At 42.3% G+C, this 72,089-nt stretch overlaps 2 protein-coding genes and 1 non-coding gene across 3 annotated transcripts; 1 reads left to right on the top strand and 2 right to left on the bottom strand.

Moving 5' to 3' along the window:
* Positions 1-16,916: 16,916 nt before the first annotated feature.
* Wdhd1 (WD repeat and HMG-box DNA binding protein 1) lies at positions 16,917-49,984 on the bottom strand. The gene is made up of 25 exons (XM_032917954.1): positions 49,691-49,984; positions 48,175-48,286; positions 46,582-46,733; positions 46,028-46,139; positions 45,776-45,826; positions 44,793-44,888; positions 42,664-42,756; positions 41,123-41,229; positions 40,533-40,674; positions 39,519-39,711; positions 38,392-38,573; positions 36,563-36,747; positions 34,782-35,023; positions 32,438-32,575; positions 31,013-31,169; positions 27,105-27,219; positions 26,381-26,512; positions 23,897-24,111; positions 23,684-23,799; positions 23,263-23,322; positions 21,557-21,600; positions 21,053-21,223; positions 20,782-20,909; positions 19,565-19,703; positions 16,917-17,764 (listed from the first exon to the last, which is right to left on the bottom strand). The coding sequence occupies exons 1-25, from the start codon at positions 49,765-49,767 to the stop codon at positions 17,564-17,566; spliced, it is 3,360 nt and encodes a 1,119-aa protein (XP_032773845.1). The 5' UTR covers positions 49,768-49,984; the 3' UTR covers positions 16,917-17,563.
* LOC116914180 lies at positions 43,249-43,354 on the bottom strand. Its single transcript, XR_004389723.1, has one exon. It is a non-coding gene; the product is annotated as a U6 spliceosomal RNA (small nuclear RNA).
* Positions 49,985-62,449: 12,465 nt separating the features above from the next.
* On the top strand, positions 62,450-67,402 carry Socs4 (suppressor of cytokine signaling 4). The gene has a single exon (XM_032917648.1). The coding sequence runs from the start codon at positions 63,010-63,012 to the stop codon at positions 64,318-64,320; it is 1,311 nt and encodes a 436-aa protein (XP_032773539.1). The 5' UTR covers positions 62,450-63,009; the 3' UTR covers positions 64,321-67,402.
* The last annotated feature ends 4,687 nt before the right edge of the window (positions 67,403-72,089 follow it).

Here is a 72,089-nt window from a genome sequence, read left to right as displayed (position 1 = left end):
TGAGACAGGGTGTTTTACTCCATAGCCCTGGCTGGCCTCATGTAGACCAGACTAACCTTGGACTCACAGTGAACTGCAGGTTTCTGCCTCCCTAGTGCTGGGAGACAAGGCGTGTGCCACCGCACCCAGCAATGTCAACAATTTCCAGTCTTTTCCATTCACTGGTAGTGGGAGTCTTGCCTGTAGGGTGTGTCCAGCTGTTCTTGCCCTAGCTGGACTGCGGGTGCTCTCACAGCAATGAGAAGCTAGGGCTGTGTGGCTCTGCCGCACGTGGCATCGATATAAACTAGGAACTTGTAAGAGCTATCACAATAACGTAACGAATGAAGCTATGAGTGGAGTGTGAGTCATGACCATTTCGACACTCGAGATCCACACTTCTCAGAACTAGCCACTCCGAGGTGGGAGGCTATAGCTTTGGAACTGGAAGAAAATGGATCGTCGTGAGTGCTTTGAGAACTAGCGTGGGAACCGTGCAGGAGTCTAAGGGGGAGGGAGAGACAGGAGGTTCTGTTTTATGGTGAACTAGAGGCCAGCCTAGGTGACAAGGAACCACGGCCCTAAAAACAGTAAACGAGCAAACAAATAAATGAAAGCCGGCTGACTACAGACGCAGGGAGAAATGTCAGGTAAATTATAGAGCGCAGCGACACAGGCAGAGGGTTCTCTGTTGGCTTCCCTGCCTATTTCCCTCATCTGCTACCTCATCCCTCTTTAGGCTGGGCTGGGGAGAGGGAGGGAGGGAGGATGGGGAGAGAGACCATGGGGGGCAGAGGACAGGGAGAGAGAGACCATTGGTGGGGGACAAGTAGAGAGAGAGACCATGGTGGGGGAGAGAGAGAAGGAGGGGGGAGAGAGAAAGAAAGAGAGAGAGAGAGAGAGAGAGAGGGAGAGAGAGGGAGAGAAGGATGTGGAGAGAGAGAGAGAGAGAGACCATGGGGGGGGTAAGGAGGAGGAGAGAGAGAGACTGAGAAAGACAGAGAGAGAGAGAGAGAGAGAGAGAGAGAGAGAGAGAGAGAGAGAGGAGGAAGAGGGGGAGGGAAGGGGAGGGGAGAGAGAGTCTGTGAGAGGTAGCCTAGTTCCTTGTTGAGCTAAAGCTAGAAACCTGGGAGACCCTGAAGTGACAGTTGGCATTTCACCTAATTCCCGGACACCAGGCCCTTGTCATTCTTTGTGGCCATTGATTTGTGGTCATCAGTCACTTAAAGGCAATGCCCCAAGCCCCTCCACATATACAGGGCATGACCTGTAGTCACTTGGGTTCAAGACACATCTCCATTTTAATGAGGTACTTAAAGGCCTAGAGGGCTTAACCAATAAGCTTTCCTTCCCAGACATTCCTCCCTGCAAAAGGTGTTTAACCTCAGGCCCACCCTGAGAAGTGGGGTACAGTTTTATTCATCCACTTTCCGTCATGACAATAAATGTCTTAAAGCCATGGACTGTCTCTTTTCACTCGGATTCACCATGGGGAGCCATGGAAAAGGCCTTTGCTTACAGAGCCGCCATCTAATCTCCTGTAGAAGTCTTTTCTGAGCTCCCATCCACAACCCGCCACCAAGCTTAAGCCTCAAGGCAACCACTATCAAGCCAAGGACTCTCTCCCTGCGAACCAGCTGGAGCCCCTCAGCCCTGAGCTAGATCCAGATGGCAGGCCCTAACTCTGTTCTCAGTTCGTCTGTGGCTTCCAGCGGTGCCCAAGAACCAGACTCATTTCAGGCCCAGGGACCCCTGAGCCAGCTCTGGCTGCCCTGCACCTCAGACTGCACTTCCCCACCCCTGATCAGTGTCCCAGGACTTCCCTGTGGCCTGACGCCCGCCCAGAGACAGCATAGTGTAAGCTCGATCAACTCCCCTTGTCCTGCCTACCCAGCATCTGTGCCCTGTGGCAGAGCAGACACAGGACCCGACCAACCCTACAACTGGCACTACCGACGTGAGGCAAGCCCAGCTGAAGCGTACCTCCAGCTGGTGACCCACAGAGACCCACATCAGAACTCCATATTACTCAAGGACCGTGAGTAATATAGTTCAAAAGACCTAGACCTAGGCCTTCCTTTCTCTCTCCCTCTCACATGTTCCTAGCCAGCTTCCCCCATCCCCCTTTTTTGACTCTTAGCTACACTCTCCAAATCTTATTTTGGATTTAACTTGCTCTAGATCAGTGGCAACTAGCCCCCAACTCTGCCCATCCCCCAGCCCCATGTTGGGCACCAGTTGTAGGGTTATGGGGTTCCACTTCCCCTCCACCACAGTGCTCCACTGCTCGGGGAGGCAGATATATGTGCATGGTGTGTATGTGTGGCATTTGTGCATGTGCATGGTGCATGCATGCGTGTGCGCGTTCTTGTGTGTGTGTGTGTGTGTGTGTGTGTGTGTTTGCATGGTGTGTGTGGGATGTGTGGAATGTGTGTGTGTACATGGTATGTAGGATGTGTGTGGGGTGTATGTGTGTGCATGGTATGTGTGTACATGATATATGTGCATGGTGTGTATGGGGTGTGGATGTGTGGTGTCTGTGTCTGTGTGTGTGTGTGTGTGTGTGTGTGTGTGTATTTTGGGTATGTTGCGTGGTACCATGTGTGTGTCATATATGTCAGAAGCCTAAACTATCTCAGGTGGTTGGAGGCCCCTTAACAACCATTTGTCTTTATTTTCGCATGTGACCTAAGAGTCTCAAAGTGAATAAGTGGGCTTCTTCTTGGAATGTTTCATTAATTTTCAGAGACCTCTAGCCTCCACAAGCTGACACTATAAATACAGCAATATGTACAGCTTGTAGACGAGATGCTTCCACCTTGCTGTAACACACTGCCTGATGCTTTTACCAAGGTAGTTGGAAAATCTGTTGGTCTCATTCCATTGAAGAGTTGAAGTAACCTCTTCAGGTGGGACATGTCTGTCAGCACAAACATGAACCCGTGTTCCTCCACTGTCCTCCATATTTAGTTCAAAACAAATTGTTAACTAACTGATTGGTTTCTATTTAGTTTTTGAGACAGGACTTCTCGGTGTAGCTCTGGCTGGTCTGGAACTCACTCTGTAGATCAGGCTGGCCTCAAACTCAGAGATCCACCTGCCTCTGCGTCCTGAGGGCTTTGGTTAAAGATGTGTTCCACCCAAAAATATCCATAGGAGGGGCTAGGAAGGCAAAGTTTGGAGCAGAGACTGAAGGAACGGCCATTCAGAGCCTGCCTCACATGGGGCCCATACATATACAGCCACCAAAACTAGATAAGATGGATGAAGCAAAGAAGTGCAGGCCGACAGGAACCGGATCTAGATCTCTCCTGAGAGACACAGTCAGAACATGTCAAATACAGAGGCGAATGCCAGCAGCAAACCACTGAACTGAGAACGGGACCTCCGTTGGAGGAATCAGAGAAAGAACTGGAAGAGCTGAAGGAGCTTGAGACCCCATATGAACAACAATGCCAAGCAACCAGAGCTTCCAGGTACTAAGCCACTACCCAAAGACTATACATGGACTGACCCTGGGCTCCAACTGCATAGGTAGCAGTGAATATCCTAGTAAGATCACCAGTGGAAGGGGAAGCCCTTGGTTCTGCCCAGGTTGGACCCACAGTGTAGGAATTGTTGGTGGGGGACAGTAATGGGGGTGGATGGGAGGGGAACACCCACATAGAAGGGGAGGGGGAGGGGCTAGGGGGCTGATGGACAGGAATCCAGGAAAGGGAATAACATTTGAAATGTAAACAAGAAATACCCAATTTAATGAAAATGGAAGGGAAAAAAAAGTCTTCCATCAAGGATGCTACTCCTCCACCCAAAAGAAACCAGTTATTTCATGTTGATATTCACCGTTGAAATATCCATAGTTTATTTACCTTAGCAGACAGATGGCTCAGCGGTTAGGAGCACACACTGCTGCTCGTTCAGAAGACAAAAATTCGATACCCAGCATCCACATCGGGCGACTCACAACTGTCTGCTACACCAGTTCTAGAGCACCCAACGCAAAGCCTCTGGCCTCTGCTTGTGCGTGTTTTATTTTAAACATAAAATAAACCCTAAAGAAAAAAAGAGCATGGGAAAGGGGAAGGGTTTACATTTTCATCGCTGCTGCCAAGGCCCACTGCAGAGCGAGCAGCCTGCTGGGCTCGGTTCTCCACAGGGTGGGTACTGTGATCATGTATTGTTCTGGGGACAGTGTTTCCCAGGCGTCTTAGCGAGTGTTCTATTTATTTCTGTGAAGAGACATCATGACCAAGGCAACTCTTACTTCAAAAATAAAAAGCATTTAATTGGGTGCTTCCTTACATTTTCAGGGATAAGTTCATGATCATCATGGTTGTTAGCATTCTAAGCTCCACCCCCACAATTACCTGGCAACAGCAGGTATGCTCCGCCCCCACAGTTACCTGGCAACAGCCAGGCATGCCTGACACTATAAAAGATACTGCTTGCCCCCTCTTCACTCTCTTGCTGCTCTTTTGCTCTTACCCTCTTCCCCCTTTGTCCCCTCTCTCCCCATTCTCTCCCCCCACTTCCCTCCATGCATGTGCTCATGGCCGGCCTCTAACTCTTCTACTTCTAGTCTCTTCTTTTCTTTTCTTCTTCTTCTTCTTCTTCTTCTTCTTCTTCTTCTTCTTCTTCTTCTTCTTCTTCTTCTTCTTCTTCTTCTTCTTCTTCTTCTTCTTCTTCTTCTTCTCCTCCTCCTCCTCCTCCTCCTCCTCCTCCTCCTCCTCCTCCTCCTTCCCCCCTCCTCCTCCCCTCCTCCCCTCCCCCTCCTCCTCCCCTCCCCCTCCTTCCTCTCTCTCTCCTTCTCTCTCCCCTTCTCTCTTTCTCTCGCTGCCCCTACTGCCCTCTTAACTCCCCTCCCCATGCCCTGAATAAATGCTCTTCTCTACTATACCCTCAGGGGGAAGGAGTGCCTCCTTGTGGGTGCACAGAGGCACCCCTTTTCCTCATACCTCATCACACCTTCATAGAACACAATCCCCTCTCTCTTTTTCTTTTCATAAACACAACAGTGGTGAGAAGCAGACAGCCAAGGTGCTGGAACTTTACATCCTAATCCCCAGGCACAGGACAGAAGGGAAGGTCGAGGGGAGGGGAGGAGAGAAAAAGGGGGGGGAGGGGAGGAGAGGGAGAGGGAGAGGGGAGGAGAAAGAGAGAGAGCCTGGTATGGGCTTTAAAACCTCAAAGCTCACTCCACAGAGACATTCTTTCTCCAACAAGAATACATCTACTCCAACAAGGCCACATCTCCTAATCTATCCCAAAATGTCCTCTTTAAACCACCATGCCAGGTGAACTGTTGGTCATCATTGAAGGAAGTCAGGGCAGGAACCCAAGCAGGGCAGGAACCTGAAGGCAGGAGCTGATGCAGACGCCCTAGACCGGTGCTGCTTAGTGGCTTGCTTTGCCTGCTTTCTTATAGAACCCAGGACAATTGGTCATAATGAGCCGGGCCCTACCACATTGATCACCCTTTAAGGAAATGCCCTACAGGCTTGCCTTCAGCCCTGTCTATGAGGCATTTCTCAATTGAAGATCCCTCCTCTCATTCATTCCAGAGCTTGTGTCAAATCGACACAAACCTAACCAGTATAAGATCCTTTGATCAAATCCTCATGATTTTTCCAAATCCTCAGTTCAAACTGGGCATTCGGCACCCTGGCAACTGCGAGCCCGGTCCCAGAACCCAGGAGTGTTGGAATGGGCGCCTCTGGTTCTCCGTAGAAAATCCGCTTATCTTCTCCAGTACAAAAGCCTTCTTTCCATCTGCTGTCAAAAGACAAAGGCAAGGCGATTTGCAGATAGTCTAGGTTTTTTGAAAAAACCTAGATCGGGTAACTCTGAACCTGATTTCTACGGAACAGACTGGCTGCAGCTTCGTTGCGTCTTGTGTGGAGGATGTGGGGGATAGGTTTTCAGACCCCACATTAGAGCCGGGAGAATCTGTCGATTTCCGTAGTGTCAGCTGCAAGGAGTCAGAAACGCAGGCTCTCGTGTCCCACCCTAGACTGTCTCAGTCAGAATCTGCATTTTCACAGCAACCTTGGGGGTTGTTGTCGTTGTCTTTCTAACTTTATTGAATTCTACACGTGGATATCTTCCCACTCCTCCTCCCCTGCTTACACTTCATTATTAATTCTGTGGGCTTATTTTTACATTTTTATTGCTTAGTGGGGCCTCTAAGGAGGCCAAAGGAAAAGTTACTCTTAGGCAGCAACTCAGGAAGTGATTCGTTGGTTTTCAGAGTCTTTCAAACAAATTTTTTTCTTTGTTCAGTTTGGGGGTTTTTATTTTGTTTTGTTTTGAGACAGGATTTCCTATGTAACAGCACCAGCTATCCTGGAACCTGCTTTGTAGATCAGGCTGGCCTCAGACTCACAGAGATCCTCCTACCTCTGCCTCCCTAGCTCTGGGATTAAAGGTGTGGGTCACCACATCCAGTCAGAGTCATGGCTTAGACACTGGAGTGACCAACAATTCTTAGGGTTTTTGGTTGGTTGGTTGGTTGGTTGGTTGGTTGGTTGGTTGGTTGGTTGGTTGGTTTTTTGAGACAAGGTCTCTCTGTGTAGACCAAGTTGGTCTCATACTCACAGAGATCTGCCTGCCTCTGCCTGCAATTAAAGGCGTGTGCCACCGTGTCTAGTCCCGATTCTTAGGTTTTGTCCGTTTGTTTCTTTATGTTTGCTGTGATGTGTCAAACCATGACAGATGTTTCTGAAGCTAATGGAAGAGACCCTCACACCAGCGTCTCTAGGTGCCTCTGCTTTGTTGCTTAGCTTCTGGAAAGGGTAGCCACGCTGCTGCCCCTGAGATGGAGGGCCACCATCTTGCCGGAAACCCCGCCCTAGCAATGCAAATGAGAAGTCCCTGCAAGGCAGGAGACCAAACCCCGTTTCTCTGTTGTTCTTGGCTAGTTCTATTTTTAGCATTGCAGCTTCGCTGTGCATTTGTCCCCGCCAGTCATCCAGGTATTTGTGGGAATTAATGTCAACGTTATAAAAGTTTCACAGACGGCTGAACCAAAGCGGATGGGAAGCTGAACTGGTTCTGATCTTCTCTCCCTGGCTTCTCTCTCACTGGAAATAAATGTTTTCGATAAGATGCTATCCCGGGTAATTTCTTTTTTTTTTTTTCTGCTAAAAACTGGCTATCCACTAAAAGCCAGTGGTTCTCACGGATGTGCACTGGAATCACCAGAAGCTGCCTCACTCCTGCAGAGAGCCGATCCCATTGGTGGGAGTCTCTAAGGCTGAGCGTTAACTATATAGACGTCCCAAGCCTGGATGTGGTGTCGTAAGCATAGCTTGGGCATTCGGTCTGTTGTAAAGTCCGTTGAGCTCGGCAAATTTGTCCACAGTCATTCTAGACTGTTGTCGTGTCTTCACTCTGTGACTCAGATGACCGCTGTAACTGAGGGTACCAAAGTCCAGATACGGTGAAGAAAGAGAAATCAAAAGAACTTCCTTTTAAGTCAGCAAAGTGGCTCAGGGGGTAAAATTGCTCGCTGCCAAGCTGGATGGCACGAGTTTGATCTCTGGAAGGAACCCTTATCGTGAAAAGGAGAAAATCAACTCCTGAAAGTTATCGCACCTAAGCACATGTTCCATGACACATACAACCCACACACACAGACACACACACACACACACACACACACACACACACACACACACACACACACACACACACACACACAGACACACACAGACACACACAGAGACACACACACACACACCCACAAAACGACAGACACCAACACACACAGACACACACAGACACACAGACAGACACACACAGAGACAGACACAGAGCCAGACACACACACACACACAGACAGACACACACACACACAGACAGACACACACACACACACACACACACACACACACACACAGACACACATACAGACACAGACACACAGACACAGACACACACACACACACACACACACAGACACACACACAGTCACACACATAGACACATACACCACACACACACAGACACACAGACACACACATACAGAGACACACACACAGACAGACACACACACAGACACACACACAGACACACACACACACACACACACACAGAGACACACACACACAGACAGACACACACACACCACACACACACAGACACACACAGACACACACAGACACACATACAGACACAGACACACACATACAGACATACACACACAGACACACACACATAGACACACACACACACACAGCCTCACACACATACACACACATACACACACACGTCCTCATACACACACACCCACAGACACAGACACACACATACAGACACACACATACAGACACACACACCACACACACACACAGACACACACACACACACACACACACACAGACACACACACACAGTCACACACATAGACACACACACCACACACCACACACACAGACACACACACACACCATGAGAATGAGTGAATGTAGGAGTTTGAGACACGGCTCAGCAGTTAAAAGTACTTGTTGCTCTTTAGAGGACCAGGATTCAATTCTCAGCACTACAAGGTTGCTCACAACCATTTCAAGGCCCTCTTCTGACATGCAAGTGGTGCACATACAAACATGTAGGCAAAACTATATGTATATATAAGTTAAAAATAAATAAAAACATAATTAAAAGTTTTCTTCTGGGGTTGAGGATTTAGTTCAATGGTAGAGCACTTGCCTAGCAAGCACAAGGCCCTGGGTTCGGTCCCCAGCTCTGAAAAAAATTAAAAAAAATAATGGCATTTTAAAAAAACAGTTTCCTTCCCTAAGCTAAAAGAGCCCCAGCATTAGGATGCCCTCTCGCTAGGCATATGATGTCCCCAGCTACTCTCTCTCCTGCCAGCCTCCCTCAGCACTAATGTGAGCACAGTATCAAAACTAGAAGAGCAGCGGTGAACTTACATTTTACCGGTGTGGGCTCACTGGTGTCCACGTATGTGCGTGAGAGTGCAATTCTGTATGTGCGACCTCTTGAAACCACCCTTAAAACAAGATGCCCGATTCCAGTATTGCCATGGTTTGAAAGGCGACGTTTCCTACAGGCCTGTGTGTGGAGTGCCTTTTTAGATTTACTTATAGGTATGACTGTTTTGCCTGCGTGTATGTATATGCATCACATGCGAGCCTCTCGTCCCCTGGAGATCAGAAGAGGTGTCCCTCCTCTGGAACCGAAGTCACAGATGGTTGTGAACCATCATATGGGTGCAGGGAATCCAGCAAGGGTCCAGTCATTTTCCTATACTGCTGAGCCATCTCTTCAGCCTCTATTCTGTGATTTACTTTTTAGAGGAGGTAGGGTCTGGGCGGAAGACAGGAGCTCCTTAGGGACTTGTGAAACCAGCCCTGGTTTAATGGGTGCTGAGGAGCAAACCCAGGGCTTTGTGAGTGCTAGGCAGGCACTCCACCGACATCCCCAGCTGTCTGTTTGGAAACGGGTTCTCCTCTGGCTCAATCTGGTTTCAAACTGGCAGTGTAGAAATGGCTGGCCTACCTAGACCCGCCACTCTTCCTGTGTCTACCTCCCAAGTGCTCGTATACGAGTGTTTCCCACTATGCATGGCTCTATCCTAGTTTTTAAAACCTGCCAGACTGCACTGTGGGGTGATGACGGCGTCTCACTCCTGCCAGCAATACGTGCACAATCGAATCGGTTGGTCCACATCTTCAGTAGTAGCTGCTGTAACCACTACGCCTCATCTTGGCTCCTCTGGCAGACATGGAGTGATACCTCACTGTGATTTTAACGTGCATCCTGAAACAGTAAATGCTACTGAACATTTTCTCACTGGTCTGTGTACATTGGTAATTGGATTGTGTATTTATGGGTTTTATTTTCCAATGCAGGGTTTGAAATTTCTTTATACGTCTAAGTACACCCAACTACAACTTTTTATCAGCTGCTATAACATGTGTAGAGGGAAATGTCATAAAGTCCTTATCTTGCTATGCCACATTAATATCCTCCCTCTAGAAAACTATCAATTGTAAGCCATCTGCCTTGCGAGAAACACTCTTCGAAGGTGACCATTTACAACGGTAGGCAAACATTTTTGTTTGCTTCGTCGGCTTTGGTTTTTGAAGACAGGGCTTCTCTACATAGCCCTGCCTGTCCTAGAACTCACTTCATAGACCATGCTGGCCTTGAACTCATGGAGATCTGTCTCTTTCTTCTGAGTGCTGGGATTACACTAACGCCTGGTAGTAGGCAATCTTTTTTTGCCATTGATCTGCTTCGTACTATTCTCCAAGAATATACGTGTATATTCTTTTATTAAAAGTTTTATTGTATGTGTATTGTGAGTGCCTACATATATGTCTATGTACTGTGCACACGGCTGCTACTGTTGGAAGCATGGATCCCCTGCAGTTGGAGTTACAGAGTTGCCAGCTGCCTGATCTATTTGCCTGGGACCTAACCTAGGTCCTCTGCAGGAGCTGTAAGTGCTTTCAACCAGTGAGCCATCTCTCCAGAACTTACATACGTATTTTTTTATTAGTTTTTATTTATATAAGTACACTGTAGCCATCTTCAGACACACGAGAGGGCATCGGATGCCATTACAGATGGCTGTGAACCACCATGTAGTTGCTGGGATTTGAACTCAGATCCTCTGGAAGAGCAGTCAGTGCTCTTAACCACTGAGCCATCTCTCCAGCCCTTACATACATATTTTTGAAAAAAGAAAAAAACCTTGTGCTACGGTACATCTTTTTTTATATGTTTATTCGCCATCCGCATATCCCAGTCGATGTCTCAGCACGTCTGTAGAGAGCGAGAGAAGTTCTATGTGGATGTGTGCCGTTGGCATAGACCAGCCACATCAAGGACCAACCCTCAGCCCTGTGGGAGTAGCAAAGCCTTCCCCAGGTGAGGCTCAGAGGGATGGCAAATCCTGATCTGAATGCAAGCGTTGATAGTGTGTGCAGAAAGTGTCTACTCCCTCCCCACTCCCAGGCAGCTTCCCCTCCCCACACCATCCATATTTACAGTCTACACTGCTATTTCCCTGAAGAGACTGCCCTGACAGAGATTGGCCAAACCCGCCTCCTTGTTCAGCAATAACCCTGCTGCCCTGTTCAACTGTTCATAATAAACACCGAGCTTCCAGAGTCGTGCAGCTTCCCCATCAGAACACAGCCACCCACTGGATCCAGCTCTTTCTGCATCCCTGTGTCTGTCCTTTCTTTATCCCCTCCCCTGCTCTCAGGGCAGTCCCCAGAGTCCTGGAAGTACAAGGCACACATCCTTTGGTCGTTTTCTAGTTGTAAAGAGAATGTTTCCCAACTACTGTAAACATTCTGCCTTCCCGCCACTTTCAATATATGACATATAGAAGATCTAAATTCACTCAGGCAAGAAGGCTTGCTTAGCATACAACCACGAAAAACCTCTACCTCTGAAATAACTTACTTCATGCACCGAGAGGTTGGAAGTGATAACATCTTTAAGTGTAAGAGAGGAGCAGGGATGAGTCTCTTGCAAAGGAAGAATTGGTTCTGAAGGGTCTGAAATCCTGAGTCGACAGGGGCAGGTCTTCCGGTAGAGTAGGTTTGAAATAGTAGCCATGAGTTGTAATTCCCTCTTCCCCAGTGACCTAACCAGCCCCGTCCCATTTTCTAGACTAGTCTCCCTTACTTACTACGGTCTCTTAATTATTGAATTTAAATATGTTCCCTGAAGTACTTTCCCAGCAGACTGCCATTGACCAGCGCCTGTAGCCTTTACAAGTTGATACATAAATTGAGTGTCACCAGGCATTTTCAATGTATACTACAGACAATGATTCCCCTTTCATTCATAGAGCATTCACTTGTATTTGTCCCTTTCTCTTTTTGTCAGAGATCTTTTCTAAGACGATTGGTTTCCCTGGCTGTTCTACACTGCTGTTTACTTCCCATCAAGTCCCTTTCCCTGTAGAACATCATCACAGAATAAGGGGACATTGAACCTTCTGCCTTCCATGGCACAAAGACACAATTTGAATTCTAGGCATGCGCCCTTTTAAAATAGTTAGCTATTTTATTTTTTTTTGTCATTTCCTATATGGAACATGAATTTATGCTACACAACATGTGAGAGCCAGTTATAGTTATTAATTCTTCACTATAGGATCATCTACCTAAGAATAGATTCCCTAATCAAAGTTGTCCACAAAGTTCATATGAGGGATGGGGAGTGCGGATGTCTGAATATGCTTGGCCCATGGGAAGTGGCACTATTAGAAACTGTGGCCTCAGGCTGGAGAGATAGCTCAGTGGTTAAGAGCACTGACTGCTCTTCCGGAGGTCCTGAGTTCAAATCCCAGCAACCACATGGTGGCTCACAACCATCTGTAATGAGATCTGATGCCCTCTTCTGGTATGTCTGAAGATAGCTACAGTGTACTTCTATATAATAAATAAATAAATCTTAAAAAAAAAAAAAAAGAAACTGTGGCCTCCTTGGAATAGGTGTGGCCTTGTTGGAGGGAGTGGGTCACTATGGGGGTGGGCTTTGAGGTCCCATGCTCAGGCTCTGCCCAGTGCAGAGCCTTCTCCTGGCTGCCTTCAGAAGACAGCCCTTTCCTGGCAGCCTTTGGATCAAGATGCAGAACTCTCAGCTCCTCCAGCATCATGTCTGCCTGAGTGCTGCCATGCCTCCTGGCACGATGATAATAGATCTGAACCTCTGAAACTGTAAGCCATCTCCAATCAAATCCCATGGTGTTGAGATTAGAGGCTCCCTACAGATGGCTGTTGGGTGTTTCCCGATCACTGTACTTATTCCATGAGGCCATGTAAACTGTAGTTCTCTCAGCTGGGGTCCTGTCCTCCAGATGTGAGCAGGCCAACTCTTGGTCACCTGTACAAGATCCGCACAAGATTGGGCGCACCAACATTCCGTCAATAATGAAGGAATTCCCTGCTCCTGCAGTAGAGCAGGGTCTCATTACTCAGCATCAGAGCCCCTACCAAGGTATGTGTCTTGGTTAGTTTCTTGGCAACTTGACAGGCATTAGGGTCACCTAGAAGGACTCAATTGAGAAAATACCTTTCAGGCAAGTCTGTGGGATATTTTCTAAATGATTGATATGGGAGAGACCAAAACATTATGGCCAGTACCACTCTTGGGCAGATAGTCCTGGGTAGCCTGAGCAAGCTAAGCAAGTTATGGGGAGCGAGCCAGTAAGTTTTATGGTCTCTGTTACAGTTCCTGCCTTCAGGTTCCTGCCTTAAATCTCTTCACTGCCTTCCCTTTATAACTATAAGGTATAAAACCAAATAAGCCCTTTGCTTCACAAGCTTTTAATGCTTTTGGTCATGATCTTTATCCCAGCCATAGAAACCAAACTAGAGATTGCTCTTCAGTGCTGTGGCTGTCCCTGAGTTGGGCAAGCCCTTATTCATACTATTAATAACCCCAACTATATTAATTGGTTCACCAGGTCAGACATGAGTGGAATCATTTCTTTGGTCTGTCACTGTGTCCTTTCTGGGGTGAAAAGGCATCCCCCTTTGAAAGTCACACAACAATGGCAGCTTGTTTCCCAAAGATGCATACATACACCAGTGTGCCCAACCCCCCAGGCTTCCTCCTGTATAGTCTTCTGTGTGAAGCAAAGATCTAAGTGCCACGATCCAGCTGTAAGGATTTGCTTCTAAGTCACTCTGCTGAGTTCTAAGGCTAAAAAAAGGGGTTCAGCGGCTAGTTCCGACTTGGGGTGCTTGTCTTTCCCCTGAGCATGGTTGCTGTGAGGAAGTTCAAGTTAACCATGGAGATCATACGCAGACAAGATTGATAGAATCTAGCATCATTTGTCATGTTTCTAATGGAGTGAACCTTCATTAAGTCCAGCTCCTGATGATGTTAAGAACCGCAGATTAACTGCTGCTGTGTCAGATCCAAATTGCAGACTGGCAAACACAATTCACGTTTACTGTTTTAAAAGCCCTTCCATATTGGTTTAGTTTGTTTTTCAGTCACAGTAATGGAGTACACGAGCTTGGCAAACGCCTCCAGGACAGACAGACAGCTTCAACTTTTTGCTCTGTCTACACGGCCATTTGTGGCTTCTAAAAATTCCTTCCTAACTTTACTACACGTGGACGTTTTAGAAATGTTACCAAGCACTGCCAGTGTGTAAGGTTAGCATATCTAATCTACCCTGCAGGAAACGAAGCCATTTCATTTAAAAACAAACAAAATCTCTCAAGCCTCTTGCTGACAAGATGCTCCAACCTGGAAAGGTGCTTGTCACCAAGCCGGACAGACTGAAGTCTGTCCCTGGGACATATGATCTAAAGGCCCACTCAAGCTGTCCTCTGGTTCTCACGTGTGTGCACAGATTAAATGAAACAGATGCAGTGAAAAGGTGAAAAGTAAAGTCCTACCTGGACAACCCAGAAACACTGGGAACGGTCGGGTTCGTTTGTTTCTTCCCCGTCTCCTCCGTTCTTAGCAGTGGTCAGTTCTAACACTGAGGTTACTGTAAGGTGGTGAGTTTACTTTATAGTTCACATAAGTTTACTGAGTGGTCTTTTTTTTTTTTTTTTCCGGAGCTAGGGATCGAACCTAGGGCCTCGCGCTTGCTAGGCGAGCGCTCTACCACTGAGCTAAATCCCCAACCCCTAAATTGATTTTTTTTTCAGGGTCCAGAAACATAGATCAGTGATTTTTTTTTTTAATTTTTATTTATCTAATGTATATTACAGATGGTTGTGAGCCACCATGTGGTTGCTGGGACTTGAACTCAGAACCTCTGGAAGAGCAATCAGTGCTTTTAACCACTGAGCCATCTCTCCAGCCCAAGTGGTCTTGACTATAAACAATTACCCACACAATGCTATGCAAACCAGGATGACTGACGTTGTGAGTATAAAGCTGTAAAATGACCTCATCTGGAGTTTTTGCTCTTGGAGAATGAAATTAAGATATGAAAACCTTATATTTAATAAGCCCAAAGTAGACAGTATCATTAATATCAGGATGACGATTCACTTATTACCACTTATATTTCAATACTGCTTTGGTATGGTGAAAAAAATTGAAAAAAAAAAGCAGGATAACTCATATAGCAAAAAAGTGATACTTCTTGGTTTTAAATTTCTGATATGTAAGTTAGATCAAATCAATATAAAAATCAATAAAAATAGGTTTTTTTTTTAAAAAGAGCTTTTGTACATCCCCAGTGGTATAAGGTTCCTGAAGTTCTGAGATTTAACACTCAAGGGTTATATCCTTCAGTGCATTTTGTTCAAACAGTGAGTTGAGAAAACGATCACATGTATACAGAAGCCTTCTCAAAATATTGTAAACCCTTACTTCAAGATCTTGACATTGAAAATCGCTCAAATGTATTCAGAATCAGACCTCATGCGGGAGAAAGATGGAATCAGCGATAGCAGTGTGAACATCTAACCTTTGTATGAGAACCATGAAGCTCTTTCCTCTCGTTCTCATCGTAACCGTGTGATGGGGATTGGTTCTAATGCTCTGATTTAATGGAATCTGCGTGTCCAAAGGCTGAAGGTCCTTGTCCCTAATTTGTTTTTAATCGATTAATAAAGATGCCAGCAGCCAATGGCTGGGCAAAGAGAGATGGGGCAGACCTTTTTAGATTTGGGCGGCTAGAACTGGGAAAAAGGATAGAGGATCACCCATGACTCAGGAGGATGGGACATAAGGGCTGCAGGAGAAAAGGCCAACAAGAATTTGGGTGGGTGGCCACTGACTGACCACTTCCCTGATGGGGCTTGGGGTAGCAGGGGAAGGTTTAGGAGTGCCCTGGTTTTGAACTGGTCAAGGCATTTTAAAATGGCGTGCGTGCGTGTGTCTTCCATTTGAGAATCCAAAGAGTTTCTGGGCGGGTGGCTCAAAACCCACTGGGAGCACAAAGTGGTGTAGCTAAAATTCCCACTACACCTATGGCATTATTAATCATTTTACAGGGAGTGTAAACATGCCCAGGGCTATCCGTCTGGCAAGTAGTTAGTGGGTCTCCAAGTCTGGCAGTCTGGCTTTGGAGTCTACACTCCAGTGACTGCTGTAGCATTTCTCAATAGCAGCTCTGCTTTTAGGAAGCAGAGCTGTATCTTTCCAACCTTCATCACGGTGGAGTAAGAATTATCACTCGGCTCCTATACACCCACATTTCAAACTTACTTGGTTCCTTCAACCTATAAACCACCCCTGGTTGTGAGCCACCTCACCACTATTTGCACCCACATTTTTGCTATGTTTTTGTTTGCATTAGTCTCTGCGTAGACCAGACAAAATGTGGGGCCGAGGAGATGGCTCAGAGGGCGAGGCACTCACCACACAAGCCTAAGGACCTGAACTCACGTCCCTGGAACCCACAGGACACTGAGCACATAGCTCACATCTGCAATCCCAGGCTCCTACAGGGAGACGGGAGGCAGAGACAGGAGAGTCGCCAAACAGGAGTCCCTACCTCAGAGTGCAGGCAAGGACTGATACCTAAGTTTGTCCTCTGACCTTCATATGCATGCTATGGCCTACGAACCACCCCCCCACACACACACAATCAAATAGGCAAAACGCACAGCACAAACTGTGGCTTTGTAAGAGAGCAGTTGAGACGCTTCCCTTTCCTCTAGCTTCTGTCTTATCGAGCCATCAGAGGCTCACCCAGCAACGCTGCTGCTGCTGATAAGGGCATCACCCGTCAGCACGGCTGCTCAGTGCTCAGTCGCAATCTCAAAGTAAGGCCTGCAGCCTTTGTCCACCTCACGTGTGATGCGAAGAGGATGGGACATAGAAACATGGTGTTAAAACCACGGCAAGGGGGTTGGGGATTTAGCTCAGTGTTAGAGCGCTTGCCTAGGAAGCGCAAGGCCGTGGATTCGGCCCCCAGCCCCGAAAAAAAAAAGAACCAAAAAAAAAAAAAAAAACCCACGGCAAGACAAATATGCAAATGAGAAAGTCTTATTTATTCCAAAGACACAGGCTATACAAACATAAAGTAATACATGAAAAATGTCTCCAAACACGTAAAATAACATATCTCATTTACAGACTATTTACACTTTGGGGGCCCATATTAAAAGCCATGGGCCTGAGGTCAAGTTGACAACTCACTTGGGAAACCGATGACCATGGCACTTCTACAGAACCTAAATGAAGGCAAGAAAGCCCTAGAAGGCACTATAATGTATAGAGGTCTGAAGACTGAAGCTTTTAGTGATTTTTAAAGATAATGGCTTCCACAGGGACACGATGGTGTCCCTGGTAGTAACCGCAATCATGACACTTCTGTTCCTGGAAGGCAGAGTAATCCCCCAGACAGCTCTTACATTGGTGCTCCTGACACAGGAGAATGACTACTTTTTGTTCGTTCGGTTTGGTATGGTTTTTGTGGCAGTAAGGAGGGAACACGGGCCTGTGTGTGCTAGGCAAGCCCTCTAGCACTGAGCTGCAGCCCTGCCCCCACACTGCCTTAAGAAAACAAAGCTGTCTCTAAACACACAGGACACAACATACGTTCCCTAAAGGCTAAAAGTCCAGGATCCATCAGAAGCTGAAGCCAAGTTTCATTATTTCCCCACACTCCCTTCCTTTATTCCTGCTTAAATGCAAAAGCTGACAGTTTCTGATTGGTAGAAAGATCTATTGCCTTTTGCTTTTTAGACAGCTCCAGACTCTCCTTCACTGCCTCTTCCTGGTTCTCCGTCTCACAGATCTCACTGACCCCACGTTTTCGCTTCTTTGCCTCAGCTCCATCGCTGGCAGTTCCTCCCTTGGCCTTGTTAGTCCATTCCTTTGAAAAACAGTGGGGTGGGAGGTGAGAGATTTTTATGCATGAGGAAGACAAGAATGAGAATGGTCCACTTACTTCATGGGTAATGTTCTTTTGTATACAGAACAGTAATTAGTATTTGAGATTTTAAGTTTATTAATAAAGGTTCTAATTGTTAACAAATTTAGATTTCATATTCTTGGGAAATAGTTGCAAAGTAACTATCTGAAGAAGAAATAGATACCCATAATATTTAAGTAACTTTGAAAACTTAATAGCAAATCTCCAAGTAATCATGTTAAAAATACAAAATAAATTTGAAAGATATTCTAAGATACACACAAATGGTCCACGGGTACATGGAAAGGTTCAGCATCTCTAAACATCAGGGTGCAAATGAGACTCACTAAGGTAATGTAATGTGCACGTGGGTATGGTGAGGAACACGTGTAATTCTGGACACTTGGGAGGCTGAGACAGGACTGTCAAGAGTTCAAAGGCAGTCGGCTACTTAATTAGATCCTGCCTCAAAACAACAACCATATTTACTTGGGGGTGGAAGGGTGAACCAAAGAAGAGTGTATTTTCCTTGGACACCAAGGACACACATGGTGCACAAATATACACACAGGCAGATACACATGCATGGACAGGTTGGTTTTTGTTTTAATTAAAACACAATCAGCAACTAGGCTCAACACTGTAATCTCAGTACATGGGAGGCGAGGGGGGGAAGTGGGGACAGAGGCAGGAGGATTGCCCAATGTTTGAGGCCAGCCTTCTTTACACAGTGAGTTTCAAGCCGATCAGGGCTACAGGGCAAGGCCCCATCATAGAACACAACAACCCCCGAAGCCATAATCATGGGATGAGAATACAGTGGAAGAGTGATTACCTAGCATTCATAAAGCCCTACTTTCCATACACAGAAATACAGAATTCCCCCAGATTAAAAGACAAAATCCACACAATCATAAATTTTGTTGTCTCTTCCTCTTTTGTAACAAATTCATTCATGAAAATTTATACAGAAACACAAAAAAGCTAAAAAGACTCTCAGTGAGGCTGGACGTGGTTAGCCTAGTTTCTGTCTTCTGGGTCACACAATACCCATTATTCATAAAACCCGTCCATCAAAGCCAGTGACTACACTGGGAGGTGCCTACACGTGTGCAGTGAGGGAATGAGGCCTGAGGTTTAACTGGTACACTGCCCACATTCTGTTCCCTTTCTCCCCAAACATGGCAGACGTTAGCCAGCTCCCCATCCTAATTTTTGTATGAAAGGCTGGACCAAAGCACCAAGGTTTTCCAACCAAAGGAATTATTCTCATGTAAGTAGATAGCATTTTTTTTTTTACTTTTATGGACTTGACAGTAGTAGTTTAAAATATAAGTTAAATTCATTTTTCCTTATTAATCCTTCTTTTGCTTTCAGTTCATAACGAAAGCATCTTTTCTTTGGGGGCGGGCAGCAGTTCCCTAAGGACACACAGTTACACGGATGGCCTCTAAAACCATCTGTAGGTGCTCAGTGACAACCACACCCGTCAAACTCTTGTCTACTTTGTCAAAACTCATCTACGTCTAATTTCCTCTTCACCAAGACTTTTTTGATGTATTCAATTTTCCAAAGAAAAGGGCATTTCTGTAAGAATTTTTTTTTTTTTCTTTTTCTTTTTTTCGGAGCTGGGGACCGAACCCAGGGCCTTGCGCTTGCTAGGCAAGCACTCTACCACTGAGCTAAATCCCCAACCCCTTGTAAGAACTTTTTAAACCTGGAAGACCTGCCAAGATCTCACCTCAGCAGAACAATCCTTACCTTCCTTTCTTCGGCGGACAGTACTCTAAATCGGACCATCCCCTCTTTTATTATATCTGCTTCATCTGAAATGTCAGGGTTGTCGGACATAATATGACTTCTATTTTCCTCCAGCCACATTTGGAACCCGGTCTTCGGCCTAAAATAAAAATAACATGAAAAATTTATGCCAAATATTAAAGTGTCACGTGACATTTCAAATTAGCAGTTAACCACCAGCTTTCCAATACTTATACAGAGTAAGGGGGACACAACTCCATCAGCTAATGACATCCATGTACTCTCAACAGCCTGGGGAGTGCAGGCTCAGTGAGCTGGGGAAGGATCGCCCGTCCTTACACCTACCAGCGTAGGAACACGAACCCTGCATTGTCAGCTCTTGTGTGTTTATCGGTTCAAGACCTCCAGCCTCTGAGCCCCTCTGGCTGTCACTCACAGGCTCTTCCATTTAGCAAGCAGCTGTGTGAAACCTGGCCGCCTTCTCTCCACCCCTTCCCATCACCTCACCCTTCCCATCACCTCACCCCTTCCCATCACCTCACCCCTTCCCATCACCTCACCCCTTCCCATCACCTCACCCCTTCCCATCACCTCACCCCCTCACTGCTGACCCGGGTTCTCCCTGCACCACTGTTTGGGAAAGCAAGGACAAACACACTTGTAAGTCTGTTATTCCTTCTGCACAAACTACTGTGTCTAGGACATCGGAAGGCTTAATGGAGATAATCGAGTCTCCGAGCACTTGCCACCATGCATCCTACATGTTTTATGTGTATTACCTCACAGTAAAACCCTATGATTTGGAAATAATTGGTGTCTCAACTGATAAACCAGCCGACTGGGGTCCAGAGGGATGAAATGACTTGGTTTGGGCACGCGGGGACTGAGAGTAGGATGAGACTGAACAGCTAAGCCGTCTGACACCAGAGTCCCTGGTTAGTCCATCTGCCCCCTACCGTTCAGAAGCTTCATAAATCCTGTTAGACTGAATGAATGACAAAGGTATGTACAATTAAAATTTTATTTTTAATTAATTTTGAACAGGGTCTCATTACATAGCTCTGGCTGTCCTGGAACTTGCTTTATAGACCAGGCTGGCCTTAAACTCAAAGAGAACCACCTGCCTCTGCCTTCTGAGTGCCGGGATGAAGGGCAGGTCAGCATGCCTGGCTGGGACACCGCGTCTCCAACACAAAGCTTCTCTATAACTCACTCACCTTTGGACTTCGGAGTTTTGAAGGCACACGGCTGGAGCTTCAGATGACGAACTTTTAGGATTTTCTTTTACTTCTTCAGTCTTCTCGGCCTGTGAGGTTCTTTTCTGGAAATAGGATGCTGCAGACGCCTATGAAAGCAAACGTGTGTGAGCCTGGGGACCAATCTACAAATATTTAAAAGAGGGGTTCTGGGCTAGACCAAGATGGAATGCACGCCCTTGCTACTTCATCTACCCCAGAGCAGAGTGCACGAGGCTCTCCAAAGCAGTACCTGCTTAGACCTTGGCTTGGGAACGAGAGGCTTTATAACTGGAGACTTTTCATTATTTGCTACTCGATTAAAAGAAGTGGACTTCCTGGATAATTTGTTCATATTGTCTAAAATATTAGCTGAGCGTGTTGAATTCACTGAGACGGCTGGTTCTTTGGAACTGACTAGTACCTAGAGAGAAAAGAGAGTATTACATGTGGAGAAGAAGACAGCCCCACTGTGGAATCCCTTGTGGAAATGGATTCATGGAGTACAACCCAAACTGAGACTGAAACAAGTTCTCTCAAATCCCACATCCCAAGGACACACAGGGAGAACCTCTCGAGTCCTCAACACTGGGTATTCAGAACTAAATGAGCATGGGTGCTGAGATCAGATGGGAACGGCTTCCCCCTCATCTTCACAGCGACCGGTCTTTAGTCCCCCAGAGTCTAAGGAGGTCATTTGCTCATCTGGAAACATCTTTGTATGGATAATATTCAAACAGAAAAGATCACTGGTTACCTTGAAGGGGTTTACCCGTCCTTGGCTGCTAGAGAAAACTGCACCTATTACAAGAAGAAAACTCAATAGTGTTTTTGGTTTTTTTTTTTTAAATCAAGACTTCTTACTTTGACAATACTCAACAGAATATTTTAGCCTGTATTATAGGAACATGTGACTGGCCTTGAACTGCTATGCAAAGCAGGCTGGCCTCAAACTTACAGAGATTCCTGTCTCTGCCTCTCTAGTGCTAGTATTAAAGGTGCGTCTTTCCATGCCCAGCCCCATGTAACTTTAAAACAAATACAGATGCTCTCTTTCCACGCCAGAATATTAGATATGAACTGTCCCAAGTTGCTGCTGTGAAACATACCAGTGTGCAGACCCCTACTCCCCACACCATGCAACAGTGGTGCTAAGGTCAGTAATGTCCACAGTGTGGACACCCATGCCCACCTTGAAAGGAAACACCTACTCATGCCTCTCCTCTCTCCCCACCGTCTGACCCTTACCCTTCTTCCCTCGCCTGTCTCTCAATTTAAAACAAAACCAAAGGGGTTGGGGATTTAGCTCAGTGGTAGGCGCTTGCCTAGGAAGCGCAAGGCCCTAGGTTCGGTCCCCAGCTCAGGAAAAAAAAACAAAAAAAAAAAACAAAAAAAACAAAAACAAAAACAAAGCAGGCTCTTTGCACTTCCAACTACCATGTTGCCTTAAAAACCACCAAACTTCTCAAAAACCACCGACATTACTATTACTTCCTCCTTCTCACACGTTTCTCCACACTATGGTATGAGGTCTGACCCTCCTGCACGACAGCTACGTCCCCAGCCCATTTCTACGGAATCAGAGGCGATGGCTGCTTTGTGCCCCTTGAGAGCTCTCAGTAGCTTTCTATACAGTGATCTGCTCAACATTTTCTCCTCCCTTGACGTTTTAGACCCTACATCCCAGACTCAGCGCTTCGTCTCTGGACCAATGATCTCTCTCAGTGCTCCTTCTCTTGAACTTGATATTCAAACGCTGGAAATCCCCTCAACTAGGGCTCCATTTTCTTCTTACTTTACAAACTAATGAGAGCTTACCAGTGCCCATGGTATAAACTGGTCTACTTATGCCAATGGCTTAACATTTATTTCCTAAGGCTCTGCAGCGAATGCCTAACTATGTAACTTTCTTAGCTAATGGTAATTCATCAGCTTCCCCTGTGAACCTGTCTGCTCTTCTCTAGTGCTTCTGATACTATACTGTTCTCCATTCTGAACCATCTTCCACCTTAGAAACACCAACAACTCTACCTGTTCTTTCTATTGTCACTGTTCCAGCCCAAGCCAAACCATTTGGTCTCATTTGGCCTGCTTTGGTAGTCTTACGTCCATTCCCCCTCAGTACCACGAGTGATGACGTAGGCCTGCTGAGAACCTACAGCAGCCTCCCAGGGATCTTAGAATGAAGACCGCGATTCTCAACAGAGTCTGGGAACCCCCAGGATTTATCTCTTGCATATCCCTCCAAGACGCCACAGAACCGCTCTCTCTGAACCCTATATTCTTCTTCCGCAGTCTGCACACATACTGTTTCCTCTGCTCCTTCTTTCTCCCACCCACCGCTCCCTTTCTGGGCTGGTTCATCTTCTCGTCTCTGCCGTCAGCATTCCTTGAGAAGGATACCTATCTTCTGACTGGATTACAGCCACTGCTATAAGCTCCAAGTTTACATTTATTTCTTACCTGATTTCATAGCTGGGGTATCAGAGGAATTTGCACTTTGGATTAAGTTCTGCCCTATAATTAAAGTAAATAAAACAGTGTAAGTGAGGACAATGGAGTCATCCGGATGTTCAACATCTAGACTGCAGGGCTACCTTGAGAAAAAAAAGGGGGGGGGGGGAATTCAGTCTCTTTTGGCCGACCAAAATGGAAAGGGCAACACCACTGACAGCTGGTACTTCCTTACTACTTAGTTATTTCGTTGTTGTTGTTGGGGGTGGCGCTTTGCGCACAGAGTGGTCAGAAGCCTACTCTGTGGACAGAGCCAGCTCTCCCCCTTTCGGTGTGTTCGCAGGTGGAGCCCAGGTTGCCAGCACTGCACGGCAAGCACCACCATCTGCCGAACCTCCTTATCTTTCACTGTTTTGAAAACGCGTCTCACCATGGTTCTGTGGCTCTGGGTTTCCTTCTGAAACGGTGTCTTCTCTGTCCTCAGCATCTTCTTCAACTTGACTTCTGACCCGTGGCTGACTCCACTCTGTAGTGGTATGGCTGTAACTGATGGGTCAGAGTGTTATAGCATAAGAAACAAATGCCAAGACCAACTTCATATTCAAGACAGTAAGGAAAATTCAAATAGCTGATGTTCTTTTACCCAGCATTCAGTCTTTCTCTGAAATCCTCTTCTCTCTCTTCTGTCTGGATTTCTGCCAACTCGGCTGCCTTTTCTGCGGCAAGTTCACTAAGTTTTTGAGCCAATATTAATTTCCGAGAGCGAGAAGCATATTTAATGGCTAAATGCACAGCATTTTGAGTCATTAGATCAGCAAGTTCCACACAGCGGAATTCTCGTTCCAGTTTACAAGACAGCTAATCAGGGGAGATTCAAAATCAAATCATGTTAAGTCACACTTAAAAAAAGGAAAGGAAAGGAAAGACTGACAGGACTAGTGCAATTAAGTCTTCTGGATGCACGATCTAATGCTTCTAAAATGCACACGCACAGTTACATAATGGGGACTATCTTATAATTAATGGTGTGCTGGTCTGATCAAGTGTCCCTTAGAGGCTTAAGTGAGTGAAATAATGGTGCGTTCACAACTAGCAGCTTCGACTCAATGGGACAGGACACGTTTCAGATGTAAAGTGCACGAGAACTAGTACAGCTGTTCAAAACCCACACGTAACTCTCCACTTTTTCTCCAGCTGCGACTCACCACAAGGCAGGGGATTTTAAAAAGTGAATTAAGACAAAAACCAGTTACTCTTTGCTCAGAACTGGACAACAAATGCTACTAAGCGAATGTGGATGGGAAAAAGTGACGTGCTTAAAATTTCATGTGCAATATTGTCTGTGGCCTTCAACTACCAGAATAGATATACAACTTCTAAATTAACATTTGCACTTTCTATGTCTATAATATAAAACGAAGGGTATTCTGGGGCAGGAGGGATGGCTCGGTGGTTCAGAATGAAGGGCTCTGGGAGGCACCAGCATAGTACACATGGCTCTGGCAGGCCTTGCCCCTCCCACTTCCCCCTGCCTTGCTAAACCATAGATTACATTCCTAAAGCTGGCCACCAAGGTCTATTCCCTTACTTGACTTGTCAAAGTACCGAATTCCAGCAATCAAAAGCCCTTTTGTCACCTAATTTACATGCCCAGCAAAAAACAAACCAAATCTTCCTAACGGGTTTTTCTTTTTCCTTTATAAACTGTCATTTGTCATCTGTGTCCCTTCTACCCAGAGGCACCCTTGTCCTTCCAGGGCAAATACCCTTCTCCCTTTCCCTTGTTCCTTTTCCTTCCCCCTTACCCTGTCTCCTGTTCCTTGTTCCTTGCCCCCTTGTCCCTCGTGAAGGAAATAAATCTTTGTGCTGAGAACTTGGTCTTAGGGAGTCCTGGGCCAACTCCAGTTCTTTCAAAGAAGATTTGCTGCTCTTGGAGAGGGCCTAGGTTCTATTCCCAACACCACACAATGGCTCCTCACTGTGCAGAACTCCACTTAATACCCTCTTCTGGCCTCCGTTAACATCTTACAAAGAACAGGAGGAGGTGAGAGGAACACTAATTCATTTAATGCATCGTAGAAAATACTCGCCTTTCTCTTTGGTTTGAACTGACAACCCTGCACATGACAACTCGAGCTCAGAGTAAGTTCTTAGCACTCTAAGGGACAGTAGGGCTCTTATGACTCATGGTGCAGGAGCATTTTGTAATTTACGCTCCTGACTATGAGGAAGAAGCTCTATATCTTCACCAGAGCCTCCTCAGGACTGCTATTAGTCTAGAAGAAGCACTTTTAAGCAGTGGAACTCTGACTCAGAGGGCAGCATGGTTCTTGCAGTGGCTAGAATGAATTAGCGGTCGCTTCCCTCATAGGTCAACAATGGGATTACATTCCTTTCAATAAACAAAAACTTGAAAAGAGGACAACAACCCTTAAGAGACTCTGCTTTAAAGAGAAATGTAGTGAAGAAGCCAGGGCAGCAAACCTAGCCACTGGTGCTGACAAAAGGCTGGGAAATTGGGAAGTCTAAGAACGGTCTTAAAAGTGTCCAACCCTGGAGATCTACAACAGCCACACCTAAACTCTGTGGCATAGATGAGTAAGAGTCACAACAGTGGCTCTCACACTTGCATCAGCTGGAGCTCAGTGGGTGGGCACGGCCCCAGAAAAGCTTACTCTCCCACCTTCAGCCTTAGCTGTAGGGAGATAGTTCAAATATTTTAACTGTAACATCAAAACTGTGATAGAAATTTTAAGGGGGGAAAAAAAAGCTATATATCCTAGAAGGTAGAATTTAGTCTTTCTTTTCTTTTCTTTTTTTCGGAGCTGGGGACCGAACCCAGGACCTTGTTAGCAAGCGCTCTACCACTGAGCCAAATCTCCAACCCCTGAATTTAGTCTTACTTACATATATTTAAGGAATTCTATCTAAGGCTGGGATGGTGCCATACGACTTTACTCATCACGACACTGAAGCAGGCAGACATCTGAGTTGTAGGCCAGCCTGGTTTACAGAGCAAGTTCCAGGACAGCCCAGGCTACATACAGAAAACCTGTCTCAAAAGAAAAAATTTTTTCTCAACCTAAGAAAATAATTAAACTTTAACTTTGCAACATATTTTACTCACCGCAAGCATCTTCATTAAGAGTTCCTGCTGCTCTTTTACTGCCTGTTTTTTAATGCTCTCCTCATACTCATAACCATTTTCAGCCAAGTAATCAAGGTAGTTGTGAAACAGAACCGAATGCCAAAATTGTTCCTGGAAAATGGATAGAAGTACACAAGACTGAACATCGCCTAATACTGGGCAAGTGTTAGATGAACATTAAGGTGCCAACTTTAAAATATTTTCTGAAACCCTCCCTTCTCTATGATCTTACTTACAATTCAAATCTCAATGTGCTACAATGGCTTGGCTTTATGTTCTAGCCTTTAAAAAGAGGTGTGTATGTAAATGTGTATAGTATTTTTATTTCCTATATGATCAGTCCTCAGAGAACGTCGTAAACCAGTTCTGAAGACGATCTGCTTCCTACCTAACATAACTAACTGCGAGGTTTCAAATGCCTTTTAAAAGCAGAGCTAGGTGCAGAAGTAGGACGAGTTTATGGTCAGTGTAGAGGGCTTACCTGATCCTACCAGGGAAGGTCTACCCCTGGTGAGGGCCTCCCAGTCAAAATCATTTCCTCTGCAGTCAGCCCTGGAAGCTGTAACAGCTTTGTGATCAAAGGGTCCTACTGCATTATTGAATCACAGTGTAGTAATGTCCAACACTGACTGTGTGATGATCTAAAATCTTCTGTGTAACAAGTATTTACTACAAAATTTACAGTATTAAGGCATCCACGTACCTCCATTTGGCCTTTCTCTGTTGAAGTCTGACAATAAGGAAGTTTAAAAGGTAATATTGCTACAGCAGGTCGTGGAAGGGTGGGAGGAAACCGAGAACCTTTACAAGGGATGCACCTGTCAGTTTAAAAAACACAAAGTTCCATGCTAAAGACTTTACAACATCACAAAAAGTGCTAAAAACTTTACGAAAATTATGGACTATGAACAGTAATACTATTCTAATAGGCCTTTGGGTTTGAAACTTTTTATAAAAACCAATCCTAGTAATGTTAAATGCTCACCAGAGAAATGAAAAGACAGCCGTCCCCACAAACGCTGTTCACATGATATGTGCCCTTGTCATGAGATGTGAACCTTTCCTGTCCTGTGTGGTAATACACTTGTGAGCCAGCTGTGACGGCACATGCCTTTAATCCCAGCACACAGTGCATCCCTTCTGAGTTTGAAGCCAGCCTGGCCTACAAAGTGAATTACGGACAGAGAAACCCTACCTTGAAAAAACAAACAAACCCCAAAACTCACCATCACCAAAACACCACAAACATGGTTTTAACGTTCTAAGTTTTTGGAATATCCAAACTTATTTTCTTCTCTTTCATAGTTTTATAGAGACCATGGCACAGAGCATGAGATTGGAGCGTGAATACTTCAAATGTGAGAAATCTGCTGTGGTAACTGCCACGCACTTACTCACAAGTACCACTTTGCTATGTGGTGACTGGACAAGGCAGAACATGTGTGTTCATGTGAACACACATATGGGCCACTAACAAGAAGAACACTAGTGTCTGTCTGAGCACTCTGTCTATGAAGCAACCAGCCTTTTGTTTAACCTTTCCCAGCTCAAATTCTTTATTGATTTCATAACAAAGAAAAATATGATTAGGATTTTATTAAAAGTCACTTTCCAAGTCATTATACATCAAAGCAGGACACTAATATTTCTTACTTTTTCTTTCTTTCTTTTTTTCTTTTAGTTTTAAAGGCTTTCCCTTATGGAGTAGTTGGGGGTGGGGGAAGCGACAACATGTTTCGGCTGCTAATTTAGTAGGGTTTGTCTATGAATGTATGTTTGGAATAGGAAATGTGAAAGGGCGAACCACATTACTAAGGCAGCAAAGTTAACCTCAATTGTCTTTCAAACTGATCCCAAATCTGTTTTGTTATTAGATTAAATAAAGAATTGAAAAAAAAAACCAACACTGTAGAAAACAGGTCAATGTATAGATTAATCATCTGCAGTAGTCATGATTTACTTTTTGCCCTGAATTGGCCAGTACAATTCCAGTACAAGTTCCAGTACAGCCAAGACCACAGAGTGAGACACAGTCTCAAAAAGAATTACCTAAAAACCCCCAAACAAACAAACAAACAAACAAACAATTTTTATCAGGTAACATTCAATGGACAGAGACTTCTATGAATACTCTACACACAAAGTCATTTCACAATTCTGATAGGCACTCCTGTCCTGAGGTTGACCAGAAGGCACAAAGTCTAAACAGCGGGACCTGGCTACATAGCAGGCGGTGTGACTCAGGCACTGAGCTGTGGTCCTGACATCACACCGCCATTCAGAGTAACACAGCCCACGCTATCTTTACCACAAACGTAAAGAGCACACAGATGCCCTGAGAGGTTCGAATGAAGTTTCCTGAGCAAGGACAGATAAGCTTCAATAACGCAGCCGTAGACGACTGAAGAAAGTTGTAGGGTTTTTTCCTGGTCTTTAGTTATCTCTAGCCACACAAAGGAAACCAATCACCTCTGAGTGTGTGTAAATAAACAGAATAGACAGACAGGCATGGGGTGCACAGCTCCTGGGAGGTGGCAGTCTCAGCACTGGGAGGCTCGGCCTAAGATCATGAATTTGAAGCCAGTCAGGCTCAAGTCCTTAAGAAGCTCTCAAAAGGAGGAAGAAGGAACGACCGAGTGGCAGTTTCCAACCTCTGAAAAAACTTCATTTATTTAGAATAAAACAAGAAAAGGATGAAAATACTCTATCTCAATGTGCAAAACTAAATACAATTTTATTTTCATCTTCCCTTTCTGTTTTTGAGCCATAGTCACAATGGATAGACCTTCAAGTCCCATTTCTCCTCCAATTCCACCACACGTGGTAGAAATACATTTTCACAAGCTGACTTTTACCCACCCCACCCCCTACCCCCCTTGGTTTTTCAAGACAAAGTTTCTCTGGGTAGCCCTGGCTGTCCTGGAACTCACTCTGTAGACCAGACCAGCCTTGAACTCAAGAGATAAAAGATGTGTGCACCATCACTACCTGGCTTAATTTGTTTGTTTGTTTTTTGGATTTATTCATTTCGTATATATAATATCATGTGCACCACATCCATGCCTCAAACCATGATTTAGAAGAAGGTCCCCTGGAACTGGAGGTTGTGAGCCACTATGTAAGTGAGCACTGGGAATGGAATCCAGGTCCTCTGCAAAAGCAACAAGTGGTCTCACTTGCTGAGCCGTTTCCCCAGACCCCATATGCAGACTTCTTAGCACCTCAGTGTTTCAAATGTGTACTGGGTAAGGCTATCCTAAATGTGGCCGCGCAAACATTTCATTCTAGCACTTCAGGGAAGTGGAAATCAGGAGTTCAAGGCTATTCCTGACTACATAAGTTAAGTTCAGCCCAGATTGGACTACATAAGATTCAATTTCAGGAAACTCAAAATAATTTTTAAATTAAAGTTATTTTTAATGTTGAATACGTCTGAGTGTGGATTTGTGCAAGTACGTAAGGTACCCTACGTGGCTAGAAAACGGCACTGGGTCCCCTGGAGCTGAGTTACAGGTGTGAACTGCACAACTCTATTTCTAGTACTTGGAGGGCAAAGCAGGTGGATCTCTGAGTTTGAGGGCAGCCTGGTCTACATGTTAAACCGTCTCATAAAGTAAGATAGAACACTTAATTACAAAGTGAGTCATCTAAGTAAGAACTAGAGGGGTTCATGGGTTCAAACTATAACCCCCTATTGATGTAACAGGAATTCTTTAGTTCAAACTATTAAATAATTTGATTTCTAGAATTAGGAATGAAAGAAATTTCTGAAGACAGTTATACATCCTAACACTGATTAAGAAGTTTAACTAATTTAGTCCCCAAAACAAAACCAAACAAAAAGCAGGGTCCTATTACATAACCTGGCTGACCCACAACTTGCTTTAAGACGACCTTGACCTCAAACACAGAAATACACCAGCATCTGCCCTGAGTGCTGCCACCACACTCAGGTTTTCCTTTAAAAAATAAAAATGTTTTTCCCTGTACTGTAGAAGGAATTCAGGACTGCCTGCATGTTAAGCAAGCACTAAGCCATATCCCCGGCCAACTAATATAGTTTATAATAACAAATATATTAACAATGGAATTCTGCAGATTCTAAAGGCAAACATGGAAATAAACACTAAGACCTTTACGGCTTTCTACTGAATTCAATTTTGCATTGTCCAAAAGAGACTACATTTTCTCTCCTCAAATCCCCATGATGCCGACTACCACCTCTGCAAACATTCCTGCTCCTACCTTATAATCTGCCTAGAGATGCCAGGAACAGAATTTGTTACCTTACTGTCTCTAGAGATACTCTATTCTGGATATTTTCATAAGTGTAATCATATAGTACGTAGTCCTTTGATTTCTTTTACTAGTATGTGTTTCAAGGCTCATTTGCATTGCAAGCATGTATCAGTAATTTACACCTTTCCACAGATCAATAATACAGAGAGACCACATTTTAATTTTCCCTTCACTGGTTGGCATAAGAAGAAAAGCAAATAAATATACTTAGAGAGTCTCATAAAGAGGAAGCTGGAGCCAGGCGTACCGGTACAAGATCTTACCTCAACCTCTGCCCCTACATTTAACCTTCTACACTTTGTGACGGCCCACCTTAGCTGCTGGGGGTTCTCATGAATGCCAACCACCCAGTAGTGATCAGACTTTCCTTTGCAGTGCTCTCTGATGTTACATACAGGAGTCCATGTATTCCCAAGTCCTCTGTTAAGCATTCGCACACAGCCTTCGGAGTCCACGTAGCAGGGGGTACCTAAACACCCGGAACAAAGAAGTCAACTGAAAATGTACTATTAGATAAACCTTTCAAAAATACACACCAAGGGTTCAATTTTAATTTCAAAAGCTAAAGGTGGGGGGAGATAATTCAGAGTTGCTTTCTGTAAAATTTATTTTCACAGAGACCCAAATGAAGAAAAGACTCTGAATCTGACTTAAATTTACACACACACACACACACACACACACACACACACACACACACACACACACACACACACACACAAAATAACCCCCACCAGTTTCAGTGAACGTTATGCCCCCTGCTGGAATATAACAGTAATTTCTTTTTTTTTTTTCTTTTTCCTTTTTTTTGGAGCTGGGGACTGAACCCAGGGCCTTGCGCTTCCTAGGCAAGTGCTCTACCACTGAGCTAAATCCCCAACCCCATAACAGTAATTTCTTAAGACCTTAACTTTTTAAAAACGTTTAACCATGTATCTTAAGCCTCCTGGTTAAGATCATACAATGACCAGCACCTGCTCTCTGTAAAGCACCTGTCACAAACCCCTGCAAACAGGTTAGGAATTGTCCAAGAAAATATCATGTGATGACAAATGTAACTTTTAATCTCATTGTGATACTTTTTAACAAGAAATTTTAGCATTTAATCCAATATAGCCAAAATATTATGACTTAAACATTTACGTAGTCAATGTAAACCAGTAACTGATTCTTTTTATATTTTAAATTGTTTTCAGTACTGTCTTTCAAATTCAGCATTCTATAATTATAGCATATCTCAATTCGGACTGGCCACATCTCAAGTGTTCAAGAGCCAGCCACACATAGATCGAGCACAATTTTAGAAACAACACGTATAGAATTAACTGGAAAAGACATAAATTTATTAACGATTTGTATCTTCATATTTTCTAGGGCTGGAGAAGTGGCTCAGTGGCTAAGAGCACCTGCCATTCTTAACGAGGACTGCAGTTTAGTCTGCAGAGGTGGCTCGCAACCACCTGTAACTACAACTACAACCCAGGGGATCCAATGTCCTCTTCTGACCTTTCACATACATACACACATAATTAAATAAAAAATAATAAAAACAATTTTCTTTGTAAGCTTTCTCACCAGAATCTCACGAATAGTGAAATAATCACTCTGCATAACAACCAAAGTTTTGATCCGTATTAAAATTAAAAATTTAAATATGGAGTATTTTTAAATCAATTAAGACTAAGATAATGAAATTATTTTCTTGAAATGGCTTTAATAGAAAGAAAATTATCTTGCCTTCAGCAGAAAACCCCAGCCATGTAAGGTAGGATTTCCTTGTAAGAGGAAGAGGGTCACCATGCAAAACCTGTTTTTTCTTCTGCCCCAGCTCTAGCAGTTGAACTCCAAGGCACTGATCTCCATCGAACCCTGTACCTAGAGAAGTGTACATATGTGTTACACATGGCGGTTATTCAGCCATCATCAAGTCTAAGCTATTTCCTGTGAATTAACTTTGTGATACATTTGGGGGGGGGGGCGTGTTAAGACAGCAATTCCCTAAGTCGCTTGTCTTTCCTAGAACTCGATTTGTAGACCAGGGATCTCAGAGATCGCCTGCCTGTTTCCCAAGTGCCAGGATTAAAGTCACATGGTATCATAGCCCATGACACATTCTTAAAACTGCACCATTTTTATGGTTAACCCATACGAGCAGTCTTTTTGATACATTAGAAGCAGAATAATATATTACACTGAACATTTCTGGAGACCATAGTGGCCACCATTTCCCTGTTAGGATCCTGGTCTAAAGGGAACTGAGCAACTGTGTCCATCACTTTGGGCTTCTTGACTGTGAAGGACCAGCTAGGGTATTAAGCTCAATTGTCTTCACGCCCCCACCACAATGGACGGTGCCAGAACAAACCCTTCACCCTCCAGTTGCCTGTGTAGGTGCTATGGAGACAGGGTTTCTCTACACAGCCTTGGCTGTCCTGGGACTCTCTCTGCCGACCAAACTGGCCTTGAACTTGGAGCCTCTGAGTTCTGCATGCTGTCTCCTGAGTTTAAAGGCTAGCACTGCCACCACCTGCCTCAGTACTTCACAACAGAAAGAGAATCTAAAACAGGATCATTCAGAAATGATTGAATACCCTGTCATAACCCCAATCCAAAATCCAGTCATCGTTTTTTATGGGACTAAAATAGCAAGTTTTGCCATCAAGCATCTTGACACAGTCTAATCCTTATTTGATTCTTACTTGCTGAGGAATGATGTAGGAAAATACTGTCTGTTTCCAATAATTAAACCATTACGTTTCTTTAGGAGTAGGAAACTTTCTGCGTACAGTAAACACAACTGTACTTGTAACACATACATTTGAGTCAAGCTGCTTAGATGCTCTTTGGTGCTCAGGAGTGGAATGGCAGGCGCAATTCCAGGTGTGCATCTGGGCACTCAGAACCCAGGCTGCGGTGAAGTCACACCGGCAGAGACAAGCACCGCTACAAACACCACAGACTGGGTACACACTTAGTTTTAAACATAACACACAGATTTCAAATGAGTGCCGGAATATGAAAGTTCAAAGACGTGGTTATAAAATAGGGCTGGTATACCAATTTAGAAGCCCCAGAAAATACATATTTAAAACCACATTTTAAAATAACACCCCCTAAAGAAGTTTCTCAAACTGTTTTGGGGTGGTTTTTGTTTGTTCTGAGACAGGGTCTCATCTTACAGTTCTGACTGACCTGAGACTTTTTTGTAGACTAGGATGGCCTTGAACGCAGGAGATCTGTCCGCCTCTACCTCCCAAGAGTTGGGATTAAAGGTGTGCACCACCACACCTTGCTTTCAAACCATACTTTTGACACGAGTCATGACTATCAATTTGGGGTACAAGCAACATTTTTAAGAGGTGAAACCAAAGAGTACCCATTGTCCATGACACCTTTGTTTCAGTTACACTTGCAGATATGTACAAAATAGCAATAAAAAAGTCTATTTTTTACTGTAGCTACGCTGTCAATAGACGGCAAGGTTCCGAGCTCTGGAGAGGAGCAGGGAAGAGGAGGCTGACTACAACCTCAAGCAAACACCAGAGGAGCCAAAGGACACAGAGCTGTCAGCGAGCAAAACAGTTGGACAAGAATGTCCTCAGCCAAGAGAGGACAGTGTTTCCCCCAGTGTTTAAAATAAAACAAACAAATAACCTTGATCACTAACCTTGCTAAGGTCTGCTAAAGACAGAAAGCAAGGAAAAGGAGGTCCCAATCTCTGAAAGTCACTCCTAATTGCTTTGGTCCTTTGCACTAGAAGTTGTGGGCTATTTCTGAGGTATTTAAACCGAACAATGTACTTGCCAAAAGATAAACTTTACACAAGCAAATAACCTTTTACCTTTGAATTCCCTCAGTAGTAGTCTACACAGTGGAGTGTCCTTATTTTTCTTGCTTAGCAATATAGCAACATTTTCTAAAGTCAAAGACTACAATGCTGAAAATGCGTAGTAAATGCCAAGGGAGGTATACAATCCACAACAAAATGATGTTCAACAACCACCAAAATTCAAGTAGTTTCATTTTACCGAGGTTAACTTACGGTAAGTGAAGGCGCCAGGTAAGACAAGGGAAAGCCTACCTCTGTGATAAACAATGCAAAGCTGTTCTCCGTGTCCCGCCATGGACACCACAGGTCCAGGCAGGCAGAAGACTTCCTTCTGAACGCCTCCAATAGTAAACAGTCGGAGGAGCAGGGCAGAGGTAGCGGCAGCGGCCCAGCCCAGCCCGAGACATATGGCTTCGATATCCTCATTCTCAGGCATATCTACTATCCACTCTTTGCTTGAGTCCCAAGAACTGAAGTGCAAGCAGTGAAGTTTGCTAAAAGATAAAACGAGACAGAAACCAACACATTTTTTACGTGATCTTTTTGCCTTTCCCTGAAATACAGTTGCTCTGTGTGGCCCTGGCTGTCCTGGAACTTGCTTTGAAGACCAGGCTGGCCTAGAACTCAGAGATCCACCTGCCTCTGTCTTCAGAGTGCTGGGATTAAAGGGGTGTGCCACCCTGGCTATCTGTAATATTTTATATATATACATATATGTATATGTATATATATGTATACACACACACATATAAAACTAATGATGATAGCAAAAGTGATTATAACTGCTTTTTATGAAAATAAAATAATTATGAAATTCACTGGGACGTGCATGTCCGGTACCAAGGATACAACCATTGCATTGAAGGTGATAAATACTCTGATCTCCCAAGCCTATGAAATAAATTTAAAATGATCTACATTTATACTGTTAACACACATTTTTATAGAGTACTTGAAGACATAAGAACATGTCCACAAGATAATATTAAATGGAGAATTGGAGGTAAAATCTATAAAGTGTTTTTATACCATAAGTGCACACAAAATAACAACCAAGACTTTAAAAACATACGAAGTACCAAAACCTTAAGCAACAATTCTCCTTGGGTGACAAAAGGAATTAACACCAAAGACCAAAAGGAGAGAAAGAAAAGGCAGTCATCCTAAGGAAAACAAAAAGGATAACCATCTACCTATCAAACATGTAAACTGGTCCACAATCCACCAAGGAAAAAGAAAAACCTGATAAATATTACACTTTGATGTTATCTTCCTCTGAAAATGTTCTTTTCAAGGGAAGATTTCAAATCTATCATATGGCAAACAAAACAAACCAAAACCAAAACAAACCCAGGCCAGGAGTTACCCAGGACTAGGCCTGAATTAATTCTAAGAAATAGAAAAGTTCTTCAGATGAGAAAAAATGTTCTGTACTTTGCAGCATCTACAAACCTGTCAGCTCATTAACCTGAATTGTGGTTACATTTTATTGAATATAAATTATACTACAGTAAACTGTACTTAAAGGAGTGTTCATGGAGACGGATGCCAAGAAGGATACAGAGCAAATTATTCTTTTTTTGTTTGGTTGCTTTTTTTTTTTTTAAAAAAACAGAGGATTTCTCTGTAGCCCTGTCTGTGCTGGCACTCATTTTGTACAGAGCTGGCCTTGAACTCACAGATCCCCCTACTCTGCCTCCCCAGTGCTGGGGTTAAAGGCCTGCGTCACCACTGCCTGGCTCAAACTATTAATTCTAAAAGAATTCTAAAGTGATTTTCTGAGTCCTCTATGAGTGTTGCTATTCTAATAGTAATAACTATTGTTACAATATAAAATACAGTGTCATCTCTCTTGTGTTATAAATTATATCCTATCATTTTCATATGCAGAAGATACAATGAGGAGACAACTGGAGAGAAACATATTCTGAGGTGTACTGGTGTTTACGGACAGTTCTAGTTTCTGATATTCCAGACTATAAATGATACAATTTGCTCTAACAGTTCAACAAGGCTGGATGCTCCCTGTTTACCTTGCTAATTCATCGGCACTTTCACAAGCCAACAGAACAGCTTCGTGGGAAAGACTGCCCATGGTGTAGTTGAAAGCATTGGATAGATGGGTTGCATGATGGATGGAGGTGTCATGGAACTCCACGTCTATGGCACTGTCTTGATCGTCGTTATAGCAGCGAATAATCCCAACAGAGTTCCACGCCTAAGAGTATGCGAGATCAATTAAGAAAAACAGAAACTCCTAAGACCGTATATACTATAAGACACAGACTCAGGCTGCACCTAGAGTTACCATAGCTTATCTAACTCGGCATATGTTCAGGAAGCAGTGGTAATATTAGAGCTGCAATGGCTAATTATTCTTTCCTTTATAAAAAGTCAGATAATTAATTAATTAATTAGTAAATGGAGTGTTCTGTTCAACATTTTAAAAATTACATTAGAATATAATTAATAAAATGCTTATAATTGGCCTTTCAATAACTAAAACATTAAATTTTTTCAAACAAATACCCCAAACTCTAAATATCTACAAAAATAGAGACATAAATGGCAATGGATGTATTTTTCTGTTCAGATAACTGGTTTGTCATAAGATGAAAATATATAAATTGTAAAACATTAATAACATTTGGAAAGTTTAATTTTCACTGATGTACACTCACTGTCGATCCTTATCTGTCCGCATGCCTGCCTGCCTGCCTGTCTTTCCTTTCTTTTCAATGTGTATAACTATTTTACCTGCATATATGTATGCATACATACCACGTGCACATCTGTACCTAGAGTGCCCACCAAGGTCAGAAGGGAATAATGTTAAACATAACTGTAAATAGAATATTGACACTAAGACATATTATATTACTCAATGAGGATTCCTAACAATACAAGTTTTATTATGAAACACCACTCTTCATATTTTCACAAGTTTTTATGCCAAGACTAGATCTTCAATAAAAGCATCTAACGAAATTTGCAGAATGAAAAACATAAAATAACTAGCAAATAACATACTAAATTTTTCAAGCTTTCAAACTTGAAGCAAAAATATTATGTTAATTCATCAAGAAACACACTTAATAACTGCAGGGTATTGTTTAAAATACTAAGATATTAGGTTTTTCATTTTTGCTTTAAATTTTTTTTAGTTTTATGTGTGTGGGTGTTTTATCTGCATGTAATGTCTGTGTAGCACTGTGGAGGCCAGAAGAGGACATTGATTCTCTGGGGCTGGAATAACAGTTGTGAGCTGCCACGTGGGTGTTGGGAATTGAATCTAGCTAGTGCTTTCCCCTAAGAGACTAATTAAAAAACAAAAACAAAAACAAAAACAAAAACCTCTGTTCTAATGGACCTTACATTCCTAGAAGCAGTGTAAAGAGCTCTTCTTTTTTATAGTACTTATTACATCTTCTATTTTTTATATTTAAAAAATAGAGCCAAGCATGAGGGTGCATTATTTTTAATTCCAGCACTCGGGAAGCAGGAGCAGAAAGGCGTCACAAATCTGAGGTCAATCTGGTCTACATAGTGGGTTCTAGGCTACTCAGTGAGATCCTGAGAGAAGAGGTTGGGAATACGCCAACAAGTATTACAAGATATATAATCATATCTTTATATTATTTCATTTTGCAAAACAGTATTAACAAACTTTTTAATAATAATGTTGAAATAAGATTAAAAATTTTAGTTAACCATGAAACAAATCTACCATAAAATTATGATCAACCAATGCTTTTGCCCACTTAAGCAAGGTTTTTAAAGCTACTTTTTAATCTATTCAACAAACCGTAGAGAAGAAACGGTGTTGAGGTATTTTTTTAAAAGATAGGTGTAGACGGCTCACCATGAATCTGTGAGTGAGGTGCAAGGGTGTAGAACTTGGCTGGAACGGCTTCTGTCTTGGTGTTGGCATGGGCCCATCATAAAGCGGCCTCTGGGATTTCACAAGGGGGAGACTGTGAAGACTGCTTGCCTGGTGATCTTCCCCTTCCTCTCTGTGAAGATCATTTCTCAGCATTGTAACATCTACAATACAGAGAATTATAAGACAATCATAAGATTAACAGCCTAGAGAAAGAGAAGCATCATGGAGCATGGCAGTGGTGCTCCTCCGTGGACTCAGCAATAGGTCGGCACGCTACTGGCCTCTTCTACCATGGCCTCCATGCTCCAGGGATGATGGGGAAGTCCTGAGAGGCAGAACAGAGGGTGCCTTACGCTAATGTAGGCAACAGTGCCAGGCTTCAGGAGTCGTCACTGCATTGTTAGTTACCATCCACTTACAGCAAAACACTCATTTTACCAATATAGATTTTTTTTTTTTTAAAGTTCCGGGTGGAACTTTAAGTCTCAGTGAGGAGACTTAGCAATTGAGGCCACTTGCTTTGCCAGCCTGATAACTCGAGTTTGAACCTCAGAATCCGTGTAAAGCTGGAGAGAGAAAACGAATTCCATGTATGCTGTTACATGCACACACACGCGATCTCCTTAAAGATGTGGGCTGTGGAGATGGCCTGGAAGGTAAGTGTCTGTTATGTACCTGTGGGTCCCTGAGATTTACTGGCTCAGGCGTTTTTTTTAAACTTAGTTTTGTGTGCTTTGGAGTGCAGACGTGCACAAGGCATCTGTGAGGGTCAGAGGGTAACCCAGGAAGTGAGTGCTCTCTTGCCACCCTGTGGGATCTGGGAATCAAATACAGGTTATGGGGCTGGGCGTAAGCACCTCCATCCTAGCCCGCTCTAACTTCCCACTGTTGATTTAATTGAGCCAATCTCTATTACTTCCTTTAGTTTGGGGTACAACTTCTTTTACAGTCTGTTAAAGAGGCTTCGGTTGCTGATTTGAAATGCTTTAACACAGGGTTTAACACAGGGTTTAGGAGGTAGCCCTAGACACTAACTAAGCTTTTTAGTAACATCTGGAAAACCAATCAGCAAGGGGACTATTGCGTGCGCAAAGTCAAAGTCATACCAACTGAGTTTTCATCATCTCCCGAGACATGATCTGCCGCCAGCATGAGGTCATCATTATCATCCTCCTCGTCTCTAATCCCCTTTGAAAACGAAGGGATCTCAACCGCGTTGTCATTCAGAAAATCGCCGGCACTGCTCGTGTCGTCTCCATCAAAGAGATCGCTGTAATCCTTTTCCACTCCACTAGGGACCTTGACAAACCGCATTACAGTGTATTAGCAAGCCACTTAGAAAATCAGTTAGGCAAAAGGCAGCTCTTTTTCGCCTGCTGTTAATGAAGTGTTGGAGATAAACCTACAAACATTTTGCATGTTTGGTTTTTTTGAAACACCTTCTCTTATATCCCTTATTGGCCTTGAACTCACTGTTACGGGGCTGACCTGAAACGTCTGATCCTGCTGCCCACCTACCAAGTGCTGGGACTACAGGGAGCCACCAACCATCCAGATCCCTAAAGACAAGAATAAACCCTGCCAAGTAAGCACATACCTAGGACTTAGGAATAGTTAGCAAATGCATTTATTTTAAATGGCTTGTAGTCTGGGGACCGGACTGGATTAGGGGGATAGACATGTAAACAAACACAGGCAGCTACTCAAGGCGCTATCACCATGTAGCCCTGCTCAACCTGTCTGCTTTTGGGATTTAAAATAAAAAAAAATACTGTCTGAAAGGCTAAGCGAACTGTTCCTGACACTCTGGGCTTTCCCAGTTTCTCTGGAAGCAAAGCTCCCCCTGCACCCCGCACTTTTTTACAGCCGCTTGCTGTCCTCCATGACTAATTTAAAGACACAACTCTTTGTTCCTCTCAGTAACTAGTGGGAATTTCAGCTTGCCTTCTATTGTTTTCCTTTAAAACTCCAGTAAAATAGTTCTCGTTTCCTTCTAACTCCATTTTAAATTCTTTTATTGAGACTATACGAGCCCACAAAAGGAACCCCAATTTCCTCGCTAACAGGCAGTGACCGTGAAGGGACACTAAAGATACCAGACGCCCCTATACTGCCATTACCTTATTGCTTGACAACTTTCCACTGAGGTCACAAACATTTTCCAGGATTCCCAGGTTTCCTTCCACATCAGTGTAACATATCCGACTACAGGTAGGATGCCAGGCCAGGCCGCAGATTGCATAACCTTTCTCGTGTTTTACTCTAAAAATTAAAAAGTGGGTGCTTTTAAAGATGTGGACTAGGGAATGTGACGCAGTAGCAAACAGTACTTGTCTAGCACGTATTCAATCCTTAGCCCCATCCATAAACAAGCAAAGACAGCGTATTTCTTTACTCTCTAGAGAAACTTCAATTCAAAAAGACTGCGTGATATGCGGGACACGGTTCAGTGTGTAAGGACGCTTGTCACTGAGCCTGAGCTGGATCTCTAAACCCTTGCAATGGGAGGGAAGAACTCACTCAGGCAGTGTCCTGTGACTTCTACAGTACACTATGGCATGCATGCCTCTACAGTGTACACATATACAAACGGTAAGCAAGCAACTATTTCAAAAGTTAACGACTTTCATCATCTACAAACTATTTTCATTTTGAGTAACAGTCATAACATACAAATGTTTCCTAATTAAACAGTAACAATAAATTGTACCTTTCCATGCACTCTTTGGATTCCACATTCCAAACTACAATTAAGCCATTAATCGCACCTGCAGCCAAATACTGCCCACAGGGAGACCAGGTCACGATATTGAGTGTCTACAAAGAAACAGTAATAATGTTGTACATTTTGAAACTACTCACGTTATTACTCCCAATGGTTTTAAATCTCTACTCTGAGTTATTCTAGTTACATTTGGTATATAAAATACAATAGAGCATATTTATTTCTAATCCTTTTCTATAAAATTCAGCTATTAGCATATGTTAGCCAAGAGAAAAGTAGTACCTGCCTAATTTTTAAAAAAAAATGAAATATAAAACAATGCTATCCTGTAAAGAAAGCAAACATACGAACTACAAGGAATCGTAACATTCACCATGAAATGAAGAGCGCCAGTAAGTGAGGTGAACCTTAGCACATCACTGTTCACACCCCAAGACTTTAACTGGAAAAGCATACTCGAGTATAGAGTGAACAAGTAGAGATCAGTAACTTTTTGATCTAAAATTTAAGAGAAATGGGGAAATGAGAGCTAGAGTCCAAATAAGGAAAATAACAAGGTGCTGGAGAGATGGCTCAGTGGTTAGGAGCACTGACTGCTTTTGATGAGGACCTGGGTTCAGTTCTCAGCACCCACACGTCCATCCAGAACTCTAGCTCCAGGGGACCCAGAGGACTCTTCTAGCCTCCACAAGCACCAGGTACATACATGTTCCAATTACACACACACACACACCCCTCGTACACTTAAAATAAATCTAGCCAAGCAGGGTAGCACACATCAATTAAAAAATTAAAAAAAAAATCTTTAAAAAAATAAAATAAAGGGGTTGGGGATTTAGCTCAGTGGTAGAGCGCTTGCCTAGGAAGCGCAAGGCCCTGGGTTCGGTCCCCAGCTCCGAAAAAAAGAACCAAAAAATAAATAAATAAATAAATAAATAAATAAATAAATAAATAAATAAATTAATCTTTTTTCTATTAAAGTTCTAAAGACTAGATCACAGGTCTTACTGAAACAATAAAATTCAAGAATAATCCACTCTAATATCAAGCTAGGATAATTTTTATCTGTTTGTTTGGTTTGTTTTGTTTTTCAAGACAGGGTTTTTATGTGTAGGCCTGTGTGTCCTGGAACTCTGTAGAGCAGGCTGGCTCTGACTCCGAGATCCATCTGCCTCTGCCTGAGTGCTGGGACTAAGGCATGTCCTTCCACTGCTTGGCACTAAGAGTAATTTTACTTCCTATACACTTATTTCTTTTATTTACTTATTTTTACGTGGATAGGTGTTTTGCCTGCATTTATGCCTGCATTATACCATCTGCATGTACTGCTGTGGAAGCCAAAAGAGAACATCAGATTCTATGAAACTGGGATTCCAGATGGTTGTTAGCAAGTAGGTGCTGGGAATCGAGCCTGGGTTCTCTGGAAGAGCAGCCAGGACTCTTACCACTGAGCCCACACATTTCATATCTAGCAAAAGTTTTCAGTAAGGTTTTCATCAAAGCTTCTCTACAGTTACAAGACCTACCTGGATGACAGAACTGTCTGAAAGGTCAAACGGATTACTCCAAGTTTCTCTTCTGTACAGCTTAACAGACTTTTCAACAGGAACTGCTAGAAACTATGAGAAAGACAAGGTTAATTAATTCAACTTGCAGAGAAAAATTAATTTAGCTAAATCTACAAGATATAAGAGCATATTTGAATTTCAGTTGCTACTTATAAAACTCAAAAAAACAAAACAAAACAAAACAAAAACAAAAACTTGATGAAATTTTGATCAGAGAAAAGCGAGCGGCCACCACTCCATTACGTTCAACAAAGAACAAAGCAGCAGTGTAGTAGCTCCTGTATGTAGTAAATACTGTGTATGCGCGTGTGAGAAAGCAAGCATGCAGCCTACAGAGCGGTCAGAGGACAGCTTGTGGGAGCCTGTTCTTTCTTTCCACTTGCTGGCTTCTGTGGCTCAGACTCAGGTTTGAACCACAGATATCCAAGCATATATAAATTAATTTTAAAAATCTACTAATTTTAAAACAACATATACAAAAATAAAAACAAAACAAAAAAAAAACAGCATATAAGGATATAACATTATAGAATTTTTGAAAAAAAAAATATAGAATGCTTCATGAATTTACATGTTATCCTTGCACAGGGACCAAGCTAAATTCTCCGTATCATTCCAATTTTAGTAAATATGCTACCAACGTGAATACCCCGGCTGTCCTGGACTTCACTCTGTAGACCTAGGCTGGCCTTGAACTCAGAGATCTGCCTGCTTCTGCCTCCAGAGTGCGGGGATTAAAGGCATGCAGCACCACTGCTGGACAAATCTATACTCTTTTTTTTTTTTTTTTTCCTTTTTTCTTTTTTTCGGAGCTGGGGACCGAACCCAGGGCCTTGCGCTTGCTAGGCAAGCACTCTACCACTGAGCTAAATCCCCAACCCCACAAATCTATACTCTTAAGTGCTCTCTTAGCTTATGAACGTACACAGTCGGCTTAACCATGAGCCCCTTCTTAAAATAAAACATGCCCATCATATATGCCCATAATCCCAGGATTCAGAAAGAGGCAGGTGAATTCTGACTTTGAAGCAGCCTGGGCTACATAGCTAGTCCTGTGACCAAGAGAAAATATTTACAAGATGCAAAAAGAAGGATCTGTTCTGAAAGTCTCTCCAAATCAAAACCAGTTCTACTCATAATAGCAAATATAAGCGGATTACAAAAGTACGAATTCAAGCAGGTGTTTGTGAGCCTGTGATCTTAGCCGTCAGAGGCAGAGGCAAGAGTTTAAGGCCTTCCCTAGCTACATAGCAGGCTCGATCATAAGCTCCTTCTCAAAATACAAGGAAAGATGCATAAGTGTATGTGTATGTTTAAGTATTCATGTGTAGAATATTTCTTTATTAATAAGCATTATCATTCTATCTATACCTACTATTTTGTAGCTTGATGGTTTGCACTTAATATATTGAAGTCTATCTTATGAGGACTTAAGAGACATCCCTCATTCTAAGCATTATAGAGAGGCCTACTTTCTGGACTACCACCTATTTAACCAGTTCCCTATCCATGAACACCTGAGACAGCTGCAATCTCATGGACTGGTATATTTTAGTTATACATACACTGTAGTGTACATGTATAAATTCACTTATAGAATAAACCTAGAAGCAGTGCTGAGTCATTTATTCTGAGTAAGACTTCCAAATCTCTTCAACACGGCGTATAATCCTGTTTCAGAGTTGTCCCATTAAGCATTAATGGAAAGAAAAATATAAAAATAATTCTGTAAAACACAATTTGAAAAGACCCATCCTCTCACTGTTACGAAAGTCCAAGGGAACATTCACACTGTCTGGGCAAGTAGAGACATCTTGCCAGCTCATATCTCAACTTCTTACAGATTCTTTTTCAAAGTTGTCTTCTCTACACCATGGCATGCAAGCATATACCCAAGCATCACATTCATACGCACTACAAAAAACTTTTAAAGTTGAAATGTTTCTTGAAGCATTTCAGGATGATTTGGCTTAGAGTTCTAAAATATGTAATACAAATAAAATTACAATAAAAAGCCAGACTTTCACACCAACAATAAACAAGGACCAAAGGGACTAACTTAAGGCTGAACACTAAGCGCCACTTACCTTTCCGGTCTTGGGCTGCCATGCGAGTCTGCAGATGGACTCTGCGTTCACCACATCATTGCTCTTTCGCAGTACCGGCCAACTAGCAGCACAAGTCTGATTTTAAAAAATGAAAATTTACTTCTCCTTGTCAAAAGTTTCTCTCAAAATAGATACAAAGCCGAGACGTACATAACAGGTGGTTCTTCCACTTGTTTTATCTTGAGTAAAAGCAACTTAATACGCTTTAACTATCACACCAAATTAGCCTACGCTGTTTTTAAGTCTTTGAGATACAAGAGTACAAATCTTATACAAGAGAATTTTCTGTGCACATTAAGCAAGCATGACTTACAAAACTAAAAAGACCTTCAATAAATTAAAATACCCATGTCAACAAAATAAATAAATCTTGAGAGGTCTGCCATAAAACGCTAAGGAATCGAACTTATCAAAGCTAAAACTAAGTCAAGCGTGCAGGGAGGGCATAGTGGTTACTAAGGGTATTCCTTATCAGCCACAGAATCTCTATGAATGACAGACCCACTGATCACCTCAGACAGACCCTCCATCCATCTGGAGAACATTTTTTTTTCCCATTTTGTCTTTAAATCCTGTACCAAGCCAGATTCACGGAAGCTTAAGTTCTATGTGATTCGGCAACTCCAATGTGGTCTCTGTCTTATTCATTTCTCTATTAGCAACATCTAATACAAGCCCAGAGCAGGGTACTTACAGTCTAAATATAATCACTAAATTGCCTCCTTTATCAAGCTTAAAAGGTATAGACTGTTTATAGCTCCCCCCGTGAGTTGGTGTAAAAACAATTACTGTTTAACAAGTTTATGTTTATGTCAGACTGTTTTGGAATAATGAAAGTAATGTTTAATGTTACTCCACGAAACAGATTAAAAAGATAAATAACTAATTTGGATCAATAATATGCAATGCCCCAAAATCCTAGAAACGGACAAAGTGTTTTAAATTCAAATTTATTTATTTACCTGATCAGATATAGTCCACACTCTGACGGTTCCATCACAACTAGCTGATGCCTGCAGAAATAAACGAATTATTTCTCTGTAGTTCCATCTATTATGTGTGTGTAATTGCATATAGTTATTATATCTATAGTACCACATAGAAATTGGTTCAACTGATTTAAAAAGTCTTTTACCAATAGGGTGAATTATTCTTCCAATTCTCCCAGAGCTCTAAACATACCCAACAAAACGAGAAAGGAATGCAAGAATTACCAGAAAGACATCCTTAGGATCAAAAGACAGACTTAAAACAGGGGCGTCGTGTCCTCGAAATGTTTGCTGCTGGCTGTTATCCATCACATCCACGACTTTGACCAGAAAATCACTGCAAACAGTCAAGAGGGAGCCGCCTGAATAAATGCCAATACACAGCGTCTTCTAAAGCCTGGCTGAAAATGCTTCAAGACCAGGAGTGGATGCTGGAACTCTTCTTAGACCTACTGCAAACTCTCATCCCAATCAAATAACCTGCTGTTTGATTATATGCAATAAAAATAATTTTTTAAATTTGTAACAAGTTATCACCTGTCTCTGATCTTTTTCAGTACAAAAGCAATATATGCATATACACACATAATTATGCGATATATATATCACATATATTTTGTGTGTGTGTGTGTGTGTGTGTGTGTGTGTGTGTGTGTGTGTATCTCACAAGTTTGTCCTCAAAAAGCTTTTTTGTAAAGGCTTGGCAATGACAATAAAGGTGGAAGGGTTCTGAGTTCTAAAACTCTTGCTCTTCAACCCTCTTGTGGAGCTGAGCTCACCTTGACCCAGCAGCAATTTTAGTGCCGTCCCCATTGAAGACCACATGGTTTGCGTTTGTAGTGAAGCGTGTTAATATGCCATCCGGAGCTCCTTCAGGGAATGTATAGACTTGGATGGTATTGTTAGAGACTGCAGTGACCAATTTCCCATTCTAGAAGAAGAAATAGAGGTTAGACATACTGGCATAACAAATCCACATCAGTTAATAGCATCGCTATAATGAAAATTCCTGGAAAAACCACAAAGCCTCATAAACGTAGTTCATGCAGACAGAACTTTTCAGTATACAATTTTCCTAAACACGAGTGAGAAAACTTTCCTAGCTTTAGAAAACTTAATTCTACCTCCACAAGCCAATCCTTAGCCTATAATTTTTCTTTTACTGCTGGTAAGAAAAACAGTTATATTTTCAAGGATGCCTCATATCAACTTGAGGAGACTAATCAGTCAAAGAAAGAAAGCAGTTTGGGTGCAGAAGACATCAGAAGACAGAGCCATACAGCAAAGCCCTGTTTCGGCAACACAATCAAGCCTTTCACTACTGAGATGGAGTGATGTGGAGACAGACTGCTGTGGACTGTGACAACCAGAAGGCAGACAAGAAAGAAATTATCTATCCCTCACGGACCAGCAAGAGTCAATTGTGGCCACCTTAAATCTCAGACACTTTGCCTCCTGGGTTGTAAAGAAAGTGTTCTAGTGTTTCAGGCCACCAAGAGGTTGTGGTAATTTGTTACAAACTAATAAGACCTAGTTTACTTTCCCTTCCTTATAAACTTTCATTACAAAGATAAGACACAGTTATTATTGGAGGAGAAAAAAAGAGGGAGTTTTCTACTCTTATGAAGTGATCTCTACTGACACTCAGAGGTTATAACATCTTCACTTTCTTCTAAACCCATGAAAATACATCTGTATTAAGGGCTTCCAACCTTTGTTATTATAAACATCGATACTGGCTGGGTTTCAGTTAGTAGAGCGCTCTCCTGGCAAGCAAGAAGCCCTGGGTTTGATATCCACCCCGGAACATATAAACTCAGTGTGGTGGTGCATGCCTATAATCTTTCTGCTTAAGAAGAAGCAGAAGGACCATGAGTTCAAGGTCACCTTTGGCTATACAGTCAGTCAGGGGCTAGCCTGGGCTGTAAAGATCCTGTCTCAAGAAACAAACAACAACAACAACAGTAAAAGCCTGAGGGTGGGGAGAAAAATGTATCAGACATATTCAAAACTTCTGTAAGAAATAGTTTGACTTTCAGGCTTAGCAGGTAAAAGCATGTCCAGAGGACCTGAGTTGGGTTCCTGGCACACAACTGCCAGTGACTCTAGCCCCAAGGGATCTGATGCCCCTTCTGGATTTGACGTACAACTGCAAACACACATGGAATTAAATAAATAAATAAATAAATAAATAAATAAACTTTAAAAAACAAACAAACAAAAAAAAAAAAACAAAAACAAAAAAAAAACTAAGTGCTCCCCAAAGATATACAGACCTAGGAAAATACAGCAAGGAGAAATTTATATTTTTATATATTTTTCCACCCAAGCATAAAAGTCACATGCTATCATTTCTTCACATCAATAAGTACCTTCAAAGCACATGAAAATGCCTTTTCTCCAACATTAACGGACTTAGGATCGTCGTCGTCCAAATCTTCCCACATCCTCACATCACCATCACTTCCACAAGTCACAATAAAACTGTGAAGGACAGGCACAAAGTAAAATGTCACCCAGTTCCAGGAGCTCTTTACGAAATGCTACCTTTATATATTTTGAAACAAAAATCAATACATTAGCGAATATTTTTTCACATAAACATCAATAACAGACTCTTAAGTTCTCATTCTATAAAATGAAGATGAGTTTAATGTTCTCTACAGTTCTTCCTTGGCATAAAATTATTTCTTGGTATAAGAGAAAAATGAGCCCGTAATTTCTGCAACAGCAAGGACTGCCTGCCCAGTCACCACCTTATCCCCAGTGTCAGCTTGTGACACATAGAAACTATAACGAATGTTTGAATATATGAGCTCGAGGACCCAAAAACAATTATGAAAATAGCTTCATGTAACTATTATTACTGCTTGTTTTTCAAATGTCTCATCTCCCAAGTGCTCTTGTTCATTCTGTTTATGTCCTATCTGGACACACACAAAATGCAAATTTAAATAAAAGGAAGGGAAAAAGAGAGGGAAGGAAGGAAAGACTATGAATAAAATAAATGTTTGGGAAAAAAAATGACTAGCTCCCAAATGGGAAAGCCAGAAGGGAGTCATAGGAAAGTGTTTAGCCAGGTGTGGTAGCACTGACTACAACCTCAGTGCTTGGGAGGCCAAGGCAGCCTCAGCTACATATCAAGTTTGAGATCAGTCTGTGCTTTCTGAGGCAATATATGTCTGTCTACTGGGGTGGGCATGTGTGGCGGCGTGACAGTTATGGGGGTAACCAAGTGCTATTTGGACTTAAGGTCTATTCCACAAAGGGGAACCCATTCTTGGTTGGAAAACCCTTTTGGAAGCCCATAGCAGGGGTGGTCACAGACCCAAGGGCGTACTCAGTACTACTGCTTAGCTAAACTGCGTAGCCTCAAACTGCCTTCTAAATATTTGTGCACATTACAAATGCTACCCTCAGCCTTTTCCTAAAGCAGCCTCCGTTTCCAGCAAATGGTGGCCAATGTAGACCCAGGAGTGCACAAGGGGCTGACTTCTCAGTATCGAGCCCTAAGCTAGACATTTACATTATGTCCTCTAATACTCAGGGAACACTGTGAAAGAGGAAGCTGCAAAATTCCATCTTCTGGGCAAGACAGTCATTGCAAATTACACCAACCGCTGATGCTTAACTGGCTCATAAAATGAGCATGACACCGAATGAAAATGTGTGTGTCGAGAAGGCACTCCTCCGGGTAAAGGAGTTTAACTTTCCTGAGATCCTAGAAGTACCATGACAGTTCAAAGCAAAGATGCCTCGGGAAAGAGGCGTTCCTGGTCTATTCCTCCCTCGGTCCCTCCGCATCGGACATCTTCGACTGACTGTACGTGCCGCGAATGACCGGCAACAATCACGCCTGAACCGTCCTTTGTTTCCAAAGATGCTTACCTTCCAGAATCATCAAAGCAGACTTCGGTGTGTCCTTCTGTATGTCCGTACCTCATGGGCTTCTGTATGGCCGGCATCTTTCCCTACCTGAGCTGCTTTCCAAGAACTGATATTTTCAGGAGGGAGGTCGTCCTCTGCGCGCCGTGCAGTCCGGTTTCCCTCACCCGAGGAGCGACAGCACGATGCGGCGGAGGGTATGTCACATACGCCCGGGGAGGTGACAAGCTTCTCCTCTGCAGGATTGGGAAACGCGAACGAAGAGCAGCCCGGGTGCACGAGCGTCTCGCCGCACAGAGCCGCTTCCCGCGCTCTGGCACGCTCGCCCTGTGCGCATGCGCAGCCCGCCGCCGCCCCGTGCAGGTCCCGACCGAGGTCGCCGGGTGGTGGCGTCAGAGGCGCGCCGCCTCGAAGCCGTGAGCCGGTGGCTGGGGCCGTTCTGAAAGAAAAGGTGGAAGCTGAACCCGGAAGTGGCGGCGGTCCCTGGAGAGCAGGCGGAGACAGCGGCAAGCTGACACTGGGCCGACCGTGGAGCTGGGGCGGGGGCTGACAGAGAGGCCTCCGCCTTGCGGGAGCCACACGAGGAACGGGAGTGGCCGGGCCTCCCTTCCGCGCTTGAGCGAGCGCCGGGTGATGGCGATGGTGATGGCGGCAGTCACTCGGACAGCTCCGGTTGAGCTGTTCTCAGAGAGGTGAGAGGGGGAAGGGTGGTGGTGAGGTCTGAGATTTTACGCCTACCCTTTCAGGATCTCCTCCCAAGCAACCTTATTCGGCTCCTTGAACTGATCGAGCTCCTCAGGACAGGGTTAGAGACAGACCTTTGCAAGCCTTTATTCTTGACACCCTTTGTGCCCTCACTTTGTCATTTCTATAGTAATAAAGGATGGATTGATTCTTTTTTCTTGTGACTCTAGCAAAATAATGCTTAAGAGATTTAACTCGGATTTCCTATTATGTGCCGACCCAAAGTTTACCAAAGTGCTTTGAGATCTAAAAGAAGGGTTCTAATTTATATTGTTAAAGGTTTCTGTTCATTGTTGCAGCCCATACATAACACATCCTGTGCTTAAGTCAGCTCTTGGCCCGTTAAGTTTATGCCTTTCTTGTTTCTTCACTAATATGGAGACATATCAGTAAATTGGTCTCTGTTGAAAATTGTAATTTTCGTTAATAATTATCTTAGAGAATTTCACGGAGTTTTTGTGGTACCCACTGTACAGTTAACAGTCAGACTTATTTTTATCACTGGAGAAATCTGCAGAGGTAGAAATATACCTCTGTTCTTTAATCTAGATTCCTTCTAAAAAGTTGCAAGCCTGGTTATTATTCAGACTGTGGCATTCTTGCTATGGTGGCATTTTGTAAGGCATTTCTAAGAACTAGGATTCTAAATAGGTTTGTATAGGAATTGAAAGGAAGAGTAGCTGCTCAAGTCGAACCTGAGATTCTTTTAAAAATACCCTCTTGTAAATTTCCCACAAGACTAAAGGTACCTGAGACGATGGCTTCTGAGTAACTTAGTTTTATTTTGAAATTAATTCATTTTTTAGATGGACCAATTTATAATTCTTTTGCCTGGGTAACTGGACAATAAAAATTATTAGGTACAGTGTGGGGTTCAAGTTGAGCTGGTACTCACTTATATATATTGAATATATCATAACGGGATTTCAAAGTAATGCTTTTCAGAGCTTAACATCCAGAAACTTGCAAACAGGAACAAGAGTTAGAGCTGTCAATGCTTTAGACACAGTGTAATACCATTTGATTTTAAAACTGTGAATGGTGTCAGCACACCTACCCGTTCTCTCTGCCCTAGCAACCAAGCCATTATTCACAGGTTAAGATAATATTTCCTTTGCTGATTTCATGGGTATGAACAAGCTTAGGCCTGGTGATTAAACAGTCCTAGTTTTTAATTTTAACTCTAACCTGTTGTGTGACCTTGAGTACTTTCCTGACTGTCAGGAAAGTAAAATAGAGGTGATTCTTAGTGCACAAATTGAAATACATAAAAGATAGACCCAGGTGTCTGAGACTATTCAGGCCTTGTGATATCAGTGGGCCACTTTAGGTATTTACTGGTTTTGTTTAAAGTGGGGATTAGCCTGTAAAATCTTCCAATGCTAAATGCATCCGAAACTGAGTTCTGCCCTCAGCAAGTCCATGAGCATGTTGAGGGCGATTGATTTTAAACAAGATATACAGAATAATAAATTTGCATAACTAATGCTTAAAAAATAAATCAGTGCGCCCGTAATTCTCATATGGGTACCAAAATTTCCCAAATGAATTATTTATTACCAGTGCATACCTCATTGGTGTGGGAATCTGAATGAACTAAATAAAAAACAATGCCAAGGTCAGAGATTCAATTTCACTGAAATTTAGTTTGCGCTGCTGTGACCACTTTAATACCCTGAGGTTCACAAATAGTGTTGGTCTCAAGAACAATAGATTAGGGAAACAGATATATTAGCATATATTAGCAAAGATTAGATAATATATATAAATAATGTTATATGATCCTACACAGTTATCTAGGAAATTGTAACAGTTTTGCCTACAGAAGAGGCTTTTTGGTGTTTTGTTTTTTAAGATTTTATTTTTAATTATAAAAATGTATGGTAGGGGTGAGTACAGAGCCTGCAGAGGCCGGAAGAGAGCGTCAAATCCCCTAGACAGTTACAGGCAATCGTGAGCTGCAAGATGTGGACTCTGGGAGCTGAATTTGGGTTCTTTGTAAGCACAGCAAGCATTTGTAACTACTGAGCCATCTTGCCAGTCCAGCCCCTAAACTATCCTCTTAATAGAATATGTTCTTGGTATAATAATCATTATTACTATGGAAAATGAGGCTGAAAAAGAGGGTAACAAGAGCTAATAAGGAAAACCAAATACTGAAAAAAAATAACATTTTTTTATCTCTCTCTGAATGTATTATGGATGATGTTAATAGCATACTTATTCTGGGAGTAGATAAAACTTGTATAAACCCAATAACGTATAAAGGAGATATAGTAAAAGTCCCTCTGCTCTTGGCCACCTAGTCCCTCTCACTGAAAACAGTTGCTATTTGGTCCTTTTATTACATTGTCAGTACTAGATTGACTTTGAGCATAGCAAGATGGATTTTATCGATTTTGAATATAATTTCACACATTACATTTTGATCACATTCATCCTCATGTCACTGTCCCCTAACTCTTCCCAGATCCACTGCCCTCCTTAATAAGCTACCACTGTCCGATTTGTGATGCCTGTCTACTCAGGAGTCTAGGGCCATCCACCGGAACATGGTTGCCTCATCCATTAAGAAATCTGACTCTTGGGTTGGGGATTTAGCTCAGTGGTAGAGCGCTTGCCTAGCAAGCACAAGGCCCTGGGCTCGGTCCCCAGCTCCGAAAAAAAGAAAAGGAAAAAAAAAAGAAAAAAAAGAAAAAAAGAAATCTGACTCTTCCTCCCCTAGAAGCCATCACCCGTCAGAAGTTTCTCAGAAGTACCTCTCCACTCCATGCTCGAATGTTAACTGGCCTGATCTTGTGCAGGCAGCCACAGCAGCTGAATTCATGGATTTGATGGTCCTCTCATGTTTGAGAGACAGTTTCACTCCAGTTCTCCCCGACCTCTGGCTCTTAAGAGCTCTCTCTCTTTACCTTCCACAATGGTCCCTTAGTTTTGGGGTACATGTGATTTGAATGCCCCATTTGTGGATGAACACTCCATTGATATTAGTTTTTATACTTTGATCAATGGAGGATTTTTATGTTAACCACCATCCACTCTACAAAGAAACTTCTCTGGTAAGTTCTGAGAGATGTACTTCTCACCTCTGTATAAAGGTAAGAATTGAGAAGGCAATTCCACACCATACCCATTTAGCAAAATAGTAGTCCCGGTTGACCTCTGGGGCCTTTAGTGGTTTTGCTGTTATTTTGTTCAAACAGTCTAACTATGTGGCCCAGGCTGGCCAGAACTCAACTAGGTAGACTGAGCTGGCCTTGGACTCAGCTCAGCCTTCCCATCCTTCCCAGGTGCTATAATTAAAGACATTCTCCACACATCTGGCAATATTCAGGGTTTTATAGGTGAAAAACTGAAAGTCAGAAGTGTTCTAATGCAGCAGCGTCACACACCTTCCATGTCAGACTCCGGCTTTCACTTTCCAGAGCAGGCCATTTCACTACCTCTAGATAAGACTCTTCCAGAAAAGTCGGACGTTAGTAAAACAGAGTTTGACAGGTATTGGTCTCAGACGTGTGTAGTCTATGCGGACCTTAAACTAGATACTCCCACTCCTACGTCCTGGATTACAGATCTGTGCTACCACACATAGCTTTTAAATTTAAAACTTTAAAACACTTAAATCTAGATTCACATTTTATTAGTGTTTGGGTGAAATGTATTACCTACCTTAAATGCAATCATATAATTATTATAAACTAGTAAAAATAATAATCTATAACTTTTTTATTTGGTTTTCGGGGTTTTTTTTTTTTTTGTTTTTGTTTTTGTTTTTTTTAAGCCTAACATGGTGGCTCACACCTTTAATTCCAGCATTAAGGAGGCAGACACAGATGGCTATCTTTGAGTTTGAGGCCAGCCTGGTCTACATAGTTCTAGTACAGTCAGGACTGTGTAAAGAGACTCTGACACCCACCCCTAAAACAAACAAAAAAACAAACAACCTCTTGACTAGTACTTTTGCTTACCTCTTGGTTAAGTTAGCTTAAGGGACTGTAAATTGGAGAGCAGGCCAGAGAGATGGCTCAGAAGTTAAGAATACTGATTGCACTTCTACAGGACTTGAGTTTAATTCCCAGGACAAGTTATGCAAGCTAAACATTCATACACACAAAATAAAATGAAATACATATTTTTAAGAAACTATCACTAAAAATTTATTTTTACTCCATATTTTTAAGGAATCTAAAACTTTAAAACTTTGGTGTTGGAGAGATGGCTCAGCAGCTAAGAGCACTTGCTGTTCTTTTAGAAGACCAGGGTTCAAGTCCTAGCACCTACATCTGATGACTCACTGTTCCAGAAGATGGGACACCCTCTTCTGGCTTCTGAGAGTACCTGCACACATGTGGTACACATGCCTGTATAGACATATAAGTAAGTCTTAAAACAAACAAACAAACAAAGCAAGCTTGTTTAAAGAAACACATTTAACTAAAATGTAATGTGCTTTGTGTTTTATGGTATTTTAGAAGTATTGGAGCTTTTTCAATTTCAGATTTTTTTTTGTTTTATTGTTTGTTTTATTCAGTCAGGCTCCCATGTAGTTCAGCTGACCTTGAACTCCTGATAACCCTACATCCACCTCCCCAGTGCTAGGATATCAGGCCTGTACAACCATGCCTATTATATGTTCAGACTTTCATGGTATATTTTTGTGCAATATATATATCTCCATTAGTGCCTCTTCTTCCTTTTTTTTAAATTTTTGCCACTTGTTTACCTCATTTTAGAAAAGTTGTCAGTAATATTTACTTATTAATCTTAATAAATGTTGAGATGTTATGACTGTATAAAACTGTGTCCTGATTTTACAAATGAGAAAATCAGGTTAATTCGAGTTAACACTTTTTGGTGTTTTTGCAGTGTTAGGTATTGAACTCCGCCTCATCATGCTAAATCAGTTCTCTACCAGTGATCTGGACCCCCTTAAACTTATTTGAATACTCTATACTATCTTGTAATTAAAAATTACAAATTAGGAGGAAAATAGATTTATCCAATTTATTCCGTGTTTTAATAGCATACCTTAAATATTCTGTGTCCTAAGATTCTGTTGCTCTTCCTCTGAGGAGGCTTGGTTTTGCTGGTGGTTAGGGCTGTGGGCCAGGGTTGAGCATTTGCAGATTATTGGCCTCTTATTCAAGAATTTAAAATCAAAGCTCACACAGGTTTGTGAGAATAGCAAGGAAACCGTTTAAACAAAGCAATAGAAAAGATCCTAATGTAGTGTTAGAGAGCAGTGGGTCTCATGAGCCAAGGCACTCAACAGCCCAGTTACCATTCAGGACTTCCTCTATGAGGTCAGCACAAAGAAGAATTTGTTATAAGGCTATAGTGGGGTGATATCCTGTTTTGATTGTAGCTCATAAATCATTTTTCTACTGTTGCTTCTTTCCATAATGCATCCGATTTAATAAAATGCACACCCAAATGTGCATAGACACAAGAGAGTAAATAGGAGAGTCTAAAAATTTACTAGACACAGTTTTGCTTTATTGTACTTGTAGCTAAAGTCGGTTTACACTGCATCAGATCCAGGATGTACTGCAAATACATCGGAATAAAAACTGGTCCTTGGTCCTTATGGGAAGAGAGACCTGCATCGCTGAATGCTGACTGGGAAAGGGTGTAGGTGTATAGGTTGATACAGGTTGGGGTCCTTGTTGTTAGCAGTTGCTAGGTGCATTGCTCAGAGAAGGGTATGCTCACAGTACCTGCAGAAAGAGCTACACTGCTAAGTGCATTATGAGACGATGGGTGTGTGTGTAACATAAACCCAGGTAGAGTCCCAGGTCTAAACTACTTACTCCCTGGACTTCCCTGGATCCCGTTTGCTCCCAGCCATTAGTGCTCTGGTTGACCTTTACTCCAGAGTAGCTGACTTCAGTTGGTAAATGTTTTTATCTCTAGTTCGTAAGTTCATCCAATGTATATTCATTTTAATGTTTTCCAAATTCTGTTCTACAAAAGGTATTTTTGGCACATACAGGGATCTGTGCCCTAAGCAGCTTTCTTTACTGAAGGGCCACTGGAAAGCTCCATTAATGTGCATGGTCGTCTTTCAGAGGGCACTTCTCAAACTTGCTTAACAAGGAGACCACCACCCTTTCTTCCAGAATATTTTTGTGTGTCAAATTATTCCATTTTGACAAATAGTAATTTTACACATTTATGGACTTACAGTGTCATTCTGATGGACATATACATAATGATTCATTCAAAAGTTAACATAGCCTTTGTAGTAAGAAAATTAAAGCTTATCTTAGCATATTTTTAAATACACACTACTGTTAGCAGTTGTCACCACACAGTATGATGAAGCACTGAAGCTTCCTCCTACACAGAAGTTCAGAGTTATTGTGGAATTTTCCCAAGCTGTGCTTGGAAAAGAGAGTGGAAGAAGAGGGAAAGGGGAGGAGAGAGCTGAGGGCTGGTATTAACGTCCTGTTTGCAGCTCTCCTGTTTGTTTCTTTGTTTTTTGTTTTTTTGTTTTTTGAATTATCATCCAGTTCATCCTTGTGAACCATAGCTAACTATTTAAAGGATATACTTTTAAGTGCTTAGTAGAAAATAAATGTAAATTTAACATTTTTTTTTGCTAGAAAATTAAAAAATAATTTACTAGGGGGAAACACTAGAGAATGAAAAGCTTTTCTTCATCTGAAACAGTTTTTTCATGTACAACCTTTTTTGATGTAATATTCCAAGGAATTCCCCTGTAGTCTACTAATTCCATTACTGAAGCCCAATTGTTTATTCATCATTTAACTTAAATAGCAAACTATAATCTGAATGTTTTGGTGGGATTTGGGGCAGGTGGTTGCAGGTAAACACGGAGTCATACATTTTTTTTGGATAGGTCACAAGACTGAATCGCTATCACAATAATAATGTATTTATGAATTATTATATAGAATTACTCGGGGTTGGGGATTTAGCTCAGTGGTAGAGCGCTTGCCTCGCAAGCCCAAGGCCCTGGGTTTGGTCCTCAGCTCCGGAAAAAAAAAAAAAAGAATTACTCTTTAAATCATCGCATTTACTTTAGGGTAATACTTGAAATTAGAAATCTAGTCTTAAGTGTATATTAGCATTGTAGGCATAAGTAGTTCAATAAATAATTTATATAACACATAAAAACATTATTATCCTACAATATAGAAAATACAAATTAGTTTTCCAGATGTTTAACCCTTTCATTATTAACTTTTATTTTCTGTAAAACTCTTGGGTTAAAATTACCTTCCTAGCCTTACTCAATAAAAATATTAGTTAAATCTTTTGTTAGTGAAATTAGCAGGTAGACACTGATTTTTCTCCCACTGTCATGCCAGTTGAATGTGGAAACTTGCTTTCTTGAAGTGGTGCTTATGTAAACTTGCTTTTTAAATATTTGCTTCTTACTCATTAAGAAATAATGGCTTTCTTTTCAAATGTCATTGTTGATTCCCCAGGGCTGTGTATAACATGACTCCCTTCATAAAAAATTAATATTGAATCAGGATCCAAAGCAGCTTCTCCAAATGATTCTTTTCTCTCTTTAAAAAAGAAAAAGGAGGGGAAGTTTCTCTATAACTATTAACCATTTCCAGTTTGTTAACATCTCTCCAATTCCTGCTTGATTTTTTTTTTACTGCACAAAATTGGTGATAAAGTCTCCCAATCATTCTATATCTCTTCTTCCTCTGTACGAAGTTTTGTTTAAATTCCAAGAATTTGCTTGGAGTAGAGCACTTATCCACCATGCATGAAGCCATGGGTTCTGACCAGCAGCAACCTTGTAAGAAGTAATGATCAAGACAATAGAAGAAACTGAAAAAATGAATGACTGGCTCTTTGGAGCTGTATTAGTCAGTGTTCTATTGCTGTGAAAAGTCACCATGACAATAGCAACTCTTATAAAAGAAAGCTTTTAATCGGGGCTGGCTTACAGTTTCAGAGGTTTGATTCATATCAAGATAGGGAACGTGGCAGCATGCAGGCAGACGTGGTGCTGGAGAATAGCTGAGAGTTCTATATCTGGATCCATTGGCAGGAAGAGAGGAAGTCCACTGGGACCTGACTTGAACTTTTGAACCCAGTGACACACTTCCTCCAACAAGACCACACCTCCTGCACTGCCTGGTTTTGTGTGTCAACTTGACACAAGCTGGAGTTATCACAGAGAAAGGAGCCTGCCTTGAGGAAATGCCTCCATGAGACCCAGCTGTAAGGCATTTTCTCAGTTAGTGATCAAGGGTGGCAGGACTCAGCCCATTGTGGGTGGTGTCATCCCTGGGCTGGTGATCTTGGGTTCTATAAGAAAGCAAGCTGAGCAAGCCAGGGGAAGCAAGGCAGTAAGTAACGTCCCTCCATGGCCTCTGCATCAGCTTCTGCCTCTGGGTTTCTGCCTGCTTGAGTTCCAGTCCTGACCTCCTTTGGTGAGGAACAGCGATGTGGAAATAGCTGAATAAACCCTTTCCTCCCCAACTCGCTTCTTCCTCATGATGCTTTGTGCAGGAATAGAAACCCTGACTAAAACATCTCCTAATCTTTCTTTTTTAAATAATACCACTGTCGACTGACCTAGCATTCACAGCACCACGGGAACCGTGCTGTTGAGGACAGGATGATTGGATTGTTACGTTTTGGAGCTAGTTGTGGCAATGCACAACTTTAATTCCAACACTTGGGAGGCAGAGGCAACGGATCTCTATGAGTTCAGGGCTAACCTGGTCTGCATAGTGAGTTCCACACTAGTCAGAGCTATATAGCGAGAATGTCTCAAATATAAATACTTTTAAATGAATTTGGGGTCCTAGGGATGTGCTTCATTAAAAGAGCATGTGTGAAACCTCGGTTTGATCCCAAACACCCACAAGTCTAATGAGACTCGTGAAACATATTAGAAAACTCTCTCCCATGTCTCTAAATGGGAAGATACAAGAGGTTTTTTTTGTTTTTTTGGTTTTTTTGTTTTGTTTTGTTTTGTTTTTTGGGGTTCTTTTTTTCCGGAGCTGGGGACCGAACCCAGGGCCTTGCGCTTCCTAGGCAAGCGCTCTACCACTGAGCTAAATCCCCAACTCCACAAGAGGTTTTTTTGATATTGTTTCAACATGATACATTGTTTGCTTTGAGTATTTGAGGTAGGACCTTCCTTATATAGCCCTGACTGACTTCAAACTTACTCTGTACCCAAAGATAAGCTTCAACTCCTGATCCTCCTCTCTCTGCCTCCCAAATACTGGGAGTACATTTGTGCTAACATGTGCTGCCCTATCATGTGCTGCACGCATGATGATTTGTTTCTCTTTCTGTACAGTGGAGGACATTCTGAATGTCTTTTGCAGCATGACTTGAACAACCCAACTATCTTTTTCCGATGTGACCTTACTGCAGGAAAGGACTTTTCTAGTAGTTGTTAAGAGGTTACCTATGCTACGGAGTAGACTATTAAAATCCTGTGTGCTTAGCAGCTTTGGAGAGTCACTTGTTAGCTCAGTAAAGAGTGAAATTAAAACACTCGCCATTTATACTTCAAATACTACAATCCAAAAATCCATCCCCTTGTCATACCAACAATGGAGTACAGAGTAGGACAGGAAGAGGCTGGCCTGACTGTGCTGCATTTGGAGCTCCTACTTTTCCCTCAGGCACATTTCCAGATAACAGTGAGCTATAGAACCAATTTCTCATATTTTAATTTCTAGGAAACAAAAAATTTCAAGGTAACTATTGTACATTGAAAACTGTAGGGGTTGGGGATTTAGCTCAGTGGTAGAGCGCTTGCCTAGCAAGCGTAAGGCCCTGGGTTCGGTCCCCAGCTCCGAAAAAAAGAAAAAAAAAGAAAGAAAGAAAGAAAGAAAGAAAGAAAGAAAGAGAGAAAAGAAAACCGTAACAGTTGCGTGATACTCTGGACCATACATTGATACAGCAAAAATCACTTTGTAAAATGATGATTTCTAGTCTGACATGAAACCTTCCTGTAGTCTTAGCATTCGGGAGGCAGGAGGATTAAGACGTGGAAACCACCTGGGCTGCATGGTAAAAAAAAAAAAAAGGGTTGGGGTGTAATTCAGTAGTAGAGAGCTTCCCTACCGAGAACAAAGCCCTGAGTTCAACCCCCAGAACTCAGGGGTGTGTGTGTAGTAGGGTGAGGGTGACTCCTCAGAGTTGTCGTCTAATCTTGCTCTATCATTCTTTTGGTGACTTTCCCAAACATTGTTTCCCCCCAAGATCTTTGACCTTGGCCTGTGTGTATTGTGTGTCTGTTGGCCTGCTGCAGCCTAGCGGTTCAGATCGCAGCTCATCCCTACCAAGTCCTGAGGACGCCTCCTCTCCAGGCTGCAGGTCTTCTTGATTTGGACTTACATTCCACTGTTGGAGAACAGCCTATCTGTTATAAAGTAAAACGGATGATAAGTGTGAAAGTTTATTTTGTCCTCTCCTTTGCTTGATGTGTTAGCCAATTTTCCTCTACAGAAACTGGCTTTGCAGTGTTGTTGAGAACCATTTTTATCAGTAGTCCTTTCCAATGCTCTCCTTCTCAGAGTTACTTCAACATAAACTCAGTCTCCCTTGGGACCAGAAGGGTTTTACATTTTGTTTTCTCAGATTTTGGAATTTTTACACATATATAATGAGGTGTCTGAATGAGCCCAAGTCTAAGAAATTCATTCACGTTTTATGCACACCTTACATACATAAGATGATAGTAATTTCACACAGCAGTTTTAAAGATTTATTTATTTCATGTATGTGAGAACAGTGTTGCTGTCTTCACTAGAAGAGGGCATCGGATCCCGTTACAGATGTTTCACACAGCATTTTTAATGTGCCCATGTTTTGCCTGCAGCCAACCACGTGGTGAGGTGTGGGATCTCCCACTGGTGACATGAAACACTTTAAAATTATTTGAGAATTTATAGTAGGGATCCTCAAACTATCTTCATTATTTCTAGAATTCTAGGTTTTTAGAATAATGTACTGTTTAGCAGGCTCCTTGACTGTGGAAACTCATGTCCCTCTCTCTGAGGAAAAAATCCTGTTGAATATAATGGCCGTACGAAGTGATAATGTGGCTTGAAAATTTAGGTAAAATTAGGATTTCATTTTAAAATGTACTACTTTGAAAATGTATTCATCTTTAACCACATTACGTGGCTGTTAAGATTTTTAATGTTCTAAAATTAAGAAATGTAATCATAATTAGCATTCAAGTGGCTGTTTTTTCTCAGATAGAAAATTCAGCTTTTATATGCAAAATATTTGGAATTATAAGACTGTGACTCTCGGGCTGGAGAAATGACTCAGCGGTTAAGAGCATTGACTGCTGTTCTTCAGGTCCTGAGTTCAATTCCCAGCAACCACATGGTGGCTCACAACCATCTGTAAAAAAGACTGTGACTCTCAATTCCTAGCTTAACTTTTGCTTCATTTAAAAATAAAGTGGGGCTAGAGAGATGGCGCAGAAGTTAAGAGATTTACTGCTCTTGAAGAGGACCTTGGTTTGGTTTCCAACACACACACCAGGAGGCCCACAACCGCCTATAGTTACAGTTTGAGGGGACCTGATACCTCTAACCTACTCTGGAATCTACATGCACATGGTACACGTAAACACACTAACACACAAATAGAATTTAAAATGACCAAAAAGTTTTTAGAAATAGTTACGCAAATCCATTATAAATTCTAGTGTGTGTAGCCAAGGAATGCCCTGTAGAAATTTACCTGCTTATTTTCAAGTGATCAAGAATGTAAGAGTAAAACGAGAGTAAAATACATCTAAAAGCTGCATAGATTGATAATGATGTAACCACTTATTGAAATTAATTGGCAAAGCTCATTTAGGAATATTTACTTGGCATTCCTATTGCTCAGTGGTAATTATTTACTTAATAAATTCTAAAAACTTTACAAATTAAAATTGTTCTTGTTTGAATCAGTAGAAATGGAAACAAGAGAAGAAACAATACAGGTATTAGTTCTCAACCACTAGCTCATAGATTTGTAACTATTCTTAAGAATTCACTGGCCTGTTGCGAAATAAGAAAACTAAAGTGAAAGTCAGATAAAATGACACATGCCTGCAATTGTAGCATAGATTTGGGGTCAGGAGAAATGCTGCAAGTTTAAGGCGAGCCTGGGCCACATAGAGACCAATAAGAGAAAAATAAGGGAAGGAGAAATAGGCCTAAGGCATACTGCAAAATTGGGAATTAGTTCTATCCAAGCTTGTCTTATGGCTGAGGGAGGACACATACTGAAAATTAGCTAGGACAAAGGAATCCATTATCTTGCCTCCATAGTACTAGATAATACTATCCCAATATGGTAGAGCAGTACATTAAAGTGGGAACAAGACTCCTGGGGCTACCCTGCAGCATGGCCAGGACTCTTTCATGGGCCAATTAGGCTTTTCATCTTGTGTCCAAGGAAGACTTAACTTACAATCTAGCGTAGGTGAACAGGTTGCTAATGACTTCCTTTTTTCTTTTTCTTAGATCCGTCAAGAAAGTGCCCAGAAGAAACCTCCACTCAGAAAATCTGAAAACACAGTATTTATAACGCTGGAAATTGTAAAGAATTCGTTTAAAATGGCTGAAAACAATAGTAAAAATGTAGATGTGCGGCCTAAAACAAGTCGGAGTAGAAGTGCTGACAGGAAGGACGGTTATGTGTGGAGTGGAAAGAAGTTATCTTGGTCCAGAAAGAGTGAGAGCTGCTCTGAGTCTGAGGCCGTAGGTACTCTTGAGAGCGTTGAAGTCCCTCTGAGGAGCCAGGAAAGGGAACTTAGCTGTTCGTCCATTGAGTTGGACTTAGATCATTCCTGTGGGCATAGATTTTTAGGCCGATCCCTTAAACAGAAACTGCAAGATGCCGTGGGGCAGTGTTTTCCAATAAAGAATTGTGGTGGTCGCCACTCTCCAGGGCTTCCATCTAAAAGAAAGATTCATATCAGTGAACTCATGTTAGACAAGTGCCCTTTCCCACCTCGATCAGACTTAGCCTTTAGGTGGCATTTTATTAAACGGCACACTGTTCCTCTAAGTCCCAGTTCAGATGAATGGGTGAGCACAGACCTGTGTGAGAGGAGACCGAGAGATGCTCAACTGAAACGAAGAAACACAGAAGACGACCTACCCTGTTTCTCACATACCAGTGTCCAGCCGTGTGTCATAACTACCAACAGTGCTTCATGTGCAGGTGGTCATGTGACTGGTTCCCTGATGAACTTGGTCACCAACAACAGCATGGAAGACAGTGATATGGACTCAGAGGATGAAATTATAACACTGTGCACAAGCTCCAGGAAAAGGAACAAGCCCAGATGGGAAATGGATGACGAAATCCTGCAGTTGGAGGCACCTCCTAAGTTCCACACCCAGATTGATTACGTGCACTGCCTTGTCCCAGACCTCCTCCAGATCAGTAACAACCCGTGCTACTGGGGGGTTATGGACAAATACGCAGCCGAGGCTCTGCTAGAAGGAAAGCCAGAGGGCACCTTTTTACTTCGAGATTCAGCCCAGGAAGATTATTTATTCTCTGTTAGTTTTAGGCGCTATAGTCGTTCTCTTCACGCTAGGATTGAACAGTGGAATCATAACTTTAGCTTTGATGCCCACGATCCTTGTGTCTTCCATTCTCCTGATATTACTGGGCTCCTAGAACATTATAAGGACCCAAGTGCCTGTATGTTCTTTGAGCCACTTTTATCCACTCCGTTAATCCGGACTTTCCCCTTTTCCTTGCAGCACATTTGCAGAACAGTTATTTGTAACTGTACAACGTACGATGGCATCGATGCCCTTCCAATTCCTTCTCCTATGAAATTGTACCTGAAGGAATACCATTACAAATCAAAAGTTAGGCTACTCAGGATTGACGTGCCAGAGCAACAGTGACGTGGAGAGGTTAGAATGTCCACCTGCGAACATAGGTTCATTCAATAGTTTATTTTTCTTATGCCTCTTTGAATTTTTGTACAAAGGCAGTTGGAATCCAAAATAAAACCGTGCCCTAAGTTTTAATTCCAGATCAATTTTTTTTTCTGATACACTTGTTATATTTTAAGCAGGTGATTCGTTTTTTGTTTTTACCATGTAAATTGTATACTTTTCCTTTAATTTGCATATGGTCCAGGCATATTTGCAATTTCAAGGCATCAAGTACACATTTGAATATTCTGTATTTTTTTAAACAATCTTATGCTCTTTCCTACGTGTGAAATAGTTTGCTAATCTATGCTGTCAGTGTTCTTGTCTGACAGAATGGTTACCTATCCTCTTTATTTTGAAATTCTTTAGTAAAGATGAGCATTATAACCAACCCATTACAATGTAACTGATTTTTGTCATTTGCTAATAGGAATGTTAAACAACAAAATGATTTAAAATGGAGCTTAACATATTTTCCTTTTAAATATTAACTAAAACAAGTTTGTTTGCTTGCTTGCTTGTTATTCTATGAGAAGAGAGAATGCTCTGTCCCAGAGGTGTTATTTGTTCTGCAGTATGGCAGGATCATCAGTTAATCCAAATACAGCATCCCCTTAACCCAGAGGTGAACGTAATTTGTGTTTTTCTTACTGGAAGCTTTACAAAGCAAAATAGCAGTGTTAGAATCTGGGGGTTGCTAAGGCAACTAGTTTCTCTCTTAATTTACGGACTGTTGCATCTACTTAGCTCTTTTTTAGGAGCTCTGGTTCCCAGGTGAAAATGCATGGCTTCTGAACAGCGCCTGCATCCACCAGGAACAGAACACTGAAGAGTTTCTCATTATTTTAAATTGAACTTAAATAAAGACGCAAACGAAAACACAGCTCAATGTTTAGGAACTTACTATTGCTTTTGGTATTTACATCCTAAGCACTCATTTCTGTCTTCAGAACTCACGTATTTAATGTGGCGTGGCCATAGCTCCGTGATATGAGGTCATGGGCCTACAGTAACCAGACAGTGAGGGGTGCCCTGGTCCCTCTTCAGGGACTGACTTTGACAGACTGCCAGTTTTTCTTGTGCTGAGCTATCTGCCTCTTTTAAATATTGTACTAATTATTTTACTTATTTTTTTCTGTGTGTGATGGTGTCTCTCCATGTAGGCTGACCTCAAATTTGAGCTCCTTCAGCCTGAATTTCGGGATTACAGGTTTGAGCCACCATGAACAGCTAGTAATAGATGGGCTTCTTTCTTTCTTTCTTTCTTTCTTTCTTTCTTTCTTTCTTTCTTTTTCCCCTTCCTTTCTTCCTTCCTTCCTTTCTCTTTTTCTTTGTTGTTGTTGCTATTTGCTTGGCTTGGTTTGGATTTTGTTTTTTTTTTTTTTTAAATCAGGGTCTCACTATGTAATCCTGGCTATCCTGGCTATCCTGGCTATCCTGGCTATCCTGGCTATCCTGTAGCTTGCTGAGTAGACCAAGCTGTCATCAAACCCAGAAATACTACTGCCTTTGCCTCCCAAGTATTAAAGGCATCCGACACCATGCATGGCTAATAATTCCTTCCTTTCTTCCTTCTTTTCTTTCTTTGTTTTTTGATAATTTATTTCTTGATGTAAGCTCAGCTCTATTAGAATATTTGCTTCAACCTGATTGAAAGAACATTAGCTCATACATTTCTGAGTGAGAACAAATGTTTCTCGTTGTCATGGTGATGCATGCCTCTAATCCTAGCATTGAAAACCAGAGGGGCAGGGATTGCTGCAAGCTTAAGCCAGTCAGAGCTGTATGCTGAGAATTTGTCTCAAAAAATAATTCTTTTATTCCTTGTTGTATATATGTTAAAGTTGTCTTTCCTGGTCTTGAGGAGCTGTTAATGTAAAACCATTCTTTAGCAATAGCTTTTACTGATTATAGCAGTTCATGCCTGTATTCCCAAAACTTGGGAGACTGAGGCAGAAGGATCTACATGAGTTCTGGAATAACCTAGGCTACAGAGTGAGACCCTATCTCAATATCCCTACCCCAAAGAAACGTAATCGCTTTAAAGTTTTCAACAATTACAGTTAAGTGGGAAATTACCATTGTCTTCTAGAGTTTTTCTCAGTGGTCTAAAGATCGTATTGATCTCTGTGAGGAAGCTGCTCACAGAGAGCTGTGACGAGGCTCAGGCTGTGAGCACCGGTGTCAGGGTGACCAGTGTCCAGGACGACGCTGACCTCCCGACAGCAGACAGCAGACAGTCCCGACTACCTCATTCTGTTGCGGCTCTTGTAGTTACTGAGATGCTCATCTTATTAACCAGTGTAACATTTCCTAAGTGTCCATCTTTGATGAAAGAAAATTTATAATATGGTAAGACTCAGAATTACAGCTCTATATCAGAATTTGATAAAACCTTCTGTTTCTGTGAAACAATAATTTTTAACATTTTTCTTTTAAAAATAACTTTTTATCAGTACAGAACTATCTAAAGGATGACTAGCTTATGAATATTCTGTTAAAAGGTAGTTTTGTAAAGAAAAGTGAAATATGTCTTTTATAGTAGTAAAACTAGTATTTATATGAAAGTCAAAATCCGTAGCTTTTAATATACTTCAGACTGATTGCTTATGATATATTTTCTCTGGCTTTTTTATTCTTTTCAATTTCGAGGTATTAACAACTTAATATTTTCAAAATACTGCCATATGTGTAGCTTTGAACTGTGTATTAAATGAGGATGAGAGAGAGACCTGTATACTCTGAAATGCTTTGTATCTTTCCTTTGATACTTACTACAATAAAAGAAATTTGGAAAGTAGAGATATATAAAGACTTGGGAAGAGAATTTTTTAATGTGAAGGAAAGAGAAGAGAGTGACAAAAAATTTAAGGATTGGAATTTAGAGAAATTATACACATTCACTGTGTTCTTGTGATGAACATCAATATTCAAAAACTATTTACTGAGTTAAATAGCTAAAATGCAACTAATTTATGCCAAATGAGCATAAATAAATTTTAAGAAGTATGCAAGGAAGTCTAAATTAAATAAAAATGTTAAAACTCTTTAGTTGAATTTGGAACATTTGAGTGGTAGTGATTCCAGTTGACAAAGTGTCTAATGCAGGGCTGGATACCCACGTCTTTCATCCCAGCACTGGGGAGACAGAGGCAGGCAATCGCTCAGAGTTGAATGCCAGCCTGATCTACATAGCGAGACCCTGTCTCAAAACAAAAAACGAGAGAAAGAAGAAAGAAAAGCAGTTGAAAGAAAAGCAGTTGGTATGGTGGAAATGTGTAGAGTTTATTTGAGAGAGAGGATGGAGCTAAAAGAAACAAGATAAACTATTAAAATTAAGAATTTAGGGGGCTGGGATTTAGCTCAGTGGTAGAGCGCTTACCTAGGAAGCTTAAGGCCCTGGGTTCGGTCCCCAGCTCCGAAAAAAAAAAAAAAAAAAAAAAAAAAAAAAAAAAAAAAAGGTAGTTACCAAGAATTTAGGCATTACCTCAGGGAAAAAGTCTTGACAGCGAAAGGGAACCACTTTATCGCTAATAGCTCATCTGGACCAGACGCTAACTGCTCTGGGAGTCATCCTGCACAACCAGGAAATGAACTTGACTTTTCCATTTCTCCTGAGGCTTTTTAGGACAGACCCTTCTGCTCTTTGTTAATTTAAACCTACATCTTGAGTCATGCTATGATTACTGAAATATGCCGAATGGATTCTTTTTATAAGTTTCCTTGGGTGTTTTTTCTGTGAAGAATTATATGTGATTTTTCAGATCCATAACCATATCAATGGCCTAAATAATTAATGGAGGGAATGTTAATTTAAAGGGGATCTGGCAGGAACATTAAAGGAAGCTTTTAGTCAGCCTGTGGCTAGATTTATTGATTTGGTAAGCAAACCTGTATTCTTTGCTGACTTTCAGCTAATGGCTAACTCTGGTCAAAGAATGGCTTTCGCTTAAGGTTTCGACTTATTATAAATAAGATTAAGAATGTCTTAGTAATTAGGAATCCTTTAAAACATAGAACAAATGTACAAATAAGACTCATCTTTTTATAATAAGAACACATACGCCTTTATCACTTATTCATAAGCTAAAGCCATTAAAATAAATCAAATTATCAACTTCCAATCTCTGCAGTCTGGATCGCTTTATAGATCCAGTAATAGAGTGCTTCTTTCCTATGACACGGATGCTTCGAGATCTCTCACCCTCTTTTCATTAAAGAAGTTATCATTTTTAACTATAGTCACAATCCAGTAGGCAACTCTATTTTTATTTTGGCAGAGCAAATTTCACAGAGTCCATACTTAATTCTAAGACAATCCTGGAGACAGGTGTGGTGGCACAGGCCCTTAGTCCTATCACTTGGGTGGCAGAGGCAGGTGGATCTCTTGAGTTCCAGGCCAGGGTTACATCTTGTCTCGGGGGGAAAAAAAAGAAGACAAGGAATGTAAAGGAAAAGCTATCCAGTGGGAAAGGCTTTAGGACAAAACTAACTCCAAGATAGTGTTCCTACTTTGTAATTTTGAATGGATTGCTCAGTCCTAAATCCTATCTTAATTTCCTGTGACATGTAGGTAATGGTGCTGTCCCTTGGTCTCCTGAATGTTCATTCAGTAAAGGTGTCCCTTGGATCACAGTTGAAAACAGTTATTATTAACTGTTAGTTATTAATAACAGTTTTTCAGTACTAATTGAGGATGACACATTTTTAAAGTAGCACCTTTGTGGGGCATACAAAATCATATTCACTTGTCTGTAATAAGCTTTCTTGACTTGCTCTGAAAATGGAGATAATAGAACAATTTGGGTTTATGGTTAAAACTCTACAACTAGATAATAGCAGTTTCCTTCTGCCTTTCATGAGATCTGTGTAAATTGATGTTTGCCTTATTTGGAAAGCTGATCACATTTGCAGGAAATAAAGATCATTCTTACCATGGCTAAATCGAAGCTTTCAGACTTAGGAATCATGGTGTGAAACTCAAGAAAGTTTATTTAAATTATGCTGGCTTTGCTAGAATTGGATACATTTGTGTGAGCCAAGTATGAACTATATACACTTGAATATACAGTTTAATGATTTCACAAAGCTATGTTGTTAATCATGGTGTGTAGCCCATACTATTTCTTTTCACTTTCTGTGGGTTTGAAAGTTTTTATCTGAATAAATTTTCGCTTAATTAAATCTTAATATATGAAATCCAAAAGCTTTGTCGTTTTTAAAGATTTGTGTGCATGTGTTAAAATCAGGAGCATACCATAATTACACTGGTGAAAGTCAAAGGACAGCTTTTTGAGGGGGATTCTCTTGTGGCTTGACTTTGAGGCTTAGCCTCTCAGCCTCCAACCGTATAGCATGCAGGAGTTACAACTGCTGGCCACAGTGCCTAGGTTTTCACATGGATGTAAGTGATCGAACTCAGGTGGTCAGGAGTTTTGAGCGAGGCCCTTTACTTGCTAATCCAAAACCTTGGCCCCAGCCTTGTGGTTCTGTTTTTCAGTTGGTATTGGGAACTGTGGGGGGGGAGAGAATGGGGAATAGCAGGTATGAGGTCAAAGGACAATTTGTGGAGTTATTTATCTCTACCTTCGTTCCAAGGGTCAAAGTCCGAATGTCAAGTTTGCTGGGCAAGTACTTTTACCTGCTGAGCCACGCCTCAAGCCGGTGAGGCTTGTTTGTTTGCGTGTTTGTTTGCAAAGCTTTCCTACCTTTGGATGAAAGTGAGGACGTGACCACTTCCAGGTAAGGTTGAGAAGAGAGGTTTTATTGTAGATATAAGGGAGAGAACAGCCGGTGGCATCTGGGAGGGCCATGGTGGGGGGTTGCGGGGGAGATGGGGGTGTGGAAAGGAAGAGTGTGAGGGATGGAGGGCCAGATTTAGGAGCACGCTGAATAAAAATGAAGTCATACAGAGGTCAGGTTAGATAGGCTTGCTGTAGCAAGTAGAGTGCAAAGTGCTGGGTGAAACCACAGGTACTTGTCCCAGGTTTCTTTGGGACCTGACATACATCGAAATATCAAATCAAAAGTCTAGGAAGGAAAAAACTAGAAAGTTTATGTATATGCTCAGACTTTGCTTTTCAGTATGTCAGTTTTGAGGCTCCCAGAAACAGAAGCCAGTCGCAAAAACCAACAACCCTCATCTTAAAGCAGTGGTAATGCTGTGACCCTTTAATACTGTTCCTCATGTTGTGGTGACCCCCAACCATAAAAATTAGTTCATGGCCACTTCATAACTTTTTGCTACTGTTTTGAATAATATAAATATCTGATATTCAACCCCTGTGAAAGAGTCGACTCCCAAAGGGTTCATGACCTACAGGTTAAGAACCACTGTTTTCAATTTAAAACTTAAAGGGAAATAAGAGATAGCTTATTCTGGAGCCATTTTGAATGAGGATGACCCCAGAACACAAATTTGAGTTACCTCAAATTCTATGTCCCAACCTGAAACCAGTATCAGGACGTTTTTAGCTTTACAGAACAGAGAATGCCATAAACCAAGCAGTTTAAAACACACTGGCGGGTACATTGGAGGATAGATACATCAAGATAGAGGTAGCTTTTCTGTAGATCTAAGACACTATCCGATGACATTCTTGGCTTTTGGATTAGCAGAAGCTAGTTGCCTGTTAATAGATTCTAAAAGTTTTTAATCCTTTTGCCACAAGATGTTCGTTTTGACGCGGAGTTGACTGTTCTGGAGGGCTAGCACTAGCCCAAGAAAAGGTAATCGGCCTCTGCACCTGCAACATTCCAATCTCTCCACAGTACTGAAATTCTAATTGGCCACTCGGTTTCTGCAGACAGCTTCTTCAAAGGTTTTCATTCTCAAGACCTTTAGAAAGACTTCCCTTTTCCCTCATCTCTTTACCCTCGATTTCAGCTGGACTACTGACAGTCAGCTTGGAGCCTGTCTGCAAAACCGCTGAACATAGGGAATCCAAAATGCGCTCGCAGTCCCTGGGATGCGGCGAGCATCACCAGCCACGGGCTTGTCCCATTCCCGCGCTCCACACGGAGGAAACAGCCCAGGCCCCAGCAGCCACGCGGCCCTGCCTGCAGTCCCATGGGCAGCCTGCTGGAGGCGCAGTGCAGCTGGGCGGGGCGGGCGGAAATAACGGGCGGCCGGGCCAGCCTCCCTGCTTCCTTTTCCGGTGCCGGGAGGAGCCGTGTCGGTGCCGCCTCGGTCCATCAGGCCTCCTGCGGTTCTCCATTGCCCGTCTCTCTGGATTCACCGTCGCCACTGTGCCGCGCCTAGGACTCGGATCCTGCCGGGTGAGTCCGCTCGGGCGCCTGCGGCGGGGCGCGAGGCTTGGGGGGAGATGATGCGAAGACGCGGGGGTCCCCGGGGGCCTGGAGGTTCTAGAGCTTTCGATGGGGAGGATCCACCGGGGACCAGGCGACCGAGAGGTCTAATGTCGCGCCTGTCGGGTTCCGGGGCGCCCACGTCATGCCAGACTTGGGGGGTAGGGCGGGAGCGGGCGACCCTCCCCCACATCCCGCCGGCGTGACCGGCCTGGGGCTGGTTCGCTCCGGTTGATCCCGGATTCCCTTTGTTCCCTTAACCCTAAAGGGCAGCTTTTTTGGCACCCCTTCCACCGATATCCTAGTCCCTAATTTCTAATAAAAAACGGCAGTGGAGGGGAGACCCTTACGGGGAGGTCTGGCGCCTGATAATTCTGTGTGACAAGGTTCTTGCTGTTCGTAATTACCCATTCGTTAAATGACTACCC

The sequence above is a fragment of the Rattus rattus genome, chromosome 12 (genome assembly GCF_011064425.1).
Source record: "Rattus rattus isolate New Zealand chromosome 12, Rrattus_CSIRO_v1, whole genome shotgun sequence".
NCBI classification, from domain to species: domain Eukaryota; kingdom Metazoa; phylum Chordata; class Mammalia; order Rodentia; family Muridae; genus Rattus; species Rattus rattus.
This window is presented reverse-complemented; position numbering and strand designations above follow the sequence as displayed.

Excerpts from the sequence above, each read along its gene's own strand:
- Wdhd1 (XM_032917954.1), bottom strand. The coding sequence starts at position 49,767 with ATGCCGGCCATACAGAAGCCCATGAGGTACGGACATACAGAAGGACAC. Across the intron at positions 48,287-49,690 it reads TGCTTTGATGATTCTGGAAG|TTTTATTGTGACTTGTGGAA; the intron begins GTAAGCATCTTT and ends TGTCCTTCACAG. Across the intron at positions 44,889-45,775 it reads TGTGGACTATATCTGATCAG|ACTTGTGCTGCTAGTTGGCC; the intron begins GTAAATAAATAA and ends TTTTAAAATCAG.
- Socs4 (XM_032917648.1), top strand. The coding sequence starts at position 63,010 with ATGGCTGAAAACAATAGTAAAAATGTAGATGTGCGGCCTAAAACAAGT.